The sequence below is a fragment of the Corapipo altera genome, unplaced genomic scaffold, assembly GCF_003945725.1.
Source record: "Corapipo altera isolate COAL_440 unplaced genomic scaffold, ASM394572v1 122, whole genome shotgun sequence".
NCBI lineage: Eukaryota > Metazoa > Chordata > Aves > Passeriformes > Pipridae > Corapipo > Corapipo altera.
In genome coordinates, this window is record NW_020884961.1 from 1,797,357 (window position 1) to 1,849,661 (window position 52,305).

The 52,305-nt window shown below is 52.6% G+C and overlaps 2 protein-coding genes across 2 annotated transcripts; both read right to left on the bottom strand.

Moving 5' to 3' along the window:
• Positions 1-3,156: 3,156 nt before the first annotated feature.
• On the bottom strand, positions 3,157-5,306 carry MFSD6L (major facilitator superfamily domain containing 6 like). Its single transcript, XM_027664106.1, is given in 3 exon segments — positions 3,157-3,840; positions 3,842-4,975; positions 5,077-5,306. Coding segments are annotated over 3 exon segments (1,569 nt in total). The 3' UTR covers positions 3,157-3,635.
• Positions 5,307-10,859: 5,553 nt separating this feature from the next.
• PIK3R6 (phosphoinositide-3-kinase regulatory subunit 6) lies at positions 10,860-28,495 on the bottom strand. The gene is made up of 18 exons (XM_027664131.1): positions 28,414-28,495; positions 27,083-27,174; positions 24,980-25,048; positions 24,408-24,540; positions 22,498-22,567; positions 21,573-21,756; positions 20,693-20,840; positions 19,378-19,464; positions 18,313-18,769; positions 17,533-17,632; positions 16,733-16,855; positions 16,131-16,241; positions 14,596-14,686; positions 13,840-13,910; positions 13,504-13,594; positions 12,991-13,061; positions 11,870-11,982; positions 10,860-11,202 (listed from the first exon to the last, which is right to left on the bottom strand). The coding sequence occupies exons 2-18, from the start codon at positions 27,170-27,172 to the stop codon at positions 11,046-11,048; spliced, it is 2,166 nt and encodes a 721-aa protein (XP_027519932.1). The 5' UTR covers positions 27,173-27,174; positions 28,414-28,495; the 3' UTR covers positions 10,860-11,045.
• Between the last annotated feature and the right edge of the window lie 23,810 nt (positions 28,496-52,305).

Consider the following 52,305-nt stretch of genomic DNA (forward strand, 5'->3'; position numbering starts at 1 on the left):
TCTCAACTCTCCCAGCCTTTCCTCCCAGCAGAGCTGCTCCAGCCCTCTGATCCTCTTGGTGCCTCCTCTGGACTCGTTTCAGCAGCTCCATGTCCCTCCTGTGCTGGGACCCCAGCTCTCAAAAACATCACTCCTCTTCTTTTGAAACTACAGCTAAATAGATTTACCTTACATGGACCATACCTACAATTTTGAGAAACAATTCATTACAAAGACACAAAACCCCCTCTGTGAACATATTTGGGCAGGTTTCACTACAGTCCACGAAGAACCACAGTGTGGTTGCTGGCTGAATCACAGAAATCTTTGGAGAGCCTGGGAAAGGATCTTACCATGCTGATCAGATCCACTAGAAAAATTAACATTTATAGAGTTTTCCCTAATTTCCCATTCTGGGAGTACCACACTCTTTCAGTCAATCACAGATGTGAGGTGCACACAGAGGAGCTGAAGGAAATACTTGCAATATTCCATCATAAAATAGAGTCTGTAATTTTAGTTCCCTTGTAATTTGGGAACGAGTTGTTACAAAGCAGGATAAAGATACAAGGAGTTTCTCAGTTCCTTGGTCCGTTGTATCCTGAAACAACCTGCACAGTAGGTGCAAGTTATTTCAAGGGGTCTTTGTTATTTTTTGGGAGATGGTGTCTCATCTAATAAAACTGATTTACTCAGCTCCTCTGAAACCTCCCACAAAGGACACATACACTGAGCTACGTCAAATTTAAAATCTAAGAACTACAAAGACCATCATTGTATGGAACTTGTTCCTCAGCACTAACTCCTCTTTGCTTCCTGAGCTCAGTTACATCTAATTGTGTTCAGAGAAGGACACAGCTCCACTTAGACCCTAGACAGACACCAAGGGGGGGAAAATTAGTATTTCTACATATAAACCTTTAAGATTTGCTTGAAGTAGGCAAAGAGTAAAGTATTACATGATCTTATAATCACTTTTATCTTTACAACTGCTGCTTAAGAATAAAAACTTGAAGAAACAGAAGTTTTTACATTAGTTTTTTTGCAAATAGTTGCAAAGTAATGCAAAAATAATCCCTGATGTGGTTGGAAACACATCAAGAGAACCTATTTTCCCTAAAAGCAGTTTGGTTCTCCTCCATTAAAATTTTACTCCCAACAGCATTTAATGCCTTGGCACATTCTTACTTCTGCAAGAACAATAAAGCCACGCTCAGAGCTCACACAGAATAATTTAAGTCCATCTCCTCCCTTACCCTTTTGGCTTGGAGGGTCTGTGACCATCAGAGAGGAAGAAATTGAGTCCCCGGTGTTGCAGAGCTCACACACAGAACTGGTTTATATAAACCTCAGTGGAAAATGATTTAATCAAACTGGTGGTTAAAGCAATTTCTTCAGTGAATGAGCCTCTGCCACATTCATTCCACAGTGGTTTGTAATTCAGGATGCATTTCAAGCTGCATAAATATGATTCTCTCCTGAATCAGCATCAAATGTGTTTACTGGATCGATAACTTAAAAAAATAATCTTATTATCCAGTATTATTACACTGAAGTTCAGCCTTGGGCCATACCTTAAATCCTGCCTGTTCACAGCAGCAGTGGTTGAGCACACCTACCGAAAAATGAGGTAAAATCCCAGGGGAGTCACTCCAGGCTCTGCCAGGCAGCCACCGCCCCTCTCCACAGGTGGATTGCACCAGCACCCGTCATTCCAATTTGCAAAGCTGCAATTACAGCAGCTGATGTTGTGCTGAAGCAGACAAAAAGAGCACAGATCACCCAGGTAATTGGCTTCAAACGAGGGCAGGCACTTCCAGTTAAAGAAGCAACTGCATTTTAAACCATTCCAGCTATTTCTGTTCCTCTCACAAAAGCACTGATGGCTCTGGGTTGTGCTGCTTGCAGGGATGTATCTGACTGCAGTTGTCTATTAACAACTTTTGTTCCTGAGGTATTATATGATAATAAGGCCGGGATAAATTCTTGACACTAAAATTGCTCTCAACTTGTGTTTGAATTCCTGGGAGAAGATAATATCTTAATAAAAAGTTCCAGCTGTTCTTGGCACGAGGACAATTCTATCTATAGAGCCATTCCAGCAGAGCATTCTGCATGGCACTGAGGATTTGTGCCAGGAAAAGAGAGAGATAATTACCCTGAAAGCATCTGATGTACAGATAATGTGGAATCGATGCATACAGAGAAAGAGATTATCTCCAAGGCTGTCTTTTCCTTGTCTCCAACCCCTTCCTGCCGAGCCCAGAACACAGCAGGGTGACAGATTGCAAGGCCATTTGCATATGACATATTAAATACGCATTTAAATAAATATTCTGCCTTTTGCAGCTGCCTTGTCTCAGGGCTTGTAAACCACTTAGGCAGATGTTATTAAAATCCATCCCTCTGTAAAGGAATGACGCAACTCCCTGTCCAAGGAAGCACTTCATAAACTGACAGCAGCTTTTGAAGGGACTCTAAGGCTCATTTGAAGTCTGACACAGATCTTTTAATGAGATCAGACCGCTGATTTTTCATTTGTAAGGAAACCTTACCTCCTTAAGAGGTGCTGCAATCTGAGTGCCTTTGAAGGAAAGGCAAGGTAGGTAAGGCAGTGTTGGGAAGAATGGGTTAAAAGAGGAAGACTGGGAGGGGGACTGTAAACAAGTGACTTTGAAGCTGGGAATAACCCTTGGTAAACCTGTGATCCTCTGGCATGGACTGAGTGCCTGTTCTCTGCCCTGCACCTGTGCCCAGGTGTTGCTTCAGGGATCCCCCACTTAGCAAGAGAACAGAAATAAATTCATCTCTGTGTGTTTCTCCTGTGGGTTTGTGGCTGCCCAAAGTGACTCCCTGCCTGTGCTGACCCACACGTGCGGCTTGAGGATCCCTCTGGACTTGGCAGGGATAAAGGTGCTTCCTCCCAGGAAGGATCACCAGCTTCCACCAGTGCCAAGGCTGAATGGATATTGCCTTCAGTTCATTCCCAGCCCACAGAAGTGACACAAGTCACAAGGGCTGGCTGCTTCCTGGTCACCTGGAATGCTGGGTGCCACACCTTCCATAAATCCACACAAAGAACCTCCACACATGGAGGGTTTTTCCAACAGATTCCAAGTAGAAGCACACTTAACCACATACTTAAACCATGAAACAGGAGAAGGCAAATAATCTGCAGCAAAACCTTATTTTACAAATCAAAGCAGAGCAGATGAATCATTTTTTATTCACATCCCTTATAAAGTACAAAGAGTTCACAGACAGAGCACCTTGAGAGAGTTTCATGTACTGGCAGCATGACAATATTTTCCATTTGACTGTGTCACAGAACAGGTCACAGCTTTCACTGACAGCTCCGGGAGCAACAATTCAATTTAGGTTTGCTTTTGGACTAGAAACTTAGCTACATTCATTCCAGCAAATGTATACCTGAAATACCTTATTAGGGATTTGGAAGCAAAATCATTACGTTAAAAAGGAAAAATTGCTACAAAGCACTATATATTAAGAAAATAAGGTTTATAAATTTTTTCAAAATAAAAATCTCTTCTGCAGATTATATATTCAGCACTTCAGAATTATTAGTAATTTCTGGGCATCACCATCATACCATGTTACAGCCCCACGGATTCAAGTACAGCTTAGTTGATCCCATGCTACTGTATCCAATTCCTGTTAAAACTTTCATCCTTCATAGGTTTTACCAGCCAGTCCTTCTTGCTCTCCTCATCAGAGTCACTGGTATCACTGGAATCAGCAGCCAGGAGACGAGAATAGTTAATTTTTTTCTGCCGTGGCAGCTTAGACCGGACGATGAAGAACACGAAGATCCACAGCGCCAGGCCCGCACAGCAGGCCCTGAACAGCCAGGCCAAAGTGCTCCACCACAAACCCCCCCTCAAAGCTGCCCACCCTCGCTCCTGCTCTGCAGCACAGACCCTACAGCAGGGCCTGCAGGGACCTCTCGGTGCCTGGCGTGGCAGTGTCACCCACTGTCACCTCCAGGGCCCAGCACAGCGCTCTGCAGGCCGACAGTGCCTGGACGGGGAGCACGGCCCAGGGAGCGCGGAGCAGGGAGCAGCACAGCAGCTGTGCTGCCAGCAGGCCCACACCGACCGCGGCCACGCCGCCGCTCCACAGAGCCCTCAGCAGCCTCCCCTTGAAGGGCCAGAGCAGCAGCTCAGCCAACAGCCCGACGGACACGGAGAGCCCCATGAGGAGCTCGCTGCTGCCTTGGTCCTGCATCTGCCAGGAGAGGAAGTTGTGCCCGGCAGAGCTGGCGGCGCCGGCGAGGAACACGGTGCCAGCGCACAGTAGCGCCCGGCCGTCGCTCCACAGCAGCGCCAGGGCTTTGGGAAAACAGCAGTCGGTTTTCCTGGGAAGGTGGATGGGAAAAAAGGTGCTGACGAGCAGTGAGAGCGTCACCAGGACGGCGTAGCTGTAGAAGTGGATGGTGAGGCGGGAGATGGAACTGCTGAGGAAGCAATTCAGCTGATCCACCAGGACGGCAACGCCGCAGGCACCAGCAGCCACGCCCAGGGAACTCCACATCCACAGCCTGTCATACCTGTCAGTGGCATCCACAAAGTCCAGGTATTCATAGACATCCTCGTCCACTGTCCTTTCCAGTGAAGTGCCCAACAGCTCCCAAAGCATGACAACACCCAGGACTACGAGAAAAATCTGATGCTCTCTGTCCTGCAAGATGCTTTGTGCTGTCTCAAAGTTGACATCTTGAGTGTCTGAGAGGTTTTCAGACAGGTACTCAACTGCAACAGTGGGAAGAGTTGTTTTAATCAAAGAAGGCTCATTACTTGCAGCAACAGAAAGGCTTTCCCCACCCAGATCAGCTGCAGCAGGACCCACACTGTTCGTTTCCTCTTTGAGTCCAGGGAAGGGAGGTCTGTAGGAAGCCAGCTTTTCTGCTTCTCGTGTCTCCCAATTAATGTCTTCCAGAGCAGTTGTCCATCCGAGTAGCCACTTGCCTTTGTACCACCTTCACCAACCCCTCCACTGTTTTCCTTAAGCTCATCTCTCGTGCCAAACAACCCCTGGAAGGCTGAACCGCTCGGTGCTGGCATCCTGCTCGCTGCCAACACGCCACCAGCAGTTGTTCTCAGCGTTTCCTTTGACACAGCTCTCTCATTTGCCACAGTGCTGGTGCTTAGCGCTCCGTAGGTGCTTGTCCCGGGGCTGGGCAAGCGGCAGCTGGTGCTGGTGGGCTCGCTGGTGGGCTCAGTGGTGGCCAGTCTGCCCGTCCCTGCGGGCTCCTGCCCTGCACTGTCTGCTGGCCCGGGGGGGAACGGCCGTGAGCGGGTCCTTCCCATGGGATGTGGGATACCAGAGCGGGGCAGGATTTTGGAAAGGGCTACTGCGTTTCACTGGTCCTGTTGGGAATGATGGAACTTTCCTAAAATTTCAAGCAACGGTAGCGGTCAACTGCGTTCTTTTTCTTACAGAGTCTCCTCAATTTGAGGACATGGAGAGGCTGGAGCAGGTCCAGAGAAGGGACACGAAGATGGGGAAGGGTCTGGAGCACAAGTGCTGTGAGGAGCAGCTGAGGGAGCTGGGGGGGCTCAGCCTGGAGAGGAGGAGGCTCAGGGGAGACCTTCTCACTCTCTACAACTCCCTGACAGGAGGGGGGAGCCGGGGGGGGTCGGGCTCTGCTGCCAGGAACCAGCAGTAGGACAAGAGGGCACAGCCTTGAGCTGCACCAGGGTAGGTTTAGGTTGGACATTGGGAAAAAGTTCTTCCCAGAGAGAGGGATCAGCCCTTGGAATGGGCTGCCCAGGGAGGGGGTGCAGTCCCCGTCCCTGGAGGTGTTTGAGCAGAGCCTGGGTGTGGCATCAGTGCCATGGTCTGGGTGACAAGGTGGGGTTGGGTCATGGGTTGGACTGGATGATCTCAGAGGCCTTTTCCAACCTCCTTGATTCTGTGATTCTGTGATCTTTAAACCACCAAAGCTTTGAGTTTTCTGGACTGGCTCTGATGAGCTTCAATAAACAAAGCTTGAGGGAGTTGAGGATTGAGCATCTGGGATCTTAAATTTATGGTCCTTCAAAGACATGTTGGAGTAATCATAAGATACAGAGGAGAATAACAAAGACATTACAGCCTGAAAGTGGGAGAATCTTTGTCTAAGGAAGAATGATAAGAGAACCAAAGAACGCGGACCAAAATAGAAAACAAATTTACATCCTAATCCCGCAGCAAGCACCAAACCCTTTTTGCATCACTCCTGGCTTTTAGCTTCTCTAGAGTGTTCCCAAGGGAGCTTCAAAGGCCCAGGATCACCTGAGTTTTGGGTGGTCATGGAAGGCTCAGTGAGTTCAGGAAAGGGGAGGGAAGAGCTGCCTGAGCAGGGAGCTACTGAACTCACCCTGACGGGATATGAAATATGGATGGGGCTGGGAACACTGCTGTTAGAGTTGATTTATTCTTGGCATCTTGCAGTGGTGCTGCTGGGGAGGTTGTGTTACAGACTCATTGATCCCCCATTAATGATGGATTAATGTTTAACGGTGTCCTCCTCCTCCACCAGTCCGTAGCTTTTCACGTGGAGCTGCTGGGAGATGAATTTTCATTGTATGTAAAACTGATCTATACCAAGATTTTTTACCACTGGCTTCATTCTGCCTCTCTAATTTTCATAGAGCCCCCTGGAAAAATGGTGATTGATATTAAATTTTTCACAAAGTGTTTAATAATTTACGGCTTTGGGTGTTTTCAGGTTGTCCAAGGCACTGTTTCAGGAGAGGTCATGGGAGAAGGAGGTTGTCCAGAACACAAGCAGCTGGCTGGGGATCAGCTGAACTCCCTGCAAGTGCCAAGGTGCTGTTTGCTGCCTGGGCTGGGCTGGGTTTGTGCAAAAGGAGTTGGCAATGACTCATCCTGGGAGCCAGGCTTGGCATGACACAGCTGGGCCTGTGGGGTGACAGAGCAAAACACCACACAGGGACACACATGGACTCTGGCCAAGCCAGTTTGGCATCAGCAGCAGATGGAAAGGCCACCAAGATGATCAGAGGGATGGAGCAGCTCTGCTATGAGGAAAGTCTGAGAGAATTGGGATTGTTCAGCCTGGAGAATAGAGAAGGGTTTGGGGTGACCTAATTGTGGCCTTCCAGGACCTGAAGGAGCCGACAAGAAAGATGGAGAGAGATTATTTATAAGAGCCTGGAAAGACAGGATGAAGAGGAATGGCTTCAAACTGACAGAGAATAGGGTTAGATTAGATATTAGGAAGAAATTTTTGGCTGTGAGGGAGGGGAGGCCCTGGCACAGGTTGCCCAGAGAAGCTGTGGCTGCCCCATCCCTGGCAGTGTCCAAGGCCAGGTTGGATGGGGCTTGGAGCAACCTGGGCTAGTGGAAGGTGTTCCTGTCCATGGCAGGAGGAGTTGGAACAAGATGATCTTTCCAATCCAAACCATTCTATGATAACAATATAAATAAAGGTATTCAGCAGGGACTTTGAAGGGCTGGGAGGCTCCAATGAGGTGAGGAATCCTGCCAGGTAAAACCCCTCACACAGCTGTGCCAGCAGGGTTTGTGTCTGCAAGCCCTGCTCCAGGCTCTGCTGTTTATGAATGCACCCTGCACTCAGGTTTCTGACCTCTCCCAGTCTCCAGGCAACCGTGTCCACCCTCATCCCTTGAGATCCACCTGCCATGTTCCTCCAGGCTTTTGACCTGGTGCAGAAGATGAAGCTGCTCCAAAGCCAGCAACTTTTGGGTACAGGGTACACCTGAACACTGTTTCTGTGCTATGGCTGCTCTGGGATCTGCATTTACTGCCTGCAGTTTCCAGGAGTAAACGAAACAACCTATGAAATTCTTCTCACAACTGTGCTAATTCATTAGCACAAGTTTGTGAGCTGTTTCTGCTCAACTGATGAGCAGTTCCTGTTGTCAGTAGGGTCAGTGAGATTTAGGGGATCCTTGCAGAAAGCCAATGGTTCAACCCTTTCCAGTGGTTCACCCCTTTCCCACCCTGAGGTGACGAGCCCAACTAAGGGAATGGGTTGCTTTGAAGTGACAGACTGTGAGGGGAACAGGCTGTGGGGACAGAGTGTCTCAGCACAGAGGGGGGTCAAGGGGCAGCCAACATGGGGGTTATAGAGCCACAGAGCACTGCTTCCAAATTTCTGCAATTCAGCCATTTTTGCCCATCCCTTCACAAATGACCTCTTTGGCCATGAAGTCTCTCTCTGTGTAACACAATCTGGAGCTCCAAGGTGGGGAGGAGACACCAGCCAAGAGGGCCAAAGGACACTGGTGACTTTCTGGTCCTGCCAGCTCATTCCCCACCCACCCCAGGCACAGGGAAACATAAAACCACAACCAAATGGATAGTTTCTGCTGGTTTTTTTCACCTAATTTCTTTTAACTGGCATTAAAAGGATTGCACCTTCTGATACAGATCATTCATATATATACAAATAATTTATTCTCCATCTACATCATTTACAACTGTACAGAGTAAACTCTGGATGCCACAGACCACACTCCAACCCAGCTCACAGTCTCATGGCTTTTTAAGCATTTCCCTTGTGTGCTGGGGTGCACAAAACCCCCAGTGAAGCCCCAAAGAGGCAAATGTGTGCAGAGCCACTGGTCACTCCTTAAATCCCATATTATCCCAGCTCACACAGAACAGCTGGTGCAAGCAGGCTGTTCCTGACTTGTTTGTGAGCCTCCTGTCTACCTTCATCTTCCTTCAAGACCAGAATGTTTCCTGCCTAAGTCTGGCACAGGTAAGCATCAACAATTTTTGTTTTATGAGGTGAAAAACAGTACTGAAGGACCAGATGCTGTGGCTGAGACCTTGCTGCCTTGTCACTTCTGTGAGGGACATTAAGGCTTGAGGACTGTGTTTGGCTCTACCAGGAGCAAAGGGCTACATCTGCCAGCATTCCAAGGTAGCTTCCTTTGGAAATGGTCATGCTGCTGTTGCCCAGCATGATCTTCCAACTGTTGGTGCAGGTTCAGGATTAAATATTTCTTGGGACCTGGTGGCTTTTTACACTGCTAAATAACCTGTCACCTGCTGACAGCTCTGGAGCTGCTGAGCCCCCAGGAGTGTGTTTCAGCAGTTGTTTTGGGTGGCATGACACACTCAAAGTGAGAGCAAATCAACCTTTAGCTTGGGAACAGGAAGGGGCAATGCCTGCTGTGCCAGGCAACAGGAGAGGGAACACAGCTGCCCTGTGCTTGCTGGCACAGAGAGGGACCAGGGAGCGTTGAACCCCTAAACTCTGATGCATGTGGTAAGAAATAGAGGTAAGATTTCCATGGGGCCTAACCAGCCAAGACAACCCACAACCTGAGAGCAGTTCTGCTGAAAGGAAACTCCTTTCCAGTCCCCCAGACTGGGATATCTGGAGGTGGGCTCCTTGTTCCAGGTGTGGGTGGTTAAACAGAAGTGACTTTCCAGAGGTGCAGCTCCCCGAGGCTGGGCAGACCTGGCACAGACAGGCCAGAGGGGTGGATTTGTCCCATCTGTTGGGGCTAAATAAGGATTTGCCAATGTCACTGCAGCTGGTTGGCATCACCCTGGAGCACGGAGCTGGCTCCAGGGATTTCCCAGCAGTGTCAGCCAGAGATGACTGGGGAGAGCTGTTATGTACACCTACAAAGCTAAAGGACACTTTCTTTGGGCTGGTGATCCAAGCAAGCACCCCTGAGTGAAGGCAGCCCAGGTAACGAGTTTTTGGGAGCCAAGAGAACAAAGAAATGATAGCGTCATAGAAGGAATGCCCTGAAATTCCTCCAGTGTGAATTTAGGGGGGAGTCCCTGGACTCCAGAAACCACAGATCACATTCAGAAAGTCAATAAACACACACGGTATTTCATCCATTATTTCGCTCAGCCAAAAACTGGAATGAAGACAAGGTCCTCCTCCAGGATCATCCTGAACACCAGGTCACTCTGACTCCTGGTCACTCTGACTCACTCCACAAATCCTGGTGGAAGCAGGAGCTGTGCTGTCACTGCTCAGCCTGGCCCAGCAGCAAACCAGGGGAGGGTTTCTACACCATGGGAGCAGCAGGAGAAAGGAACAAAGAAGTCTTTCAGGCATCCTGCCCATCTATCAATCCCAGGAGCACTCCTCTGCACAACGCAGCAGGCACAGACCAAACCAGGACTGCAAGGCGGGCTGGGACACTGAGACATTGCTGGCTGACCTCATGGGAGACGTCCAGTCCTGCTGGGACTGTAGGAGGTTGTTCCCAGGATGTACAACTGGAGGAATTCACCCAGCACTCATGAGGTTCCAGACAAGATGCAGAGAGGGTGTATAGTGAAACCACAGAGAAATCCCAGGTGGACTCCAAGGTGCAGCCTCCATATCTGCTCAGTGAAGGTCTCTGCTTCGAGCAGAGCCAAGCGTATCCCACAGCACTTCCTGGGCAGCACAAGCAGTTCTTGCCCTGTTCCTCACTGTCAAATATTGCACCAGATTTCCCATGTCCCCCATTCATTGTTATCTCATGTAGCCCTTTGAAACAACAGCAGATTTTCCACTGACTTCCAGAGAAGCCTCATTGAACACACATTGTGGCCAGGCTTTCCTAAATCAGGCAAGGAAGTAATTGCTAGTTTGCCCAAATACATCACCCTGTGCCAGAATGAAGAGTTTGCTGTGCAGAACCTGGCAGTCAGGCCCTGATCCCATGCTGGGCTGGGAGACATCACCACAATAAATATTACTGCCAGCAACTGCCCTGGGATGCACAGCACAGCGAGCACCAACACCACAGCCAGGTTTTCTACCCAGTCTTCCTGAAATGAAGCAGCTCAGAGGTTTCCCTTGACTTGTGCAAAAGGTTAAAACTCAGTTCTGCAGCAAGACTCTGCCCCTTGGCAGGGCCCTGTTAGCCGTGGTCACACTGTCACCCAGCAGGGCATGGCTGTCACCCTGAGCCCTATCCACCCCTGCTCTCGCAGCTTTTCACACCATTACCATTGTAAAATCGCCATTGGTGCCTTTTAGTGTGTTTTCTTTTTCTGTGTCCTCTGTGATGACACAATGTCACATCTCCCACACCAGCATTCTCCCGTTTCCTTCACTGTGTGAAGCCTGCAAACGTGTTGATAGGCAAGAGCAGAGACTTGGGCATGTATTTCACAAGCCCCACGTCTTCTGTTTCGTGAAGGCTGAATTTCATGGTCCTTGTCTTCTGCAAGCAGTAGCTGGGCTCTAGGCAAGGAGACACTTCCAGGCTGCAAGAGCACAAGAACACATTTGCTGCATGTACAGATCTGCCCTTGAGGGCCAGAGCCTCATCTCAGACCAAACACCAGGTCTCTGCACTGACTGCTGAGGGAGGATGGTCACACTGAAATGTGCAGCTGCTTTTGTGCTTTTTTGCAACTGTTTTTGGATGGAAAGATGAGATGATGTGTGTCAGTTTGACCACACCACCAGTGTCCATAGCCTGGCCCAGCCTGATTCTCAGGAATTCAGTTTATGTGTGTTACATGAGGGCCACAGATCTTGAACTACCTGCTTGTTTCCAACATATCATACAGGCACATTCTACAGGCACATTAATCCCTGCTACTTTCACAGGGCTGGATTCTCTACCCCTTGAGACTCCCTGGTGAGAGGTACAGTCAGTGGAGAGAGCATCAGCCTCAGGAGATAATTCAGGAGATCCAGGATCTGTTTGCCCCTGGAAGTACCTATTCTTCTACTGTCTTAATGACAGCACCTTATGTACAATGAAAAACCATTTTGTTTCTCACACCATCACCCAAAACCACAAAGCACCCCTCTGCCCTACATTCCCTCCATTCTTTTGTCCTGCATGAGGATGAGGACTAGGACTCCCTGGGAAACAGCCCTTCCAGGGAGATGGGCAGAGCCTGGCACACGTGGCACTCTCACCTGATCACGTTCCTGTAGGTTCTTCTGCTGTCCTTGTCCAGACACACAGTGAAGGGTCTCTGCTCTGTGCTCCTGATTGTGATATTTCGTGTTTTCAACCTGTTTGCCACAGCCTGGATGGAGAGAGGAGGAGGAGCCCAGTGAGTGTGTCCCTCCCCTCCCTTGGCTGCAGGGTGGTGGGTGGTGTGTGCATGCTGGGTATGAAAGGGACAGATGAGGACATTCCTCTGGTTTTTATTTTTTAACCTCAGATGTGACACAAGGCAAAGCCTTTTCCTGTAATCACAACCTGGTCAAGTTTTGTAAGGGCAGGCTTTCTGAACTGGCAATGCTTGCACAGGCTACAAGGTTTGGGATGTCTCATGTGGGGCATGGCCTGTTCTCCACGGCTGTGGGGTATCTTTGTGGGCAGTGTGGGCTGCAGCACCTTGGTGTTCCCAAAAGCCAGGTGAAAATAAGCAAAACTGTGCTGGTTACTTAAAAACACCAACTGAGAGACTGGCGACTCTGGGACCTGAATGACCAAGGCACACCAACACTTAATGCCACCCAAACTGCAGGGACAGGTTCCCTTGAGGCAGTGTTGCCTCTGGGGTCTACCTGAACTCTCATGCAAAACAAAAAGGACAGAAACCCAAGATTTCAGTCCCTTCTCTTACATCTCCACCTTCCTGAACTGATAAATAGATTAACTGAATTTCCTGCTTCATGTCTGTGCTTTGTTAAATTATTTTTTGGGATTTCTGTGGGGAATAACATGCAGGGTCTGCAGCTGAAGGTGTGGAGTAAATGGAGTTGGTAGCAAAACTACAGACCCTCTCCTGCACCCAAGTGGAGCCACGAGGACCGGGGCTAAGCTTTATTTCTCTGCTTTGTCCTGTGGACACAGCTCAGTCATTTAGGGTCTCCTGTGACAGGATTCCACGTTGCATTGACCAGCAGGGGCTTTGGTTCAAAACTCTGGACTTTTCCATGGAACGTAACTACAAAACGCCCTCTAAGCAGGGTGGTCCCAAAGCCTTCTCCTCCCCACAGAGTGTTTCCCCTTTCACTGCTGTTGCAAGGGATTTCCAGGCAGTGACCAACCCCTCCAGGGCTGTGAGGATCCCACAGGTACTCACTGAGAACGACCGTCCTGACAAGTTGCTGGTCCTGATGATTTCAGTGATGGTCACGTTCAGACACACCAGATCTGCAACAGAACCAGCATATTAATCTCAGGCCATGGCAGGATCTCAGCTCAGCTTGCAGTAGGGATGGTGCCATACCCCACATTTGGGTGCACTGCCTGTGGGATACATAGGGCAGCAGAAAAGGAGGACTCTGGCAAGCTCCAGGGGCTAGGGATTCATGTAGGATCATGCTCAGGCTGGGAAGCTCACAGGGCAAGGTGAAAGAGGAAGGCTGGAGCAAAAGGAAGATGCTGCCAAGCTTAGATCATGTCTGAGCCTCAGACACATCATTCATGAGAAAAGACACCATCAGACTGTGGTGACACCAATATATGCCCGTCACTGATTCAACCCCACAGCCCAAGCACAACTGGTACTAAGGATTATGCTCAGATTTACTCCACTGAGCACTTGAAAACTCAGCAAACCCTCCTCATGTGGTTCCAAGCAGGAAGAACCCACCTTCAGTCTCCTGGGAAGGGATGGCTTTCATCACCAGACCTGTGGAGCGCAGGGACATGTCCAGCTCCTTCTCCCGGTCACTCACCACGACCTGCAGGCAAAGCTCTGTTAGTTCCTCCTGGCAGAGAGGTTGGACATGGAGAGGTCTGGGGCAGGTTTTCACAAACACAGGGTTAGCTACCAGGCTTTTAAAGCTCACCACAACCTCTCTGTCCTCTCCTGGAGTGCAATTCCAGAGGAAAGAAGGAGGGCCAGAGTCCTCCTTTTAGGAGATCTGTGCCAGGCTGGGTATCCCTGTGAGCAGAGACATTTTGGGCTGCCGAGAACCCTGCTTACCTTTCTGTATGTTACTGTGAGATCTATGCCAGGGCCATCCAGGGTTGTTTTCTTCTTGGTCATGCTTAACTCTGCAAGGAGGGAACCAAGTAGGATTGAGGTTTCACTCGTGCCACCCATCTGTGGTGAGCAGAGGGGAGTCCTCCCATGGGATGAGCCACCCCCTCCATCACAGAGTGGTCTGGCACATCAGCCCTTCTCTCCTTGCCTACAGGACCTGAGGCTTCGTGCACTCAGCATCTCCAGTGAGATGGACTCACTCAAGGGTCTGTGCCCCACCTCAGTGGCAAACATCCATTGGATTGGACACCACAGTACACTGATGGAGGGGCTGGATGTGCCTTCTGTAATGGCCCAGCCTTCAAGCACTCTTATTCTATAACTGGCACCTCGAGGAAGCTGGATTTCTAATAGGGAAAACACCTGGCAATGGGGATGGCTGTAAAACCCAGCTTATTTTCCCAACAAAATAAGGGCACTGATCCAACTCCAGAGGGTCCTGGAGCCAACCAAAGGCACAGTCTACAAAAGCTGTTTGAGATCAGGAGCCAAGTGACCACAAGGTCTCCCATTTAGCCTGGTTTCATGTGTCTGAGAGGGAGATGGAGGTGTTTAGGGAAGCCTCCTGCTTGTCCCATAACATGGCTTTGGCTGCTGCAGGCTGAGGGACAGGGTGAGTGGGGTCTGGGCATGGCAGGATCCTTGCCCAGGGTGGCAGCCCCTGCTGCAGGGCTCAGCTTGGTGGGACACACACACCTCTGTGGGAGATGCTGTCCTGCCCCTGGGTGCACAGCTCTGTGAGGAACACGTCCTCAGCCGGCTCCTGTGCTGGGTCATTGAAGAAAATCTGAAAGAGAGAAAAATCTCTTAAGAACGTCTCCTCCGTCACCTGTGGCCTAACCATGGCAGCCAGGGCATCTATGGGACGGGGAGAACTGCTTTGGCTCTGCTTCCTGAAGCCCAGGAGCATGGCAGACCTCGGCCCTGGTCAGCAGAGCCACGAGCAGTGTCCCCTGCCACTGGATGTCACTGTGCACTCACGAGGAGTCAGCTCCCAGCCATCCACCCCCTGCTCACAGGGAGCAGCTTCCCAGGCCTGGCTGAGATGCTGGCTGAGCTTCAAGGTACCTAATTTCTATCTGATTCACTTAAATCATCAGGTGACTCCAGCCTTATGAAATATTTTCTTTTCGTGGTCTTGTACTGAGCAAAATGTGAGGAGAAGGTCCTGGAGAACCTCTCCTAGCCCTACATCCAGCTCCTGTGGGACTTGAGTCACATTGCTAGGAAGCTTTCATCAGCCAAAGGGGAACAGTGGGCTCTTAACCAAAAAGGCAAAACAGGGTCAAGTGTTTCCAGATGAAGCAATATCACAGCCTGCATGGCAAGAGATTAGTTTAGGTGCGTCTATCTGAAAACCACATCTGGAATCAGTTCCTCTTCCCCTGCTTGAATCACCCACTCTCTCAGTTGCTGTTGGTTTTTGTCTTGGAGGAGAAATGAGTGGAGTAAAAATTCACCAAAAAAATCAAAATCCCCAGCCACACAAGCTGAGGACCAGATGCTCCAAGTCTTTACAGGATACATGTTATTAGTTCAAGTCCTGGTGATGCTACACCAGGAATCATCGAAGTTCTTCCAGCTCTTTGCATGTGCCAATTTGCTCATCCAAAGGCTGCTCCTGTGTTGTTGCCACAGTGGTTACAAGTAGATTAAAAGGAGATCTGTGCATCAGTGCCAGCCTAAGCTTTGAAGGGGGGAACTGCCAGAGGAGCAGAGCAGGGGATTGATGTTACGTGCCCAAAGACAGTTTGTCTTGGCTCTCAGTTTTGGCATATCAGGTGCCAGGTCTCACTTTGATACCTTTTCAGAGAAAAGCTGAGAGGAAATAAATAAAATGGTGTTTCAGGAAACCCTGCAAAACCCCTGTGAGGTACAGAAAGGTTTTGGCAAAGCTGCTCAGAAAAGTCCTGTTTGCTTAAAGAACAAGGAGCAGGAGGTACCAGGGCTCCTGAGCAACCCTGAATCCAGCAGAGCAGGTAATCTGTGTCCCTTCAAGGCTCACTTTTCTGACCTGTGTGATCCTGAAATAGCCTTTCCAGGATCACTGACTCCAGCTGAGCTGTGCTACACGGAGTCACTGAATCTGGGAGCCTGGCAAGGAGGGGACAGGCTGGGGGGCACAGGGATCCAGGCTCAGATCTGCTGGAAGTCCCCAGGCCCTGCTGACTCTGCACAGCTCCACAAGCCCTTGCAGGGCCACGTGAAGGCTCAGGAGATGTGACACCCACCTTCACAGCATAGACCTGGAAGCAGACGGGCTGGAGGCCCATGCGGACGTAGTAAGCAATGACGTCTGTGATGAACAGATCGGTCACGAGGTGTTTGCTCGGCGAGGGAGGCTGGGCAGGGGGGCAAATCACATCATGGGTCACTCCACAGTCACTTCTCAGAAACCCTGCCACAAACCCTCACACCTTCCCAGACAAACAGTGAGTGATGAGCTGTGGCTCTGCCCTTACTGGTCAAAGCAAACGGGAGAAGCCAAAGCTGTGCTCACCCGCCAGAGCCTTTTTTTGTAGGCTGTCAGTGATGGCTCAAACTGCCGGGAAATGAGAGCCAGGGGTATTTCAGCAAACGCCTCATCTACCTTTTCTTTCTTGAAATCTACCATTTCCTGTCCCTTGGCCAAAAAACCCCACCACAGCAAACGGGCCTTGTGGGCTGGGGCAGTGTCAGCCACAGACACCTTCCAGCTGCCGGGCCCAGGGGAGGGTTTGCAGGAGAAAAGCTCTGTCTGGGGCACAGAGGAGCCCTGCAGGGGCACAAACTCATCCTCAGGTGTCTTTGGGAAATGGGCCAGGCTGGGGAGGTGGGAAGGTTCTCCTCGTACCATGGTGGCCAGCTTGGGAATCACGTGGCACAGGGTGCTGATGTTGCTCTCGTACCACGGGTCGGCTCTGCCCAGGTACCCTGCCACCTCACATAGCTCCTCGTGGCCACTGGAAGGGTGGTCCTGTGGGAGAAACACAGCTCAGAGGATATACCAGGAGCCAGAGAGAAGCCAGAGGGAGCTGTGCCCCTCCCTGCTTGGTCCAGAGAAGATGGTAAACTCACTTAGGGGATGCTATAGGGCAAAAATTAAGTGAAGAATGAAAAGAAGAAATAATCATTTTTATAAGAGCACATTTGTCAGGGTTCACAGCCAGCTCTGGGCCAGCTTAACATATTATGAGAAGTGCAAGTGTTTATTTGTCACTATCTTGAGGCTGTCAGAGGGGAAAAGACATGTCCAAGATAAACTGCAAGGTAGTGACTTACAGATCTAGAACTGGGGCCGTGACCAAGGAAGCAAAGCCCTCAGTGAGCAGCAACTGCTTCCCCTAAGCATTTAGGAGGTGGGAAAGGCACAAGTCCTTTGCTAAACCTCATCAGTCCTCCTATAGGTGGGTCATAGAAGCAAGACTGAATGAGTCGCCACCCATCAGGGAGGCTGGAGCAACCTGAAGGGTTCCCAAAACCAGGCTGCAAACAGAGCCCAAACACCCTGACTTGGCTCCCACCCTCCTTGTTCTAGGAACAGGGCATGAACGGATGGGAATTCCTGAATCCCCCCTGCTCTCCCTCCAAAAACACCGTCATCACTTGCTGGCAGTTGGCAGCAGCACCCGGAGCTGCCGTGCTCAGACTCACCACAACAGCCGAGGTGTCTGGCTGCCCTGCCACCACCGGGATGTAGTAGAACTGCAGGTTCAGCCTGGGAGTCAGGAAAACCCGCCGTGTTTCCCGTTTCCTTGAAATGGAAAAAGAAACAGTCGTGTCCCAAGGGGAAGAGAGAATAACATGGTTCGTGGCCAAGGCTGGGCAGTGCCAGGAGATTGCAGCTGCTCTGCAACAGGAGCATGTGCCCTCCTCTTGTGCCTCCCTTTGCCCTGTGCGACAGGACGGCAGTAATGCCCCTGGGTTCCCAAACTGAGCATGGGGAACCAGAGACAGAATTTTTTGATGGGGAACCAGAGACAGAATTTTTTTCTTGGACTGGTCATCCCTCTGCACCCAGCTCTGACTCCCAGGCCGCTGCCTGCACCACAGCCTAGACCCACCCCATGCTGCTCTCCTGGCCCAGGTGAACCAGCTTGGAAGAGCCAGTTGGAAAACAGCTTTTCTTTAGAATTTTTCCCTTTTCCATAGGAAAACATCTTGCCTCGATTATTCTTTATTAACCCACTCTGTGGACAGAGGGAAGAACTCGCTTTGTGCATCGTTTGGGCCAACAGAGCCAAATGATGCCGTGCAGCCAGTGAAGTCTGTGGAGTGCCAAACACCAGAGTCCCACCCTGTTCCGGGTAATGCTGGAGCCCAACCCCATCCCCAGTCATCCTGGCTGCTTCCAAAGGCTGAGGAGCACAGCCCTCACTCTGTCCTGCCCTTCCCCAAGTCCCCAGAGCCCAGGAGGCTGCAGCCTCCAGTTACCTCAGAGAGTGGTAGGCCTGGGCCAGGCGCCCCAGGATCCGGTCGTCCCCCAGCAGCACGATGCGGGCAGTGTGCAGCTTCTGGACCGGGGCTGCAGCATCCTGGGGGACTCCTGATCTCTTCTGCAACTTCACTGGGGGCTTCACCCCGGGACTGCAGCAGCCAGCCTGCAGGAAGGCCACGCTCTCCAGCGGTGACGGCTTTTTTTTAATGCCACCCCTCCTGTGCAGCCGGGATTGCTCCGTTTCGGCTCCACACAGGGCCAAGGGCTCCTCCACAGCCACGGGCAGGTCTCGTTCAATCCCACTGTCGGTGGAGAGGACAGAGAAGCGAGTCTGCTCACAGCATTCACAGTCTGAGACGATGTCCTGGATCTCGAAGGTGTCCAGGTCCTGGCTGAGGCAGTCGGGCTCACAGCTCTGTGACAGCGGGCGGATGAACAGCACCAATTCCTTCCCTGTGGGCAGAGAGGGGCTTGAGGAGGGAAATCCAACCAACTCCAGGCTGAGCCTTGTCCTGGCTTCCCTCTTTTCAGGCAAACTATAAAGCAAATATCTCCACCAGTGGGCCCAAGGGGAGTCTGTCTTTCAGTCCCATTTCACATTGCACCGTGAAGAGAGCTCAGTATCACCCAAATCATAGAATTACAGGCTCACAGAATTGTTTGGGTTGGAAGGGACCTTGAAGATCATCTCATTCCAATGCCCTGCCATAGGCAGGGACACCTTCCACTAGACCAGGTTGCTCAGAGCTCCATCCAACACGGCCTTGAACACTTCCAGGGATGGGGCAGCCACAACAAAATCAGGTACTCTGGACACATCCTGATGCAGCCTGTTCCTCTCCTCACTCCTTCAGCCCATTGCACCCCTAATCCCCTGATCTGTGACCAGAAGCCCACAAGAAGGAAGGCTGCTGCATTCAGCACAAAACTCCACGAGCTTGGCTCTTGGGTGATGGTTACAAGACTCACTGCTCAGGAGTCAGGGCTAAATGACAACTTTTGCACAGGATCCCCTCCCTCAGGCACCACCCCAGTTCCCCACAGCCCCCCCCAACACTCACAGAGCTGGTTGTCTTCTGTCCAGAGGTGAAAGCTGATGGTGGGGTGGGGCAGAGGTGTGTCCTGCAGCCCTCCCAGAGGGGCATTGCCTGGGGGAAACGAGGTTGCTTGTAACACACAGGAGCATTTTCCCCACCCAGGTTCATGGGGAGCTGAGCACCAGACACTGGCTGAGAGACCCTCTGCTGAGTTCCAGGGGCTCTCCCACCCTGGTTGCTTCTGGCCAGATGTGAGGCTGTAATCACAGGGCTTCTGCTCTCACAAATCAGCTGTAAGAAGATGCCTACACCCTGAGTGGAAGGGAGGATTGAAAATGGGGAGGCTGAAACACGGGCAAGTGAAGGACCTGAGAGCAGAGGGGCTGCAGAATAAATCAAACATTCTTCACAGGGGAGACCTCTGGTCCCACCATCACCATCTCTTTTTAACCCACTATGGCTCTGGGAAAAGCAGTCACACACTTTAATATCTCACTGCCTTCAAAAGGTGGAGATGGTCCCACTCCTGTCCCTGCACCACTGGCTGCTCTTCCTCATACCTTGTACTGGAACCGTATCCAGCTATTTTTGGGGAGGGGATTGGGATACAGGGAGTAACCAGGAGAGGAACCATGAACCTCATTACCCTCTGGCCTATCCCAGATTTGTGTGAGGAGCTGTAATGACTGGAGACCTTTTTTATAATCTGTGTAGCCCCAGTGGCACCAGGCTGGCAAAGAGCACTGCCAGGGATGGGAGGAGATGGCAGTGCCACAGTCCACCACGTCATAGGTGGTTTGGGTTGGAAGGGACCTTAAAGATCATCCAGTTCTGACCCTCTGCCATGGGCAGGAACACTTTCCACTGTCCCAGGTTGCTCCAAGCCCCATCCAACCTGGCCTTGAACATTTCCAGGAATGGGGCAGCCACAGCTTCTCTGGGAAACTTTGTACATCAGTACAAGGAGGTTTCAGGGAGGGGTGCAGAGTGTCCCCCCTGTCCAGGCCATGGCAGGATGTTCCTTGCACCAGCAAGGTGTTCCTCAGAGCCTGTCCAATCTCCCCCAGCTGCCATCTCTGACACTCTTTGCAAACAACAGAGACAGCTGAATCAGGAGCAGAGATTGCCACAGTCCCTTTCCTCAGGTGACAAATCTGCCTTCCACTGCCAGTTTTCCATCCTGGCCATCAGGTCACTGCAAGGACCTGATCCTGGTCCTGCTGCTAAAGCAGAGGCAGAGGGAAGGTGGGGAGGGACACCTGTGGGAGGGCATGGCAGAGACACAGCAGAGAGGCAAGGGCCTGCCAGCTGCTCCTCTGTCCCACTGGCTGGAGCTCACCTGCTTGCGAGGAGCTGAGGAGGGCCTGGTAGATCTCCTCCAGCCTGGCTGTGTGCTGGCCACGGGCTGTGCTCCCCTCGCTTCCTGCACACTCCACTGCCACCACCACCTGCTGGAACCAGTGCTCCACCTCGCTCGTGGGCATATCCTGCCGTGGGAAGCAGCTGTTAACACCCAGAGGTGTGAAAAGAGGGGATGCTCCACGGGCAGAGCCATGGGAGGGGGCAGAAAGAGGGCAAATGAGTCCTGTAAAAACTGTTTCATAGCAGAGGACACAAAGGTCCTCCTGTCCCCAGGGAAGGGTGGCTGTGTTGTCTGCTTAAAGCTTTTTTCTAGCAGGTTTGCAGCTGATGGACATTGTGTCCCCTGGGGAGTCAGCAGCAGTGCTGGCACTTCAAATGACTCTGAGGAAACTGGGACAGCAGGCACACAAAGGCGTCCTTGGAGTGGAAATTGCTGAAAGCCCCTCCAAAGGTGCCATTCTGAACCAGGCATTTGTGTTCCTGTGGCCCCACAGCTCTTTCAAGGAGAAAACTCACTGAAACTGTTCCACTGAGATGTTTCTGCAATGCCCAGGGGCTCACAGGGGAGCTGTGTTTCAGTGGCAGAGCCCTGCTCTGCTGGGCAAAACTGACAACTCAAACTGAAGATTCAAAACCTCTGGCTATTTATAAAACCTGTTTTATATTTGAAGACTGTTTTAGTTTTACACCAGCTCTGCCAGTAACGCTGGGGCTGCCAGGGATGGAGACCAGCGGTGAGGGGTTGGGTGGGGGTGATCTCTCCACTTGACAAAACACCTTTTTCTTCTTCAAGGTGTCCCAACAAGAGCAGGATGATTGGAAAACCATCGGTGGTGCTGCAGGGGTGCTGCTGTTACCTGGAGTCTGCCCTTCAGGGCGCCAAGGTCGCAGCCCTCGCCCAGGGCCGCCTGCATGGCGTGGGTGATCACGTAGCACATGCACGCCCGGGGGCTCTGGGACACCTGAGCTGCCTCTGTGTCGGTGAGCAGAGCATTGCAGATGGCTTCAGAGAGCAGCTCGGGGTCAGCAAAGATGAAAATCCTGTGTGGGGCAGGAGGGTGGAGAAAAGAGAAGAGAGGAGAGGAGAGTATTCCCTGTTACTGACATTACAGAATCACAGAATGTGCTGAGTTGGAAGGGACACACAGGGATCATCGAGTCCAACTCCTGGCCCTGCACAGGCCCATCCCCAAGAGTCACCCCCTGTGCCCCAGAGGATCAGCCAAACCCTCCTGGAGCTCTGGCAGCCTTGGGGCTGTGCCCACTGCCCTGGGGAGCCTGGGCAGTGCCCAAGCAGCCTCTGGGGGAAGAACCTTTGGCTGAGATCCAACCTGAGCCTGCCCTGACACAGCTCCAGCCATTCCCTGGTGCTGTCCCTGGTCCCCCCAGAGCAGAACTCAGTGACTACCCCTCCTCTGCCCCTTCTGAGGAAGTTATAGACTGAGCAGCTCACATTTTCCTTATTCGGTGTAGAGAAAAAGTGTTGCTGTTGATATTCCCCTTCTCCAGCCTGTCTCCCCACCAAGGGAAGCTCCCTGCCTCCCAGGACCACAGAAATAAATTGGGACACACAAGAGGAATATGCTCCTCCCAAAGCAAAGCTCATTTTAACAAGGTACTAGATGCCACCAAATTTTGTCCCCCAAGACCACGTACTGCCATGGGGTTGAGGTCCAGATTGTCTGTTCCATCCAAGACTAATTTAGACCTCTGGAAAAGGACAGATTTCATTAAGAGACTGCAAAGTAAAAGTATCAACACATTCAAGGAGGCACTACTCACTTTTCCTGGTAAGGGTACGGGTCGCTTTTGAGGCTTTGTTCAGAAATGACCATTCTTTGGTACAAGGTACCTGGCAAGTGCAAGGAGAAAAACACGTGGGAGTCAGAGCACGAGAAATAACACAACTTCTTGGAGCAGCTCAGTGCTATTCCCAGTCGTAGAGGCTGGTGGTGGGCCTGCCAAGTCCCATTGCTGCGGAGATGATGTAAAGGAGCCAAGAATCAGGCCCAGAGTTAAAAATACTCAAAGGCAAAGATAGGTCATGCTACATAAAAAGAAAACCCCTTCTATTCAGGGATGATTTCCTGTGTTTCCCTTCCTTTGTTTAGTGGATTATGAGCTCAGGAGGAAGCAGGAGGAAGAGCCCTGCTCCTGGCCTCCCTCCCCAGGGCCACACGGGGGGACAACGTCTGGGGGGATATGAAGAGCACAAGGGGCTTCTGAATCAGGAGAGATGTATTTTACCCTCACCCAGCTCTGGGGAGGGGAAGATACACCCACCTGGCACTGCTCAGGTACAATCATCTTGGGAACCTTGTGGTGCTCTGAGGGAAACCCCACTGGAGATCCCCATCTCTCCACACTGAATCATTCCTTTACCAGAAATCAGGTGAGATAAAGGTGGACCTTGGAGCTCCAGACAAAGCAGTGCTGGGGAAGGGTGGTTGGGGTGATGAGGGTGAGCTGAGAATACCTAAAATGGCATTTTTTAATTTCCCACCATGTTTCTCATGTTTTACCTCCCCCTCACAGGGTGTCTGCACCCTGCACTGTTCTAAAGGATTACTTTTAAAGACTCCTATTAAAGAAAACTGTAAAAAGAAGAACTTTAAAAAGCAATGTGGAGAAAAAGGGAAACAAAATTGCCCCTTAGCTTGCTTTTTAGAAGGGACAGTTCTCTGCAGACACTACTGGCATTTTAGTGTCTACAACCTGATGCACAGGCACTGGAGGGACAGCCCATGCTGGGCAGCCGCAACTCAGACAGAAAATTCACTTTGCAAAAAGGAGACCTCCACAAAACACATTGAGATGCCCAGGCTGGGAGCAGAAACAAGCTGTTTCCCATATAGAATCATAGAATCTGCTGAGCTGGAAGGGACCCACAAAGATCATTGAGTCCAGCTCCTGGCCCTGCACAGGTCCATCCCCAAGAGTCACCCCCTGTGCCCCAGAGGATCAGCCAAACCCTCCTGGAGCTCTGGCAGCCTTGGGGCTGTGCCCACTGCCCTGGGGAGCCTGGGCAGTGCCCAACCAGCCTCTGGGGGAAGAACCTTTGGCTGAGATCCAACCTGAGCCTGCCCTGACACAGCTCCAGCCATTCCCTGGTGCTGTCCCTGGTCCCCCCAGAGCAGAGTTCAGTCCCTGCCCCTCCTCTGCCCCTGCCCAGGAAGGTGGAACTGCAGTGAGGTCTCCCCTCAGTCTCCTCTTCTCCAGCTGAACACACCAAGTGACTTCAGCCACTCCTCAGAATGCAGAGGGTGTGTATCTATATCTACATCTATCTATCTATCTATCTATCTATCTATCTATCTATCTATCTATCTATCTATCTTTTTATTTATGTAGCTGGCCGTAGATGGGCTGGCCTGGACTCTGGTGTGCCTGCACTGATGGCAGAATGACCCCAAAGTTTTCTGCTAGTAACTAAGGCTCAGCAGCCTGAGGTCAGGAGAGGGGAGCCCTCCCACCCAAATGCATGCCCAAGACCCCCAAGCATTTGGCCATCTCCCTGCCATGGCTCACTGCACTGGGCAAAGGCCAGCTCAGGCATGGAAATCCCCCAGAGCCCCCATGAGCTGGTTTTGGCTGGGGTGGAGTTGATTTTCTTCATGACACCCCAGTCCCGTTGCCTCGAGGGCCCAGCCATGCCCGGTGCCATGCAGGGACAGAGCAAGGGACCATCATACCTGGTGCTGTCCTCTCCACCTTCAGCCTGGTGGCATAGTCCAGCCCAATGGTGCAGAAAGGCTTGGGCAGGGTCAGCAGCTTCTTGCAGAAGTCGTAGACTCTGCCACAGAGCTCCTCAGAGATGCAGGGAGCCTGGAGAGAGATAAGGAGATGCCACGGGCAGGGATCCCTAATGCTGCTTTCCCCACAGATCCCACAACTACACCAAATTCTGTGTGGATTTAAATGCAAAATGCAGCAGAATGCTGGGAAAACCTCCAGCAATAACCACTGAAGGTTGTGGGCACTTTTTTTACCAGATTGTGGCTTCCTGCACCACCAGGCACCTAAACACCTCCAGCAAAGCAGGTCAGCTGGAAGGACCTGTCACTCCTGTGCATGTCACAGGTGACAGAGTCTCAGCCACCAAACAGCACCCAGGGAAATGCCCAACTGAGTCCACCCATGGCAGTCCCAGGGCTTTGCTGGGCAGGGCTATTCCAGCACAGGAACAGGTCATGACTTCAAGTGGCCCCTCCTGTGGCTTCTGATTTCCCTGGCTCTTGCCCCAGCAAGGCCCATGGTAGGTTACCTTGATCAAGGTGTACATCAGGGTGTGCAGCAAGGGGATGATGTAATGCCTGAAGTCACCCCGCTCTGCCTGTGGAAGCAGAAGGAACAGTCGGTGCCCGCAGGATCCCGGGCTGGGCACCAGCACTGGGAATGAGCCCCCAGAGCCCCCAGGATGTGCTGGGTTCTGTCTCTCAGCAGCTCAGATGCCCAAGGTATTCATCCTGGCTTAGGGGATATGATCCCTGGCCCAAGGTGGGGTTTGGGATCCCCTCACAGGCTTTTAGGGTGGGCAGGATGTCTCTGGAGGGTGCATGGACCACTCAGCCACGGTGGGAGAGTGAGAGCAAAGGTTTCCAACAGACCTCCTCCTTTCTGTTGCAGAAGCTCATATGGAAAACCAAAACCTCTGGGAAGAGTCTGTCTTACATTTGGTGGGTGTGGGACCAGAGTGAACAGGGAGGAGAGCTGTTCTTGCATCCCCATCCTGGCCCATGGGAAACCAGATGGATGCTCCAGCTGACACAGCTCCAGCCCCTCCCTGCAGCCTGGTCTGGCTCTAACAACAACTCCAGCAACAGGAATGCCCAGGGATAAACTTGGGAAAGGTATTTCCGCTCCAAAGATATTTCTAGCACCTTTCTTCAGGGCTGATGGATCTGAGTTAAATGGAACTGATGGCAGCAAAGTTTTAGAAATGATCAATGAAATGAATAACGCTGAATTGCTGAGCTCAGTTGATATTTGCCCTGGAGAAACTCAAGCATGAAATTGCTAAATTATCATCTCTGGTTGGTATTGGTAGCTCAGAGCTGCTGCAGTGCCAGAGGAGTGAAAAAATAATAAAACCGAAACGAGTGACACAGATTTCCAGGAAGAGCTTCAGGGAGATGAAGGGAATTACAAACCAGGAGCACTGACACCCCTTCTGGGCAAGGAAAGATAAGAGCTGCAGAGTGATAGTAGGTATGAGGAGGACTGACATGGCTTTAGCAGAGGAAAGCAGCCCTCAAGTCTCTGGGGGAAATCCCTGTATCCACAGCCAAGGGTGATGTGGGTGTTCCTGTCTATCTGGATTTGCAAAAGCTGCTGGATAAAATCCCTTCCCAAGGCACTGAAGGAAGCTGAACTGCCATAGCATGAGACAGACAGCCTGCAAGTAGCCTCAGAGCTGCTACAAGGCAGAAATCTGGGATTGGGAATAACTGCTGGATGTGTGCACAGGGATCTGTACTGGGCTGGCATGGCCCGTGTGTGTGGCACGTGCTGAGGGAGGGAGGTGGCAGCCTCGGCAGGGCTGCTCCATCCTCCCAGATCAGAAGGAGAAATTAGTAAAAATGCAGAGAAAACGGTGCAGGGAGGTTTGTGCACACAGGATGAGGAGTGTGAGCTCATCAGTGGGGTGAGGAGGAAGAAATTGAGGAGGAGAAGGAAGAGGAGGAGAAGGAGGAGGAGGAGGGGAACAGGGGCTGATCCTCCCTGCACTGGAATGAGGGCACTGGATAAAATGAGGCAGGCTCATAAGAGAGAAAAAGTGCTTCTTCTACACATGACACCTCAGCAAACCACAAACCAGGTCATGCCAGGATGCTGAGGGTGCTAAAGGTTTATACAAGACTAGAAAATGACAAAGTAAATCAATGAAACGAAAAAGCCGTCACAGGTTTCCACCTGTGCTCCTGGGACAGGACGCTGGGCAAGGTCTTTCATCACAATGGTTGATGTGGAGGAGTATTTTCCACTCTACCTGTGACCACAGTTGGTAGGGTGGGATGAGGGAGATTTGGGGTGGTTGGAGGTGTTTGTCACTATTTGCAGACTGTGAGGGCTTTGGCTGCTGTGACATTGAGGAGCCTGGGGAGGTTCCTGGCTCTGCCCATGGCTCATCGTCACTTTTGGAACAAACCCTGGCCCCTGCAGACATCAGCTGGGGACAAGCTACAGCTCTGCCCTGGTGTCCTACAGGGTTTTCCACTCTGTGCTAAGCCACAGTCCCCAGCCAGGCTCAAGGCCCCTAAAAATTCCTGTTTGAGGTGGAGTTGAGTCCCCATCCCTCTGCCCACCCAGCAGGGCACGTGCCACAGAGGAGCCAAGCCTCAGGGGACATCTCTGAGGTAGCACTTACCCTTTCCAGCTCCTTCACCAGGATCCTGACCAGGACAGAGCTGTTACTGGGATTCTGGTCGATTTTTTTATGCAGGGTCCATCGCAGCATCCCTGAGAAGTGAAAGCCAGGAAAGGTCAGGTGGCCAAGCAGAGCAGTGAGGGATCAGGGTGTTCCACAGAGGAACCAGAAGACATGGGGGCTGTTGGTGCAAAAAACACCCCCTGGGATGCTGCACTGACATCCCTATCAGAGCTAAACCAGATTTGTCTTCCCTCTGCTTCAATCATTGTCCCTCTGCAAGGGACAAGCCAGGCTGCTGCCCTGATTGTGGATGCAGAATTGAAGTGTTTTATCTCTAGTACTGGCAAACCTTTGGAAAAAGGTCTCCAGGACTGTGGGGGCTGGAGAACAGCAAGGCAGGGCAATGGACATGAAGTTTGTTTCCTGTTGCCTCTGTTGCTCTGTGCATCACTGCCTGTTTCCACAGCCTGCCCCAAGGAATTTGGGTTCCTGCTGGTCCCCAGCACACAGCACCTGAACACTGCCTGCCAACAGCACTCAGAGCAAGGACTGCAAAGCATCTCAGTCCTGAGAATGTCAAGGCTCATTCCAGACAAAATTCGACTTAATTAACTGTAAAATATTCCGCATGCTTGAAGAAAAATCAATTTTTCAAAATTAATTAGGTTTCCTAAGGCTGTGACAGTCCAGTGGCTGGCTCAGGTAGAGTCTCATTCTCCAAATCCGTAACACAGAGAAATCAAGTGACTCTTCAGTGAGGAGCTGAGCAGTGCGTGGCAAAACAGTATCCCCATGGAGAGAGGCAGGGACACTCCAGCTCACAGGTGCTGAGTGAGTTGGACAGGGATGTGCCAGGAGTCACTGTCAGACCTGGGAGCTCTGCATTTATGTCCCAGCTTAATGCTGGACCCCCTGGGTGAGTGTAGGGTGGGAAGGATGTAAAAGCCACGCAGAGGATGATGAAAAGGGCTGGGGCTGGTGCACGGCAGTCACAGAACAACAGTATCAGAGGATATTCCGAGTTGGAAAGGACCCACAAGGGTCACTGAGTCCAACTTTTGAGTGAATGGCCCGTGAGGGGATCAAACCCACAACCTTGGTGTTTTAGCATCATGCTCTGAGCAGCTGAGCTGATCTCAGGGTCACCAGGAGCAAAGATTTGGCACCTCCAGAGCAGCTTAGGGAGGTCAGAGCAGCGCCGGGGGGGAAGCCACCGTGTCCCCCCACCCTGGCACTGCCTGAGAGAGGGGAACAGGGGGTGCTGGGGCCAAGCAAGCCCCAGCAAGGCGGGTACTGACCCCGGGGGCGGTGCCAGGGCTGTGTCTCACCTCGGTCACACTGGCAGGCCGGGTGGTGCCCGTCCAGCTCTCGCAGCAGCGTCCGGACCCGGCGCAGGATGTCCGACTCCACCTCTGCAGGGACAAAGAGGACGTGAGCAGCCAGGCCAGCACCCCTGGGAGACTGGGACAACCCCGGGGGAGGAGACAGTGGTTTGGGTGAGCACAGGGACTGCACCTTCCCCACAGCCCTCAGGGTGGCTCTCCCAGCAGGTTTCAATCCTGAATGAACCTCTATGGAAACAGAGCAGAGCTGCCTGAGCTGGGTGGGAATGCCAGCGCATGGAGTGGTGGTCCCTGGATCCATACTGGAGAGCAGAGTGCTCCTGCAGGGACGTGGTGGTAGAGGGGCTTTGCAGAGGAATGCTCGTACATGAGCTCTGCAGAGCCTTCCTCTCCCCCTGTTCGATAGAAAAAAATCACACATTAAATATAGAACTAACAAAATGAAACCACAACTTGGCACCAGGAACGAGCAGAAACACCTCTGCATTTTGGCACTGCACGGATTCAGCCTCAACCTCACACCCATCACAAGGAGCACTCTTGCAACAAGGTCTGCTGCCCACACCAGCAGCTCACCCCTCATGGGAAACACATGCAGAGCTACCAGGCTGGCATGTCCCCTCCTGCCTTCACCTGTGACCCCTCACAGCCTCCCCCTGACGTGCAACCACCCACCCCTGGGCCTGGAGCACCTTCTCCTTCCTCAGGGAGGGACTCTGGGTCAGTAACTCTGCCTGGTAACCGCCACATGCACGTTGTACTCGTCAAAACCAAACTGCATCCTGCTCTCAGCCAAAAATAAGTTCTACAACCTCAGCCCCAGTTTGGGCCATGACTCACAGTGGGCTGAGGGCTCATGAGCATGAGCTCACTGGGTGACAGCAGACTGGCCACACACAAAAACCAGCCCTGAAAGCACGTGGGTGAAGGACAGGAAGGCTGCAAGGTCCCTGTACCCCACCATGGCCCTGCCTTTGTGTCCCTCCTTACACTGGGCTGCTCTTTCCCAACCAGCAAAACAATTCCTGCTCCTTTGTAATGAAAAAAAGCATTATATAAAGTTGGATATTATCAGGTGATGTTCTCCTGATGTAGGAAATTTCAGGCTGGAGCAGCCAGAACATGCCTGGTCCAGGGGAGGATCACGGAATCACAGAATGGTTTGGGTTGGAAGGGACCTTAAAGATCATCTCGTTCCACCCCCTTCCATGGGCAGGGACACCTTCCACTAGATCAGGTTGCTCAGAGCCCCATCCAATCTGGGCTTAAACACTTCCAGGGACCTCAGATGTTTGTGGCAACTGTGTCCCAGGGCCCTTTCCTGGGGCAGGTTCCTGTCTCCATGTTCACCGGTGGGATCCCAGTCATTGCCAGCAGTGACCAAGTGGGTCTTGCCTGCTTGGCAAGGATGCAAGGAGCAATTTATCCAGTTCCTGAGGGAACTCCAAACAAATACTGCCTGGTCAGAGTTGTCTCATCCATGTGGGATTGCCTTTTGAGGTGGATGTCATTACCACCACGTTTTCTGCCCAGTTTTGCTGCTGTATTTTTTCATTCCCTCCGCACCCTCTTCTGCCACATTTCCTTTTTCCCTGACATCAGAGCAAGAGCAGAAGAGCATTCAGTTCACTGCAGGATCCAGAGCTGTACTCAAGGACCACAGCCTCCAAACCTCCTCCCTTGGCTCCTGAAGGAGAGGGTTGAGTTGCTGGAACAGGTTTTGGGCTTTGTGAGGAATAGTGACTGGGGAGGTGTGTTAGGAGCTGGTGTTGGCAGCTATGGGAAGGAAACCAGGAAAATACTGGGGGGATTTTACAGCTCAGCTAAAGGTTCAGACTAGCAGGGGCATCTCCCAGGCTTCCCAGGGCAGTGGTCACAGCCCCAAAGCTGACAGAGCTCAAGAAGTGTTTGGATAACGCTCTCAGGGACAGGGTGGGATTGTTGGGGTGTCTGTGCAGGGCCAGGGGTTGGACTTTGATGATCCTTGTGGACCCCTTCCAGCTCAGGATATTCTGTGATTCTGTGGTTCTGTGATCTCCACTGAGTGCTCCTGTGGGCAGAGGACCATCCAGACCTCATCACACAGGCAATGGGGCAGCTCTGAGTATCCGGCCCCTCGTCCCATGCACCATCTCAGGAGGGGTTTGAAGCAAAAACTAGATATTTTTTTTTGCCCTTCTACTGTGTCTTTTAGTGGTGGCTGAGGGTCATCAGGCAGCAGAGAGGATGTGGCACCCCACCATTCCCACTGGCAATGTCCACCAGGGAGCAGGAGCACTTTGCCACTCTCACAGCACCTCTGGTGCTGCCTCGTGCCCACCTCTCAGGGGAACATCACAGCCAGTGATGAGCCACTCTTTCCCTCTCCAAGCCCAAGCCTGCAGTGCCAAAGGTCCAGAGAGATGGTGATCAGGGAATAGGGGCAGCAGAATGAGCTCTGCATAAAAGACAACTGGGAAATGCAAAATTTAAAATATTTGGGATGGTCTATTCCTGAGTACACCCCAACAGCCAAAACAGTTCTCCTATTTAGTGACTCCAGAGGAGTGCATCCCTTAAGGTGCTTGTAGGGAGGATTCATTCAATCCAGGCTTCTGCAGAGGAGCATTTATTGCTGGGGCTTCAGTCAAGGCTGTGTCAGGAAACAGCCACACTCAGGGTCACAGTTATTCACAGGTGCTGATGAAGCTCTGTGTGTGCACAAGGGGAGCACAGTTCATGTCATAGTACCCACACAGGGAGAAACTACAGTGCAAAAATGTCCTTTCAAATGGGATTTTCCTCATTTTGGAGGTGTCATTTGGGGAAATGTCTTGGAAACTTGTATTTTCCCTCCTTTTTGTTTTGTCTCCGGTGATTTTGTGAAGCTCCTCAGTTTCACTATTCTGTTTATTGGTTTTGCACTCAGAGATTATGCAATAATGGACTATTTGAAATTTCCTGTTCTTTTTATTTGTATATGTTTATAATTACCAGGGGAAGCTCTTCCTAGGCATTGATATAAATACTGTCCTCTCCTTCTAAATCAAAGCAACCTCAGCCGAGATACGCTGAGGTTTCTTCACAGGGAGCAGAGCGTCAAAGAGATTGTTCCAACACAAAAAAGAGGAGCTTTGATCTAAAAACAGGCTCAACCTACCAGCAACAAACAGTAGTGGCTCAGAAATTAGATAAAATGTTTCAGCAGTAACATCCTGACCTCGGGGTGCCAGGAGATCAGCACCATCTTGTCAAACAGCATGAAAATAAAATATGGGGGGGGGGGGGGGGGGGGGGGGAATGGACACCAAAAAATACAACAAAACATAAAACTGCTTTAAAACTCAAATGAGAAACACTGCAGTCGTGAGGCTTTCAAAGTGCCCCACTACAGAAATCTTTTGGCTGCCCCTCCACTGCTTTGTGCCTCATTCCCACCCATCCAGCAGCATCTGCCAACTCCTCGCAAAGAGCGAGGGCTGCCCAGTTTAGGGGTCCATGTGTTTTACTGGAGGGTGATTGAGGCAGAAGAAGGTGGCTGAGGGTTCATTCACGGAGATCCCCCCACCCCAGCACCCCGGGGGACTCAGCATCACCCACCTGTGCTGTCCATGGCCGAGCTGGGGCTGCAGCACGGGGTGGGCACGGCGGCCGTGGGGCGTCTGCGCGGGGGGGGATGCACAGCTGCTCCTCACTCCACTCGGGCATGGCCTTGGGCCCGGGGGCTTGCCTGCAAAACATTAGGGCACACATGGCTCAGGCTGGTTTTGGAGACCAGGCTCAGCCTGAAACTTGGGAGGGAGCACAAAGTCATCAGGACACTGTGGGTGTGGGACCCCGGCGTGGAGGGTGTCCAGGAAGGAAGCCTAGAGTGAGCACAGGCTCTGCTGGAGAAACCTTCAGCTCAAAGCTAAACCCATCTGAATATTTGGCCCCCAAAGCCTCCCACAGCAAGGAGATCCCCAGGGATGAGCATCAGCATCACTGAGAAGGGCAGGATCAGGAACCTCACCCTCCCCAGGATTTAAGGAGAGATGTTCAACTTAAGTCAAACTGAGTCTGAAATGCAAAGTCCAACTAAAAAAAAAAAAAAAAAAAAAATCTGAAGAAAGCCTAAATTTCCATGAGGTTTTTATGCTTGATGCTGATCCACTGCCATCTTGATCCAGCATCCCAGAGAAAGAAACCCTGAGGAAAGCTCAGGGGACAGTTACACTGCAGAGGGAAGCCAGCCTGGAGCCAGACAGCTTCCCTTGCCCTCCAGTATTGTTCTCTCCTAAGAAAGGAAAAAAAATAAGCCTAAGAGCTGAGGAGGAAGGAAGGGAGATTTGCCTGTGACACAGCTACAACCAGGTTGTGGAGCCAGCACAGGGCAGCCACAGGGGAGCAGAGGAGACATCAGTGTCTTCTGTGCAAAATATCCCCTCAGAGATGCTCAGCTGCAGCCATGTACAGCCATGTACCCCCAGCTGGGTCCTCCTGGCACCTCGTGGTCCTGCCCCCCTCGTGCCCACTGCAAAGCAGCATCTCCCCCAGTGCATGTCCCTCTCCCATCTCCCCATCCAAGGGCACAGCAACACCCTCAGGACTGTGGTGCCTGTATTTGCAGCCAAGGTGAGCTGCAACACGGCTTCCAGCATCTCTAGATTGAGCCTCTTCCAGCCTGCATGTTTTGTCTTCTCTTCTTGCCTTTAGGAGTGGAAAAAAAAACCAAAAACAACCAGGCCATAGGTAATTCTGTGATTTCCCTGACATGCCCACATTTATGGCTGGTAACAGGGAGCCCCCCTCCATCATGTCCCAAAGCAGCACAGGCATCAACAACAGTGCAGTGCCATCAGCCCTCAGAATCCCTCCAAGCACAGGCAGACCATCAGCCCACACTTGTCTTTGTTCCATTTAGGATCTGCTCTATTTGATTTGTAGGTTTAAAACCTAGTTCTACCCAGGTAGTTCCTAAATCTGCAAATATCCATGACCAAATCCAACAGCTCTGCAGCTGCAGGAGGAGGTGGATGAGCACATGGAGGAGTGCCACGGCCACACACCACTCGGGCCCCGAGAGCATCCTGCTCACAGCAGCTTCCAGAAGCCCTTTAAAGGTTTCCTGCAGCACGTGAAGTCTTCAGATCTCATCCCAGCCCCTTGTGGCCTCTGTTCCTGACCCTGGGGCTGGATAAAGGGTCTGGCACTGAGTCACTCTACAGGATTTCCATTGCCTGCCAAGCAGCACCACAGGGGCAACTCCTGGCCATGGCTGACAGCAAGGACAGGGGTCCATCTGCAGGCCAGGGCCTTGTTATAGCCACCTCCCTGCCTCTACCTGCACAGCTGGCAGGCAGCTTGGTCCAGGGCTGGGGGCAGGGAGCAGATCTAAGTCTCCTCCAGCTCAGCTTTATGCCTTATACCTCAGAATTGCATCTCTGTGGCACGTGGGTACTGCTGCAGTGATGGATGTGCCCTTTCCCCCAAGGTGACCATGCTGGGGGGCAGCAGAGATGCAGAGCAGGGCAGAGGGCATCTGTTAAAGTCAGGAAACCATTTCTCCCTCTGCACCCCATGCTGATGCTGCCCACAGGCTGTTCCTGTCTGTGACACAGTCACCTGCCTTCCCCTGGCACCCACACTGCCCAGCTCAGGCACCAGCTGGTTTCCTGGAGGTGCTGAGCAGAGCAGTGAGCAGGGGAAGGATGCCCTCACACCCCGGCCACCACTGACCACAGCACTGACAGCCCACACTGAGCACCAGCCACGTGTCTGGGGCAAATGGGGCTCTGCTTCTGCTGGCAGAACTGGGATGTACCCCTTGGTATGCCAGGATCTGGGCCAGAGGAGAACATCAATTAATCCTCCTCATTTCAAAACTTGCAGATCACCCCCCCGAATCACTGGCTACAGAAGGAAAGGGAATGGTTGTCCTGACCCCTTGCCTGCATAAGAGCACCAAATACCACACAGCAGCTTCACACAGAGGACGAGCTGGCTGGCACTGCCATCCTCAACATTAAATTTCCTGCTGGGTGGAAAGCCGTGGGAGACCTGAAGCCCTGGGAGACCCGAAGCCCCTGTGCCGAGTGGTGGAGCCGGTGCCGCGCTCCGGGCTCCTCTGCCCCCTGCCTGCCGCAGGAAACAGCCCGTGCTAAATGTGTCCGTGGTTTTCCACACCCGCATCCTACCTGCCTGAGCGTGGGAGGGGAGCTGCCGGCCAAAAATGAGACCTCCGTGACAACACTCCCTTTCTAAATTTAGCAAAGGGCTCAATGGGACCAGATCAATGTGAGCTCCTCCTGCCTGAGAAACTTTGGTTCTCTCTTCACCTGTCTGCTTAAAAAGTGCTCGTTTTCCTCACTCTCAGCAAAGAGCAGCTGAGACTGAATCCACAGTCCACATGCTCAGTCTGAGTGCTTGGGTCTCCTAAGAAAATTCAACATAAAATGACAAAAACTGGTCCTGGGCATGTTCAGAGTGCAGTCACACTGCCTGTGGGAGAATGGGTAAGTGTCATGTGAGAAGAGGCGTGAAAGGGCGTACATAGAAACAGGCTGGTGAGGAAGACTGGGCTCAGTCTGGTTCCTGCCAGGTTCCAGCCACTGGTTGTCACTTGGCCTGGCACAGGAACCTAAACGAGCAGAAAATCACCCCTTTTCACTGGGGTTGTTTTCTGCCTGCTTTGCTCCCAAGGGTGAGGGTACCAGGGCTACCAAAGGAGGAGGAGGGATGAGAATGGGAAGGGTTGGACCACATCAGGCCCAGTTTGGAGCAGTCTGTACAGCAGGGCCACGTTTGCCCTCCCCAGCCATGACAGACAGGGTTGCCTGCCCTTCCCTCCTGGCTTTGTCCAGACTCTCCTCACAGCCACTGGCCCTGCAGTCACCCCAACACAAATTCAACCCCAGTCACATAGAGGGGGAGAATTTGAAGCCTGTTGTTTAGCCAAGGACTAAATTCTGCCTTTGTGCAGAGCGTTTCCAGACAGTTTCCTCCTGTGGTCGTGGAGTCTGCTCCCCAGCCAAGGTGCCTGGGGAGTTTTTGGATGACATTAATGAAGCCAGGCTGGTGTGTGTCCAATGACCTGATCTTGGCAGCTCTTGTGCTGAGCAGAGAGTGTCAGGGAGCAAAGACCCAACCTAGGCCCCTCTGAGAAGGCTGACCATGGGGGATGAAGCCCATCACCTGGCAGGGGGCATTCCTTGAACATGACCTAGGAGCCACGTGCCACTGCAGGGACAGAACAACCCTCTGGAGCTCCAAAGACACACTTAGAGCTGCTGATTTGCATGAAAATCCATTTTAGCAGAGGATGTGTGGAACTACAGGCACAGTTCCACATGGAGACCATAGTGCTGGTGTCAGAGCCTTGGGAGATGTCACCACTGACACCCAGAAACCTGGGGTGTGGCAGGATCCCTGTCACTGCACCAGGAGGTTTCTTGGCTTGCCGAGACAAGATCAATCCCCACTCCCACCCTGTGTGCTGCCTGCCCCACTGTTCCCAGGACACAGCTGCCATAAATCCCCTGGGAGACCAGACATGGCACACTGGGATGTGGTGCTGTGATGCTTTGACAACTCCTTCCCTGGAGAAGATGGAGGCAGATGTCCCTTCATCCTCTTCCTCCAGGGACAAGCCCCTTCCTGATGGATCCTTTGCTGTTGCCACCCCTTCTGGTTATAGACCACAGGGCTAAAGGCCTGGTTACAGACACCTCTGTGCTTTGTGCCCCTGAGCCCTGACCACCCGCGTGCCAGACGAGCCCCCCATGCCCAGGGCTTGCACAGGAGCTGTGTGGGGATGGATGGCAGGTACAGAGAAGTGTCTGAGCTGCACTGCAGCCCCCCTGCCTCATCCATGGATCTAGGCAAGCCAGGTCCCCCTCTCTGAGGTTTGAATTGCTGCCCTGGGGTCTCATGCAGGGACACTCAGCCAAGGGTTCTTCACTGGGTCCCTGGACCAGACCTTCAGTATTAACTGTGCCTGGTCCCGAGATCCCAATGCAGCAGACAGGACTTGCTGCCGACCCAGAGGAGGGGGAGCACCAGACATCAGAACCCCCCACTACAGACAGCCCTCTCTCCCTTCCACACCTCTCCCAAAATGACTGATCCCTGGCAAAAGTAAGGAGAATTGTCCCCATTTCTGGGGATGGAATCTCTGCTGGTCCTTGTGGACTAACTCAGACCTTTCACCTGCCCAAATGGTTGGGGTGGGACGGGTGGGACCCCCCCAGCCCTGGAACCAAAGGAGCGACCCTGTCCCAAAGCAGTTTGGATCCGCGCTGCACTCACCTTCCCTTGTGACCTTCCAGCTCCCAGGAACACCGCTCCTTTTAGGGCACAGGACCTTCCCGGCAGGCACATTGTGAGGAGGAGGAGGAGGAGGGAGGAGGCAGCGGCAGGTCAGGCCCAGCTGAGTGCAGCAGGTGAGATCTGGACGCAGCGTTTCCTACTGATCCCTGCAGCAGATCCCTGCAGCAGATCCCTACAGCAGATCCCTGCAGCAGATCCCTGCAGCAGATCCCTACAGCAGATCCCTGCAGCAGATCCCTACAGCAGATCCCTGCAGCAGATCCCTGCAGCAGATCCCTACAGCAGATCCCCTACAGCAGATCCCTGCAGCAGATCCCTACAGCAGATCCCTGCAGCAGATCCCTACAGCAGATCCCTGCGGCATCCGCACCGGAGCTCGCACACGATGCTGCCGAGCTCGGGGCTCGCTCCTGCTCCTCGTGCCTGTGCCTGATCCGAGCAGGGAGCACAGCCTGGTTCCCCGGCACAGGAAAGCTCCCGGTGCCAGCCCTCACATGCCCGCGGGGCGGTGGTAGATGAGCTGAGGGGAAATAGGGCGGTGCAGGGTGTAAAAAAAGCCGGCAAAAGGCAGCAGCCTCTCAGTTCCCCGATCACACCCGTGGGGGTTTCTCTGCTTTCTGTCTCCCTCCTCCCCACTTGGATCTCTTCTTCTGCAGCAGACACATTTCATCCCATAACTGGTTATTTTGCTGTCTGCCAGCTCAGCAAGACCAGAGACTTCTCTGCATTCATCCCACTACTTTGCAGAGCTGCAAATCTCCACTTCCTCTGTGCAATGCTTAAAATACCCATGGCATCAGCTGGATTTTATTCCATTTGCAGGGAGAAAAATTTAAAAGGGGAGGGAGAGAAGTCACATTTCTCCCTTCAGGTTTCAATAACTATGAGATTTATAGTGAAAAAAACCTTATTGACTCAAAAGCCACCTTCTCCAAGAGTTTGGGGCAGTTATGAGAACCATCTGGTTATATTCTTAAAAATGAAGAACTTTGCACTGAAATTACCCTGGAAACTGGCTGATAAACCCATGGATTGAAGGGCTTTGCAGCCTCATCCTCCTTTTCCAAACTACCAGGGGCTGGAGGCAGCGTGAGCAGGACCTGGCTGATCACCAATCCCTCCTCAGGGCCCTCCTCTGCAGGGCAGCAGTCGTGGGGACCCAGAGGTGGGGAGCCCCTGTTTTTTGAATCAGGGTGTTTTTTTATTTTAATAGAGCAGTTTCCTACTCTATTTCATCTGAGCTGATACAAGATGAAGTGCTGTCCCCTTTCGGGGTCATGTCAATGGGGCCAGGATCTTCCAGCCTCTGCCTCCTTCCTCACCTCTCCATCCTTCCCCTGCTCATCCCATTGAACCTCCTTCCTCCTGAGCAGAGGATCTCCATTTGCTCTGGCCCAGGTGTGCACAAAGAAACAGTCACCTTCCTCCAGGGCTGTCCCCTCCCCTGTCCTCATAGCCAGGGATGGTGGGGACACCACACTAATGCCCTCTCCTTTCTCTGTCATTGGCAGGGCAGACACCAAAGGCTCTGTTATGAGGTGGGTCTCAGCAGATCACACATTGACCTCTTTGCTTTTTGGATGTGTCTGGAGGGTCCTGTCTATGGCTGGCTGGGCACCACCAGGTTGTACAGACAGCAGATCACTGGCCCCTGTAGGATCATCAGTCCCTACTGCACAAAGAACTGAGCTGGGCTTCTTGACCTCCCTGAAGGAGGAGCCAGGTTCACTCAGCCCTTGTTAGATTGCTTTAAATATATCATGGGCTGGCACTCTTACTGGAGTCAGACTTCATCCCCTGCACTCCCAAAGGTCCCTGGATCAGGCTCAGGACTATGTGGTCCCATGTCCTGCCCCAGGGAGGGCTCACCTGACCATGTGCCTCCCAGCACCCTGAGCAGCTGCAGCCCAGGCAGAGACAGCCAGAGCCAGGTATGGCACAGCCACAGCCTCCCCACCCACGGGGATGGGGCATTTTTGGAAGAGCTGCCAACACACTGCCAGCAAACACCCAAAAGCCTTCACAGGTTGCAGGCAAATCCAACCTGACCAGCACCAGAGCTGAGACACAGGAGGCCACCTGAGCCATGTCTCAGCCCTCCAGCAGCCCACCTCCCCCTCCTGTTCCATTCTGCTGACATTACAACAAGCACAGCCAGGCACAGCCATGGGTTGCCTCCGCTGCAGGAACAATCCATCTCTGCAGGAAAGCACATCCCCATCCCAAGAAAAGGGTGTTTCTCCCTTAGCTCCGTGGCAGGAGTTGAAGCTCAGCCCTTTGTGAGGCCACTGGGGTGAGACTGAAAGTTCAACACAGAGGAACAGAGATGTGTCCATCCAGGTGAGTCACTTCAACCCATCGTACTCAGTGGAGGGAAGTGACTTAGGCTGTCCCCTGCAGGCAGTAAACGAGGGGATGCACAGCCCCTCAAGAAGACGTGCTGCTCTGTCTCATGGGCTTTAAAAAGCTGTGGAAATCACCAAAAACCAAACCCCCTAGACTAAGCAAAACACATGAGACATAGACTCAGTGATTCAGAAATATCTGAAGCCATGAAAGAAAACCTGAAGCCAAACCTTTTAGCAGTGCAAGCAGGGCTAGCAGCAAACAACAGGTTCCCTTGGGAGCTTGGCTGCACTATCCTGTCCCATTCTCCAACGTGTCCAGGCATCCTCTGCTGCCTGGCACACCCTGCCTTGGATCCTCGATGCCATTACCTGGAGCTCTGCTGACCACAGCCAGCCCTGGGGGATGTCCCCTCTCCCACCTTTGCCCAGGGACAGCAGTGACACAGCAGGGCAGTCCCAGCCCATGCAACACACGTTTGCTTTCTTTGAGTTATATTTAGTCCCGCTCTGAAGCCAGGCTCTCCACGCCTCCTGCAGCCCTGTGTTTAGTTACAAATTCACTACACAGGCACATCTAAGGTTTCCTGTGGTTGTTTATCAGCTCCACTACAAGCGCTCGAAAAGAAAAGCCGGTGCCTTGCACAGGCACGGAGCGTGCAAAGCCGCTCCCCTGGCTGTGCTCTCCCCTCTCCCCCATCCCACCACCAGTAACTGCCCCGATCCCAACTCTTCCCATCCCGAAGCAGACCCCCTGGCTGGCTCCCAGTGCAAGGAAGGATCGTACCAATACCATTGTCAGCGAGGAGAGAGCTGTTCAGTGCTGGACTGTCCTGAAGGGAGCCGTGGTGAGTGCTCAGCCTCAGGGCACACACACCAGCACAGCGTTTTGTCACGGGGTGACAGATGTCCCGTGGAGCAGCCCAGAATTCACCACCCCCTCGTGCCTGCCCTCCCCCTGCATCGCCTTTGGGTGAGACTGGTTATGAAAGTAGCACATCAGAGCCTCTGTCTAACGTTACACAGCTCGGCAGTGACCGCCCAGCCTGTGCTTCCTTCTGGATCTGGCAGCACTTACTGGAGCACAGGTTTCAGCTGGGAGCCAAAGGGGGATGTGTGGGCTCAAGGGCTGCTTCTCCCAAGTGAACCTGAGGGTCTGGCAGTGCATCCTCTGGGCAGCTCCCAGAACACTGAGCAGCTGCTCCTGTGGAGCCAGAATCATCCCTGGCAGCAGGACAGGCTGATGCTGCAGGGGAGCCCATCAGAGGTAGGTCTGACATCCTGTTTGCACCCTCCTCTTAAACCATGTCCATCTGCCAGCAGAGCAAATGCTATTTCTGGCTCTGATCCCGACCTCCAGCCCAGCTGCACAGCTCAGGTAGGAAAGCAAGACAAATGCAGCTTTCCAGCCTCCAGCCCTCCTTATTGTCCAGCAACAGCAGCTCCAGGCTCCCCTGAGGACCTGAGCCTTGGCCAAGGATAAACACCAAGGGCAAGGATGCTCCACCTCCCCTTCCATCAGCCACCCAGACTGAGGGGTCTCAGTTCAAATGAAAACTCAGCAAAGCTTTGGTTCTGAAACTTAAACCCCACCGAAGGATCACCTGTCTCCCTTCTGTCCCCATTCAGACACACTGCACGAGTGGAGGGGACCTGCAGCAGAGGTGGAGGGACCACGTGTGCTGTGGCCCAGCCCAGAGCCCTCCTTCTGGTCTGATTTTCAGATTTAGCTCAAAACCTGGCAGGGCCTGTGGTTTCAGACAGCTCTGACATGAAACCAGATGCTCTCCCTCGGGCTCTTACTGCCAAGGAAAAGCATCTTGAGCTCAGACTCTGCTTTCCAGCATCTCTTTGTGGCACCGCTTTCCTGCTGGTTGCTCTGGCAAGACATGACCCTGCCAGGAGACTCGTGCCCATGGAGGGACAAATAAAGGATGGATCTTGGAGCCATTTCACTGATGAAACACCTTTGCAGCTCATACTGTAGAGGACTGTTCATCAGCCCATCAGGACTGAATGAGCCCCAGGGCCCTTTGCTAAAGCTGGCGTGGAAGTCAAGCAGCTTCCTGGACACTAACGGCCCTTCGGAGACTTCCTTGCCAACGTCACATTTCATTCTTTCTAAGGAAAGGAACGAGTTTGCCGGAAACATCAGCTTTTTAGATTTAGCATCCCTTTCCATTCCCAGAGACAGCTTTGGAAAAAACAATCAGAGGGAAAAAATACGTGTGATTCAAAAACCGCTGCCAGGTTTGTGCGCGCAAACAGCCCAGAGCTGCCCAACTGAGGGGGAAATAAAAGCAGACAGAGCTCAGGCTTCCAAATGTGGCCAGCCTGGGAGAGGCCAGGCAGGGAGCTGGCCCCAGCTTTCCTGGGGTGGAAGAGGCTGTAGGATGGCAGAGCCATTCCCTGCCTCCATACAGACCCATTCCCTGAGCAATACCTCCCTCATACAGTACCTGCACCAGCAGAGCCACTGCAGCCTTAGACATACTCTGTGTCACCAGCTGGGAGAGAAGGGTTCTGAGTAACAGCAAATCCTTATAGAACCATGGAATGGTTTGGGTTGGAAGAGACCTTAAAGATCATCTCCTTCCACCCCCTGCCACGGGCAGGAACACCTTCCACCAGCCCAGGTTGCTCCAAGCCCTGCCCAACCTGGCCTTGGACACTTCCAGGGATGGGGCAGCCACAGCTTCTCTGGGCAACCTGTGCCAGGGCCTCACAGCCCTCACAGTAAGGAATATTTCCTAATATCCAATCTAAGTCTACTGTTTTTCAGGTTGAAGCCATTGCCCCTTGTTCTGTCACTCCAGATCCTTGGAAATAGTCTCTCCATCTTTCTTGTTGGCTCCCTTCAGGTACTAAAAGGCTGCAATTAGGTCACTCCAAAGCCTTCTCTTCTCCGGGATGAACAAACCCATTTCCCTCAGCCTTTCCTTGCAGGAGAGATGCTCCATCCCTCTGATCACCTTGGTTTACCCCTCACAAAGAAATTTGGGGTTCAGAAACATCATTTTCAGGGTGTGCTCAGGATTTTTTGCTGCAGAGCCAGCAGTTCCCCCCTGGCTGCAGGAGACCCTGAGCAGGGCAGGGCTGGTGCTGCAGCACTGGGGGGCTGTTCCTTGCAAACTCTGAGAGCGTGGCCACTGGTAACACACAGGTACCAACCTGCTTCACCTGACCACAGGTCCAACCTGGCCACCAGACCATAAGAGACCTCCATGGGGGCACCTGTATTCAGAAGCCTCAGTGGTGAATCCAGCGCTTATTATGATTTAAGCCCTTTGTCCCCAGATGATGCGACGGTGTCTCAGTGCCCAGCTCTGTGCAGGGACACAGGATTGTTCTCTCCACAGTGGAGGAGCTTCACCCAGCCTCTGCTGGAAGCTGCACTCAGGTGGCCACACCTGCCTGACAATGGAATGGAGGTCACTGGGACTCAGGGAGGGCACAGGGTGATTACCCATGGGCTTGGGGGGGTCACATAAGGAGGGTGACCAGAGTCAGAGTGACCAAAGCAAGTTGTGTGTGGCACCTACCCCTGCTGTCAGCAGATAAGCAGGCTGGTGGTGCTCTCTTGGCACTGCTCTGGCAGTAGGGATAGAATGATGTGACAGCTGCTGACAGGGCTAACACAGAGCACAGAGAAGATTAGCAAGGAGGGGATGGGTATATGGTGTTGTACCAGGAGGGCAAGGTCAATAATGAGATTTGATTACATGGTACAGGCAACAACAGAAACCTCAGCTTTCAGTAGGACCACAAGCACCCCTGTAACTCCAGTCTGGTCTAGAGAACCGCAGCAGAGATTCACTCACAAGCAAAACCCATCCCAGCACAGATCACTCACGACAGCAGCTCCCTTGGAGAGCTCCTGCCCAAATCACATCTGATGAACAGGGCTGTTTTCAAGGCATGTCACACCTCAAAACAGAAAGACATGACTCAGCCAACACAGCATCTGCCTTCAGAACAGCCATTAGCACCAGCAAAGCTCACCAAAGCAAGAAAGAAACTGGGAAAGCAGCTCCTGAGAGCTGAGTAGGAGATGTGTCAGCATTAGGAAGGCTGGGCACAACTACAGAGAGAGTTCTCTTGGGTCAGCGCTCTCCCAAACATTTGGAGCAGAGGAGCTCCAAGTGAAAACAAGAGTTTGGGTGCTGGGGAGTGGTGCTGCTCCTGCCCACACCCCAACAGGCAGCTGCCACTGACAAAGGGTGGTTATGGCCTAAGTGCAGCTGTGCCCACCCCACGTATCACAAGGTGATGGGGAGGGGGCGGTTCTGAAGGCACCAGTGAGATGGTGCACAGGGCAACCCCTGCCAAAGGGGCCACACACAGGTTGTACATCAAGACTCTTGTCACCTGTGGAGTGAGTCCAAGCGGGACAGCTCTGAGACAGCTCACAGGATCCCCGGGGAAACCATCTGAACCAAAAGAGAGAACGTGGAAGCTGCTCCAGTGGGGATGTTCAGGTTGGTGCCTGGCAATGAGGAACAGTGGCCAGTCTCCTTCCCCACAGCTCCTCCATGAGCAGAGATAATCTTATGTTTGAGACAAAAAGGAAAGCAGTGTTCCTGTCACAGAACAACCTGAACACTTGGTCCAGGACACTCCTGTAAAACCACTGGTAGTTGCCCTGATCTGTCTCACTCAGGGCCAAGAAATCTGATTTGAGACCAGCCAGTTGGGAATATGGACAGGCAACAAATAGTGATGCCTCATAGCTCTATTTCTTTAGGAAGCAGGGCTAAACCCCAAAATGTATGGCAAATTATTTTAAGGTAGAAACACCATCAGAGTTTATATTACAGCAGCCCTCCAATACCTGCTGTCAGGGCAATCCTGTGCACTGAAGCCCCATCTCAGGGCCAGCAGGGAGAGCCCCCAGGACAGAGCTCTGCAAAGGCCCAGGTCTGGTCAGAACAGCTGGAGGCTTTGAGGACTCAAACTATTTCCTCATGTCTAATTAACATTTGGGGGAAAGCTGTGCAGCTTGAACAGCTTCATGTGACAGACAGGCTGCTCATGGATTTCACCAAACTGACCCATGTTTCCTTCCATTGCAAATGTAGGATGTACCTTTAGCTGTAAAGGCTGAATTAATGTCGTGTGGATTTGGGCTGCCAACAGAGGGACTCAGAAACATTGGGAAAGCCTTGGGAGCCGCATACTCACTCTGTAACCCCAGTACCAAACAAGTGCACACCTAAAAGTTTGTGTAATACTCAGAGATGATAAATCAGCCCTTGAAGCCCAGAGGAATTTGTTTCTGTGTTCAGCCTTGGTCATGAAACAGAAAGAAAAAGTGCTGCTAAGTTGCACAGACACTGGGAGAGCTCCCGTGGGAGTCAAGAATATCCCAGGGAGCAGTCAGGGTGCAATGGCTCAGTGCCTCTGGTGCAGACAGAGAGTGCAGAGGAAAGCACTCAGGGGAGGAGGACTAAAACGTGCCTGTTGCACAGAGTTGGCTTATCTACATTTTTTTGCAGTTTTGTGCTTCCTTTCTGGACGGGGCTCTGCGCTCCCCTCGTTATCGCCGCTGCCATCGCTCTTTATTGCCCGTCACTGCTGCAGCGCCCGGGGCCCCGAGGGACAGCTGAGGCACCCGGCCAAGGGGAGGGGAAGTTGGGCAGCCACAGCACTGCACAAACAGCCAGCTCTGGAGTGTGCACCACGCCAAAATCCCGAGCACAGGACTCCCTCCGGCTGGGTGTAGGAGTGCTGCCTGCACTACAGGACAAGGAGCTGGGATGGAGGAGCCCCCGGGTGATGGCCTGGAGTGGCACTGGGCAGGTGACTCTCTTCCCTGCAGCTGGGAGTTGTTTCACACAGAGTAAAATGAACAAGCATGAGCTAGTGCTGAACCAGCCCCAAGTCAGTGATGTAACTCACCCATCTGGGCTGTCTGTGCAGGGGATAAGCGAGCAGTGAGTGCCCGGGGGCCTGGAACGATGGCCAGAGCAGTAACATCAAAACTACCCATGTCTTCTCTGGGGCTCAGGTAGCAAAGTTCCCACACTCCTCCCTGGGACAGGCTCCAGAGCAAACCCCATTCCCCCCCAGGATCCTGCTCTCTGGCAGGGTGCAGCAGGAGAAGCTCACACAGATATTCCTTTCCTGTGGAGAAGCAGCACATTCCTCATCTCCAGCACCATCGGTGCCCCCTCCCCTGAGAAAAGGAATCAAACTGCCCCTGTCTGTGGCTTTCCAGGTTCTTTGGTCCACCGGGAATGCAGCACTCATGCACAACCTCAAAGACATGAAGCATTCCCCAGTCACAGGGGACCAGCAGAGCAGCAGGTGCCGCTCCAGGGAACAGGGAGAAGACAAGGCAGAGGAGGAGCAACACAACTCCCGTGCACAGACCCAGGAGCAACGCGTCCCCCGGAACTCTTACCTGCTTCTTCAGGGCAGGCACCGGGACCCCAGCGAGTCACACACAGTCCAGAGGTCCCGTCCAGCGCGGGGGGCACGGGAGGGTCCTGGGGGGGTCACCGCAGGGGCTGCTCTGCCCTTTGGGGAGGTCGGTGGGGGCCGGCAGAGCGTCGGGGTGGCTGCTGAGCTCTGCAGCCACTTCAAAGTCTGCACGGCAGAAAGGGAAGCGACGAGTTATTTCAAGACAACTTCCTCTTTCATAGAGAAGTCCCCCAAGGAGAAATCTGTCCCCGCGCAGGTCGCGCTCGCCCGGCGCTCTCCGGACGTGCAGGAGCAGGCGACAGAGGGCTCAGTCCTGCCCTGCCTCTGATCCCCACAAACCAGCCGTGCAGGTCGGGCTGCTCTGGGACGAGCCCGTCCCGGGACAGCCGTGGTGAGCCCTGGCGCCCACACAGCCCCCGCCCTGCCGCCGACCACCCCATGCCGGGGCAAATCCAGCACTGCCACCTCCCAGCTGCACACCCAGGACCTTGGAATAAACAGCGTTGCTACGAGAGACGAGGAGGAGTCCATCCAAGAGAACACTTTTGCAGCTCCCCGTTCCAGGCACAGTGTTCTGTGCCTCTGCCAGCACCTCCCGCCCGCAGCATCTCGGGCACATCTGGCTTTGCTCAGTGCCAGCCCCTGCCTGCTGCCAGCTGCGGGATGCAGCCTGGGCAGGGGATGCCCGGCCCCTTCTGGAATGTGTTCATGGAGAAGTTTGGCTTTGCAGTGACAGAGGTGTTGGCTGGAGCAGTCTGGCTGTGCTCAGCAGGGCATCACGTTGTCACCACTTGTGACTCGGTGACAGGAGTGCAGCTCCCGGGATGAGGCCGAATAGGGCCCTGGATGAGGCTGCTCAGGGCTGCTGAGGTCTGCCAGTGTCCTGGTGCTCAGTTAAGACTGGGATGTGTTGGCATGAGCCCAGGCTGGCATATGGGAGGAATGCATGGATACAGCAGACAGCCCAAAGCAGGAGATAAATGTTGATCCCTATGGGATGTGGGTGCAGGGCTGGAATGAGCCAGACAGCTCTGTTGTCCCAGAGAGCTGCTGGAACACAAGTGTGTGTGTGTGTCCCATGCTCTGCTGCACAAAGTGCTCGGGACAGACCAATGCATGGGCAAACCCCTCTGGCCAGTGACTGGCACCACCAGGACCGTCCCCATTTGTGGCCAGGGACCTGCTAGGTCAGCTCCTCACCCCAGTTCTTACCCAGAGCAGGGTTTGAAGTGCTGAGCTTTGCTGAGGTGAGTTGGGGGGAGAAAGTACTTATGGAGGGAGCGTGGGAACTGCAGCTGATGCTGCATCACTTCCCATCTTCTTCTACATGAGCAAAAGCATTAGGTACAGTTACATACCTGGGCCCCAGATTTAAAAATAACCTGCTTCCTTCCTGACTGGAGAGAAAGGCAGGAGGAGGCAGTTAAACTGGTTGTCAGCGTTACTCACATTCAATTCCCGTTCCCTGCACCGCTGCCAAGTTGCCGCGCGGAGCAGCATCCCCATTCCCATCCCCATCCCCATTCCCATCCCCATTCCCATCCCCATCCCCATTCCCATCCCCTTCCCCCGCCCGCCCCAGCAGCCGCCCCGCGGGCAGGAAGGCTCCGGGAAAACAACAACAGCAGCACACACCAGCACACGATAACATCCTCGTTTCCCCTGTCTTGTTTTCATTCACAATCGCTCCCATTCATGAAGGACACACACACACACACACAGAGACACACAGACACACACACACACAGACACACACACACACACACACACACACACGTGTCCTGGCCCCGGGACAGAACCGCTGCAGAGCCTGGCCACTGCAGGCAGTGTGGCTGTGGGATGTACACATGGAGTCCTGTTTGCAAAGCTTTGTCCCTGCTGGAGTCAGAATTAGCACCTTCAACGTGCCCAGGCTGCATCATTCTTCAGTCGTCCCGCGCCTGTCCATCCATCCTCATGCCATGTTTGTCTGTCCTTCCTCTGCAGGAGTTACCCAGTGTGCAGGAGCTCTGGCCACATGCAGAAGTTGCCACGCTGTCCTGTTCCCCGTGCAAATGCCAGAGGAAAGCCAGTGCACTCACAGGAGTGGGGGGATGAACCCCACATGTTGCAAAGGAGGGGGAAGGAAGGAGTGGCTCTAGTACATGGCACCCCCTTGTCAGATGTGTTCTCACTTTGCTGGGGCTTCACAGGCATCTTTCAAGGCCGGGATCTCCCACATGCTGCTGGATATTTTCACTCCTCCCCTCTCAGCTGATCACTGCAGGCCCCAAACCTTCACCATTCCCCTTATTTTCACTAGAATTGGACTCTCTCCTGGTGCACAGCTATGGAAGGAGGAGACCAGAGACCTTCCTTGGACCGTCCCCATAGCACACATCCAGCATGTCCCTCATTGCCACCAGCTTTGGGATCCCAACCCAAAAATTCATTTAGCTAAAGGGTCCTTCTGGAGACCTTCCCCCCTTGCCTTTTCCATACATGCCATCTCTAGTCACAGCAGCAGCATCAGCCCTCCTGGTGCAGGGCCTCATTCTCTTGTGGCAACACATGGAAGGGGGAGGAAGGGGTTGATTCTCCGTGTTTTCTGCAGCTGATGTCATTAAACACTGAAACACAGCCGAGGGGCATCCTGAGAACAGGACAGGGAACTGCCAAAACACCCCAGATAACATCACACTGCTGGCCATGGAGAGAGGAAGAGCCAGGTATGACCCTGCTCAAACAAAGGCTTCATTCAAAAGACTAAAAAAAAGTAGAAAAGAACCAACATGAAGTAGAGAAAGAATCTCTTGTGTGGCAAAACATCTCTTTCTCCCTGCAAACACTGTCCTCTGTGATTTAAAGTTATTGTAGGAGCCTTTCTTCTTCACTTCTGTGCATGAGAGGGGTACACAAGAATTTTGAAGCAGTCTGAATCTCTCTCAAGTGGAAAAAGTCTATCCCCTGAAATGATCTCCTGATACTCCAAGGGCTGGAGCCCCTCTGCTCTGTATCCAGGCTGAGAGAGCTGGGGATGTTCAGCCTGGAGAAGGGAAGGCTCTGGCAAGACCTTAGAGCCCCTTTCAGTGCCTAAAAGGGCTCCAGGAGAGCTGGAGAGGGATCTGGGACAAGGGTATGGAGGGACAGGACAAGGGAGAATGGCTTTAGCTGAAAGAGGGTAGATTTAGATGAGATATTAGGAAAGAATTTTTGACAGTGAGGGTGGGGAGGCCCTGGCACAGGTTGCCCAGAGAAGCTGTGGCTGCCCCATCCCTGAAGTGTCCAAGGCCAGGTTGGATGGGGCTTGAAGCAACCTGGGCTAGTGGAAGGTGTCCCTGCCCACGGCAGGGGGTGGGATGAGACAACCTTTAAGGTCCCTTCCAACCCAAACCATTCTGTGATTCTGTGAAACAGAAAAAGCTCACCTGAAGTGCCAATGCAGGAGATGAGGTTTCCAGCCTGGAGAGGAACTTGCTGCCCAGAAAGGGACTTTCCTGCCATGGGAAGCACACAGCTCTCTGTGCTCTTGAGATCCCACCACTGCCTGAACTCGTGCCGGCAGCAGCAGCTCCCCACCGAGACCAGCAGCGACTCACCAGGTCCGGGTCCCTCCCGGTGGTCACACCCCGGCCCCTCACAGCCCCTCTCTTGGCACTGGCACTGACAGGGCTGGCAGAGCAGCGGTGGCAGTGCCAGCTCCAGCATCAAGTGGGGCCGGCAGAGGCGGGGCTGTTTCTCCTCCCCATCGCAGCGCTGACGTTCCGTTCCTATTTTGGCCACTGCTCCACACCCTCCCCGTGAAAGGGGAGCTCTGGACAACTCTCCTCCTGCCCTGGTTTCTATTCGTGGATACTTTACTTCTCCCTGCTTCAATTTTCCGTCATTACGTGGCTGCTTCAACAACATACCTCCCGGGTCATCTGAGTTTCTGAGGGAAGCAAAGGTATTTGCTTGGTGCTGTTTGAGCTCCACTCCCATCCTGCAGGGAAACCTCCTCCTGGCACATGTCCAAACCCCCAATACTTCTGTCCGTGGATGATTTCCTTACAGTTTAAAAGGGAACAGGTCACAAACCAAGCAATATTTTGATGCTGCATCTCTATTTTCCACCCTGGCACTCAGCCCTGTTCTATTTTTATTCTGGCTTCAACAAATATAGATGATGGGTGGATTTGGGGAGAGGGGAAGCCAAGCAAACAGCCAATTTGATGGTATTTAAGTTGCCTTTTTCGTTTCTCTAAACTGAGTCATCTCCAACTCTTTTTATTTGTCTTGAAAAAAATCATAATAAGGAGAGAGCAGCAGAAAAAGATAATGATGATGATAATGATAATAATAATAATAATAAACCACAGACTCTTCAAGTCTCAGTTTGTCCTGCAAAGGTGGAAAATATCATTGAATTGATAAATATTGTACAGGTACCAGCACCAGGAGGTGCAGTTTCTTACCTACAGATTGCTCAATCACAAGTTACCCATTTGTGAGCAGGAAACTTTGAGGCACCTGGAGGAAAGGGATCCATGGTGGGTGCTGGAACTGCCTGGTGCTGATGAGCTGGGTATGTCTGTGCTCACAGGGGTTGTCAGTGACTTGCCAGTGCTGAGGAAGAGATCAGCCTCTTGAAACGGGGACAGATTGCTTTTTGCCCAAAATCTGAAGTGCTGCACACGTGTACCCCGAGGGTTATGTGCCTGCTGCTCACACTCCCAGAATTTACGGCTCTCCCCCGTGGGTACCAATGTGACAGTTTTGGAAAGAGCCCAGTTCCTTGAGCTTATCGGTTCTGCCGAAGTGCAACAGGAAACAGCTCATTTTAATCACAGTCACTGCAGCACTCGCTGAGCTGATAAGCTGAGTGGAGAAGCTGTTGCTACAGTTGTTGTTCAGGATGAACAGAGCAGGGCTTTTGAAATGCTGATTAAGCTTCCAAGGCAGAGAAAGGAGCAGGTTGTTTCTGGATCTCAAGGTTTGCTTATTTGGATAAGCCCAGGAGAGGGCTGGACTCAGAAACCAGCCCCTAGTGCATGCCCAGGAGGGGGCCATCAAGCAGCTCATGCTGCACTGCCTGCTCACGCTGCCTACCCCAATATGTCCTACAACATCCTCTGTCATCAGCCTTCTCCAGTCTTGCAACCTCACTTCTTCTCCACCTGTTTCCAAAAGTGCCTGCAAGAGGGAGCCCCTCGCTGAGTCCCAAAGCAGGGATCTCCCAGCAGATCCTCCCTGGAGGACCCAGGTCCTGGGTAACCTGACAGACCCTCCCCAGATTTCCAGTTACAGGGGCAACATCTCAACCTGTGTTTCACAGGTGTCTCCTGGAAAGACACTGCAATCACCAGCACACAAAGGCAGCCAAGCCCATCCACACCTCACCAGCACTGGACATCATGTTTGCACTCTCCCTGGTCACAGCCACGCCATTGCTGTGGCCACAGAGTGGTCACACAGGAGCCCTGATGCAAGAGGAGCCACAGCCAGAAGCAAGACTTGCCCTGGTGAGGACAGAGAGCATTCATCTGACTGACCACCCTGCTCCAGGCCCTCCCTGTGGCTGGAAACACCAGCTAAACACACAGCATCACACTGGCCCATTGCTGCCCAGAGAGTTTTATGTGGCCAAAGCCAAGTCCAGGTTATCCTAGAGATGGGTAAACACCACAGAATATTTTTCATGCTTGCTTTGACTTGGATTTCAGTTTTAGGATGTGCTTTCTGTGAGTGCTTCAGTGAAGGTGCCTGTGGAGAGGAGAGGGGATTCTGAGGGCACAGAGAACACTGGAAGAAGGTGAGTTGGGGACTGGGACAGAAAAGCCCCCCATTCCTCATGCAGTCATCTGTCTGCACAGACTCACAGCCAGACAGGCATCGGAACAGACTGGTAATTAGGCAACTTTGCACCACTAGCACACCATTACTGCTCTCCAGTGACTTTTCCCTGCCAGGAAAACTCTGTTCCTCATGCAGGCACAGGGAGCCTTATTAACTTTTAATTGATCATTGATTAGCGCCGGTAAGACAAGGGCAGTGGAGCAGAGGCACTGCCAGGAGAGGTGAACAGCTGCCTGGAGCCCAGGAAAGTTCCACTTGTCCAGCTTCACTCCCGTTAGTCCTGAGCAAAGGTCAGTCCTGAAACAACCAGGGATGCCCTTTTCAGTCACAGGTGCTGGACAGAACCCTTCAGAAATCAGTAAAATTCACAGAAGTTTCCAACTTTTACTTTACAACTGCCTGTAAAAGCAGCTAAAACGTGCACATGGGAAGCAGCTGGATCTACCAGCCCAGAAACCTGCAGCCACAAGAGGGAACAAGGGCAGGGAATTTGGCAGGAGAAGACATTCTCTGGATTTCTTTTGCTTCTCCCTTTTCTTTTGGAAGTGCTGGATTATTGGTGTGTCTCTGGACAAACCCCTCTGGGTCAGGCAGATCCTGTCCCTGGCACAGGGGAGAATTTGGGCACTGTAGCTGGGTTAGCCCATCACTGACTCAGGCAAGGAGCCCAGCTCGGGGCTCACTGCCAGCAGAACCTGAGCTGGCCCCAGGTGCCCCTGCCTTGGCTGAAGGAAATTTGAGCTGCAGGGATGGGAGCAGACAGGCAGCACAGAGACAGAAAGGAAGGGATGATGCTATGGGTCTGGGACCCAGGAGACATCCCAGGCATGCTAATCCCAGTCCTGTAATGGAACACAGGGACTGAGCACTGCTGGGAAGCTGACTCTGCTCTCTGCTACTTCTTGCTACAGCTGAGAGAGCAGATGAGCACCTTTGATATGCCTCCTGTAAGAGATCTCCTGGAAATAATTCAGGTCTTAATTCAGCCTAATTCAGGTCCCCAAAACCC

Coding starts and splice junctions, on each gene's coding strand:
- PIK3R6 (XM_027664131.1), bottom strand. CDS start 27,172: ATGCTGCGATGGACCCTGCATAAAAAAATCGACCAGAATCCCAGTAAC. Junction 24,541..24,979: donor TGATGTACACCTTGATCAAG/GTAACCTACCAT, acceptor ATCTCTCTCCAG/GCTCCCTGCATCTCTGAGGA. Junction 11,203..11,869: donor ACCTACAGGAACGTGATCAG/GTGAGAGTGCCA, acceptor GTGCTCTTGCAG/CCTGGAAGTGTCTCCTTGCC.